The sequence below is a fragment of the Sycon ciliatum genome, chromosome 3, assembly GCF_964019385.1.
Source record: "Sycon ciliatum chromosome 3, ocSycCili1.1, whole genome shotgun sequence".
Taxonomy (NCBI): Eukaryota; Metazoa; Porifera; class Calcarea; order Leucosolenida; family Sycettidae; genus Sycon; species Sycon ciliatum.
Window position 1 is genome coordinate 46434804 of NC_088645.1, and position 55000 is coordinate 46489803.

Sequence of the window (55000 nt, forward strand, 5' to 3'; positions counted from 1 at the left end):
ATAGTGCTCTCCAGGCACAAACATCACCAGGGATACAAACTTACAGAGACGCTCCGTTTTCAGCGCGACAAACACCTCGTGAACACCAGATAGCAGCGTGAGTCAGTGTCGCTCCTGGACGGTGAGACAGACGTCGAGGACCCTCGGTCATTCGCAACGCTGTCACCTCCAAACCAACTGTGGGTCCAATGTTATTAGGCATTTTGCCTGTTTTGATTTCCACTATAAATAAAGTATACAACAACAACTAGTCGCAAGCCCGCGCTGGGCACAACAGTACGAAGTAGTGGTTGCGACTTCGGCGATAATTTGTAAGAAAGGGTTTGCTCCCCACACCGGAGCTCGCGCTATTCCGCCGACTTTACTTGACACTTGACTGACTCACGACTGCCATCCAGAGCACACGAGCACACGAGAAGCTCAACTGATGAGGGGTGAATTCCCCGAAACACTGTGTATTGAGCAGGGAGTGGTGCTTTCTTGCAGGTTTGCCGAGTCGAAGGTTCGATGGACTTCTCGTGTGCTCTGGATGGCAGTCGTGAGTCAGTCAAGTGTCAAGTAAAGTCGGCGGAATAGCGCGAGCTCCGGTGTGGGGAGCAAACCCTTTCTTTCAAATATTTCAAATAATTATTTGGAACTACAGGTGACCCGCGGTCTGTGAAAACCGACCTTCGGTGCTTCAAATTTTGTTTCAAGAAATGAACAAAACGTCATGGTATGTCGATTTTTGTAGATCGCAAGGTGAGAGTCATGGCGGAACGAAGCAGAAGACGATCGCTAGCTCAAACTGTTGTTGGCGTCTCTGCAGAGGCTTCCTTTGCACTCCTGAACGATGACCAGTCGTTTTTCGGCCAGTAAGATCGCAGTTCTGACAGTAGTGGCGAGGAAACGTCTGATGATGAATCGCTTGACGCAACGCTGATCGAACTAGAAAGTGATGCGGAGGAAAACACAGGCGTCAGCTCCACCGCCAGCCAAGTTCCTCGATGTCGGCAGTAAATTGAGTGCAGCCCAAGAAAAATCCACCCAACCATTTGCTACGGTGGAGGAGGCGCGCAACTAGGTTGAAAAGGGCTGTAGCTGTTCCGGTAAGAACTGCTTCAAGACTTAAAGCCCTGCTTGCAGCACACAACTAAGCGGGGACCCAGACGAAGTGATTGTTCTACATGGATGTAGCTGGGAAGATAGATGTGCTGAGGAGACGTGGTGAGGCTAGCCATCATGGAACAGTGGCCCAGTGTGCTAAGGAGACGTGGCGAGGCTAGCCATCATGGAACAGTGGCCCAGCGTGCTGAGGAGACGTGGTGAGGCTAGCCATCATGGAGCAGTGGCCCAGTGTGCTGAGGAGACGTGGCGAGGTTAGCCATCATGGAACAGTGGCCCAGTGTGCTGAGGAGACGTGGCGAGGCTAGCCATCATGAAACAGTGGCCCAGCGTGCTGAGGAGACGTGGTGAGGCTAGCCATCATGGAGCAGTGGCCCAGTGTGCTGAGGAGACGTGGCGAGGCTAGCCATCATGAAACAGTGGCCCAGCGTGCTGAGGAGACGTGGCGAGGCTAGCCATCATGGAGCAGTGGCCCAGTGTGCTGAGGAGAAGTGGCAAGGTTAGCCATCATGGAACAGTGGCCCAGTGTGCTGAGGAGACGTGGCGAGGCTAGCCATCATGAAACAGTGGCCCAGCGTGCTGAGGAGACGTGGCGAGGCTAGCCATCATGGAACAGTGGCCCAGCGTGCTGAGGAGACGTGGTGAGGCTAGCCATCATGGAACAGTGGCCCAGCGTGCTGAGGAGACGTGGCGAGGCTAGCCATAATGGAACAGTGGCCCAGCGTGCTGAGGAGACGTGGCGAGGCTAGCCATAATGGAACAGTGGCCCAGTGTGCTGAGGAGACGTGGCGAGGCTAGCCATCATGGAGCAGTGGCCCAGTGTGCTGAGGAGAAGTGGCAAGGTTAGCCATCATGGAACAGTGGCCCAGTGTGCTGAGGAGACGTGGCGAGGCTAGCCATCATGAAACAGTGGCCCAGCGTGCTGAGGAGACGTGGCGAGGCTAGCCATCATGGAACAGTGGCCCAGCGTGCTGAGGAGACGTGGTGAGGCTAGCCATCATGGAACAGTGGCCCAGCGTGCTGAGGAGACGTGGCGAGGCTAGCCATAATGGAACAGTGGCCCAGCGTGCTGAGGAGACGTGCCGAGGCTCGCCATCATGGAACAGTGGCCCAGCATGCTGAGGAGACGTGGCAAGGCTAGCCATCATGGAACAGTGGCCCAGCGTGCTGAGGAGAAATGGCGAGGCTAGCCATTATGGAACAGTGGTCCAGCGTGCTGAGGAGACATGGTGAGGCTAGCCATCATGGAACAGTGGCCCAGCATGCTGAGGAGACGTGGTGAGGCTAGCCATCATGGAACAGTGGCCCAGCGTGCTGAGGAGACGTGGCGAGGCTAGCCATAATGGAACAGTGGCCCAGCGTGCTGAGGAGACGTGGCGAGGCTCGCCATCATGGAACAGTGGCCCAGCATGTTGAGGAGACGTGGCGAGGCTAGCCATCATGGAACAGTGGCCCAGCGTACTGAGGAGAAGTGGGGAGGATAGCTAAAAAAACGCTAACGTAATTGCAAACCTTTCCGTACTTCGAATCGTTCAAGCAGATTTTTCCCTTAGCACAATGTACGTTATAGTTGAGACGAAGTAGTCGTGACAGCCATGGCGATATGAATTTTGGTGGAAACGAGTGCGGGAAATTCAAAATTTTGAACCAGGGATTAGTTTGCTGTCGTTCCAAACGAATACTTTGGCGAGGTCTTTCACTGGAATGGCAAAGGCATGGCGAAAAAGAGCTTTCGCTGTGCCCAAGTCCTTGGAAAACCTTTCCTAAATGCAGCACCGAAGACTGTAAGGGTTCTTCAGCACCAGCACGTCTGGGAGAGGCTAATGAATTTCTTCATCAGGTGTGCCGCGGAACCGGTCCTTTGTTTCCAAGATGGGATGGAGGGTGAAAGGCATGAAGCAGAGGACACAGACATTGTCAACTGAAAGGCAAAACTCGCCAAAAAAAGCTAAATGTCACAAGAAGAAACAATCTCGACTTTGATCTCGATCTGCGCTTGCTTTTTATCTCCCGTCAGTTAGAAAACAATGCGAGTTTTGCATTTTTTGCAGAATTACCATAACAAACGTCGGCCTGTTATTTTGAGCTGGTTAACGTTTTTCCGTTACCCGATAACGTCTTTTGTCACGACTGGGAGTGAGTACCGTAAAAGTTAGCGTTATCGTACTTTGGCTAAGGGTCTCTAATGTCATTTTCTACATTTCTTAGTGAAGAACATGTCATTGTGAAGAATGTAGTGAGCTGACCAGAATGTAATGATTACTGGACTGACAAGAGACTATAACATACAGCAGTGTGAATGTAGCACATCATGAAGGTGTGAGTACGACACATGCAGTGATGTGTAGAATGCAACATAATAGATATGACAGCTAGGTGGTGTAAGAACAACGCAGTCACTATCACTACATCACTCCTTCTCCCAAACAAAAAAGCCGGTGCCGGGGAAAGCAATAGAAGGAATTTTAAAAAAAGAAGAAGAAGAGAGAACACAATATGAAGTTTTGAATTTCAAAGCACCCAATGGAGGAAGATAGGAACTCAACTTCAAAAAAACACAAAAAGTTGTCAAGTTGAACTTTCAGAGTGAGTATGATGCATTGTTGCAAGAATCTTTTAGGATAAACTGTCTGCATAGAGCCGTGCCTTCTCAGTAAATTTGATAAGCCGTCCGGAGCGAGTGACTGCACCATCGACGAATGAGCGCTTGCCGGAAGCAGCTGGAGTGTGTTCCTTCGGAGCAGGCTGGCTTTCACGTGCAGATGAAGGTTGAGAGAGTGGCATGTTGTGGCATGGCGAGCCCGGAGGCAGATCCACAGACGGTAGACATGCCGAAACAGCACCTGGCACTGTAGACTGACCAATCCGAGCAGACTGTCCAGTTCCGGTTCTATCTGGTTCTGGCACTGAAGGCTGACCGATCCGAGGAGCCGCCTGTGCTGGCGCTCGCTGAAGGTCCACCTCATGACGGCTGAAAGACGGGTTCGCTGACGACATGGGTGGAGAATCGTCCTGGCGATGCAGTGAAACAAACTCTCGTACATGCTGCCTATTCCTCAGTAGGTAGCGAGAGCCATCGGTCACTCCTACCTGACGGCCGAACTGGTTCACCACGGTCCATGACTGAGACTTGTCGCAGTACCCGTCCTGCACAGTGACTTTTGTGCCGGGCCGAAGCTCAGAAAGCATTCTCACGCCACGTCGGGAGTCGTGTTGTGCAGACATTTCAGCTTTTGCTTTCAGCTGGTGCTGGGGATTCACAACGGTGGGGTGGAGTTTTGCCGGGACTCTTGTACGCAATGGTCGAGAAAACAAAGCTTCACTTGGTGATGTACCGAGCATTCTATGCGTCGAACATCGAATGTCAAACAACACTTGGTTAAGACGCCTCTGGAAAGGGAGATGTGGCAGACAGTCTCTCCCTTAACACTCGATGCAGACACTCCACCATGCCATTCGAGCGGGCATACCTTGGGCTGGATCGTACATGTGTAATTGTAAGCCGGCTGAGAAATGAAGACATCTCCCCAGAGACAAACTGAGGGCCGTTGTCCGAAACTAAAGTCTCGGGAAGACCAAATGCAGAGAATACCTCATCAAGTTCATTGATGACGGAAGCTGAGGGTGTCGAGCACATTATCTTCAGAATAGGGTACCTGGAGCCATAATCAACTATGGAGAGAATCGAGTAGCCCTCAATGGATACGATGTCCACTGCCAGCTTTCTCCAGACGCCAACAACCTCAGTTGGTTGGAGCTCTTGCGCATTATTGGTACGTCTCCTCCTGCATTCAGAGCAGCATTCCACGTATGTGCTTGCATCCTTAGTCATTCCTGGCCACCAGACTCTCTGGCGCAGGGTGTCTTGGAAGGCCTCTTGTCCAGGATGTCCTTCGTGTGCTAGGGTCATGATCGCTGTTCGTACACCTTCAGGAATAACGAATCTGCCACCGAACATTAAGATGCCATCTACCACTGTCAGCTGATCACGGACGAGATAGTAGGGGTGCTCCGGTGGCAAAATGTCAAGCCACGAATCATACAGTACGCGTTGAATCACTTTGCTCACTACTGGATCATCTTGTGCAGCACAACGAATGTCTGCAATGCCTACTGGAGCGGCTTCCAAAACTAGGCCAACATACTCATGGAGAGAACGCGATTCGGCTGGAGAAGCATCAGTAGACGCTACCGGGGCTCTGGAAAGTGTATCAGTACAGAAGAGCTCCTTCCCTGGAACATGCTTGAGGGAGTAATCGTACGGCATGAGCGCGACTAACCAGCGCTGCAATCGAGGCGGCACATCGTCAAATACCTTCTGCACAATCGGTATGAGAGGTTTGTGATCAGTGTACACCTGTACATGACGACCCAGAAAATACTGGCAAAAACGGGTCAGTGCAAACACTATGCCGAGCATCTCGCGCTCCATCTGCGAATATCGGGACTCTGTGTCCGTGAGCGTGCGGCTGGCGCATGTAATGGGCAGCCATTGTCCAGCCTTGCTTTGCTGCCACAGAATAGCTCCCAGACCAGAAGGTGAGGCATCGGAGCTGATTGCTGTCGGTACGTTTACATCCGGCTGGAAATATGCAAGTGTTTGCAATGAAGAGACTACAGCTTGCTTAGCTGTGGAGAACGCTTTGAGAAGATCATCGTTCACAGTGAATGGTTCACGCTTCATCAGCTGGCGTAACGGCTCTGTGGCTTCAGTCAGGCGAGGAACAAACTTTCCTAAGTACGTGACCATACCCAAGAAGCGGTGTGCATCCGCTACAGTCTTTGGGGCGGCAATGTCGGCGATAGCGATTAGCTTGCTGCTGTCCGGCTGAACTCCATCTCTGGTCAACGTGTGGCCCAGGTACTTGACCTGGTCTTTGCAGATGTGACACTTGGCCCAGTTCAGCTTGAGGTTTGCTGCCTTCAGGCGTTCCAAGACACTCGCCAGGCGAGCATCATGCTCAACTTGATTCCTTCCGAAAATCAATATGTCATCTATGTAGACAACAACACCCGGCAGGCCAACTAGAATATCCGACACCACTCGCTGAAATATTTCGGGGCGCATGAAATACCAAACGGCAGTCTCTTGAATCGATACGATCCACAGTGTGAAGCAAACGTTGTAAACGATCGTGATTCTTCCTCCAGTAACAGCTGGTGGAATCCCGATTCGGCATCCAACACTGAGAATACTTGTGCTCCTGCTAACTCGCTGGTTATTTCGTCTACCGTTGGGAGAGAATGGCGTTCTCTAATGATGGACTTATTCAGCTGTCTATAATCCACACATAACTGGAGTGTACCGTTAGACTTACGGACAGGCACAACAGGCGAGACCCAAGGCGATGCCTCCTTCACGGGCTCAATGATGTCAGCCTTAGCCAGGCGTGCCAACTCCTTTTCTATGTCGGCTTTGGCGCTAAATGGAGGGCGACGAGCTGGTTGGGCTACCGGTCTAGCGCTCTTGTCCACAGTGATAGAAACTGGAGCATTTTCAACAAGACGTGCTGTATCCGCCATGTGTGCATTCACAAGCAGTTCCAATTGTGAGATGACATCTTGTCCAAACAATACAGAACTCTTGCCAGCCGGTACAACGAAACATTCACAGAGAATGGTGTTGTCTCCTACAGCAATATCGACGTCCGCCATGCCAAGAGTCTTCACTTCGCCACCGTTGTATGCTCGAAGTATGCGGTCACTTGAGCGGGTAGGCTGCACCACATCATCCGTGAGAATGGTGCGTGTTGCTCCGGTGTCAAGCAATCCCTCACATGGCTTGCCATTCACCATCAGTGTCATGGTGAACTGGCCTCTGGCTGCCTTATCGCTGCACGCGAAAATAGAATCATACACCACTTGTGCAGTGTCACTGTCTTCCTCCGCATCTACTGCATTGGCTTTGTTAGGCTTGCGTGAGAGACAAACCGCTTCGAAATGGCCAACTTTCCTGCAGCTGTTGCAACGGACATGTGCTGCTGGGCAGAACTGCATTCCATTGGAATGCATTCGACCACAGTAATTGCAGCCAAGACCTTTCGTCATTCTCCTTTTGAGCTGGTGCTTGGGTTCACTGCCTGACAAAGCCGCTGTGGTCTCTGGCTTCACACATGTTGCTACACTAGGTCCTGGTTCACAGTTGTACAAGTTGGAGTCCAAAAGTGATGCTTCCATAGCAACTGCCTTCGAGAGAGCGTCCGCCAAAGTCAGCTTAGGCTCCTTCAATAGTTCGCGCCTCGAGTCTTGCGACCTCAATCCAGCAATTAACTGGTTGCGGACTTGAGTATTGACTACCGTGTCAACATCTGTCGATGCGAAACTACACAGTTCCACTTTCTCCCTCAGCCGACTCATGAAGGTTGAAACCGATTCGTCAGGCAGCTGCCTAATCTGACGAAACTTGTGCCGCTCTGACGTCGCATTGATGGACGGTCGAAAATGGCAATGAAGTGACTCAGTGAGGGCTTTGTAAGTGTCTCCCGGGTTATCGTCAGTTGCATCGTCTGGAACGGGAACGACTAAACCTTTGACGATCCTCCTGACATTGAGACCGGCGAGATTCAAGAAAAGGCACTTCTTGTCTCCTGGGTCCGTCACTTGGCAGATCTTCATATAATCATCGACATCTTCTAGCCAGAGATTGAAGTCTGCGCCCATATCTCCACCATAGCCAGGAGAAAATTCTTTCGGAGGTCGTCCCTTTGCCATAGCGTCAAGTTGCTTGAGCTGTTCACTGCGCCAGTGTAGTGAGCTAGCCAGAATGTAATGATTACTGGAATGACAAGAGACTATAACAAACAGCAGTGCGAATGTAGCACATCATGAAGGTGTGAGTACGACACATGCAGTGATGTGTAGAATGCAACATATGACAGCTAGGTGGTGTAAGAACAACGCAGTCACTATCACTACAAAGAAGAGGCTGGTGCGACTTCGGCGACACTTGGGAAATTGTGTGTTGCTCCCTACATGGGAGCTCACGGTTTTCCTGACGACTTGAATTCTCACTTGGCTGACTCACGACTACCATCCAGAGCGCACGAGAAGTCCATCGAACCATCAACTCCTCAGCGCTTGTTCAGCACCTCCATGAGCGACACTGACTCATGCTGCTATCTGGTGTTCACGAGGTGTTTGTCGCACTGGAAACGAAGCGTATCTGTACATTTGCATCCCTGGTGATATTTGTGCCTGGAGAGCTCTACATAAGTGGTACACTACATCTCTGTACAAATGTTGAAAGTGGCATCTCTGTACAAATGTTGAAAGTGGCATCTCTGTACAAATGTTGAAAGTGGCATCTCTGTACAAATGTTGAAAGTGGCATCTCTGTACAAATGTTGAAAGTGGCATCTCTGTACAAATGTTGAAAGTGGCATCTCTGTACAAATGTTGAAAGTGGCATCTCTGTACAAATGTTGAAAGTGGCATCTCTGTGCAAATGTTGAAAGTGGCATCTCTGTACAAATGTTGAAAGTGGCATCTCTGTACAAATGTTGAAAGTGGCATCTCTGTACAAATGTTGAAAGTGGCATCTCTGTACAAATGTTGAAAGTGGCATCTCTGTACAAATGTTGAAAGTGGCATATCTGTGTAAGATACGTGTATGAGCATTGGTATGTGTCTGATCCTGTTCAGCCATGCCATCACTCAGCTGACTAACAAGGAAGAATAGTTATTGTAGTATTTGGGGTGTACTCAGACACTTGCTTGCCCAAGTAGTTCATTGGCTTCACTGACAATGCGCAGGCGGTAGGAATGACGAGCGACAAGAAAGACAGGAAAGTGATGAGAAGTTGTTAGGTCGACTTTTCTTCCGCTCGACTTCAACGTCATTTTTAATTTGATATCGAACACAAGCGAAGGTTAACCCTGATCTGGGCGATGATCTGGGCTGATATGTGGGATTTAAAGGTTTTACAAAAATTTATAGATAAAACTTACTCAATCTGCGGACAGCATGCTGTTTCGTTCTTTGTGAACTCATCAGCGCAGCACAGAGGAAATGAGGCCGAACCTGATAGATAAAACTTACAGGTGTTCCAAATTTCTTTGATTTTGAAACAGTCCGGCTGGCAGCTCAACAAGTCTATTGTGCCGAACATCCCTGAACACGGAAAGAGCAGGAATATTGAGCAGGAATAGTGTTATAGTGTTCACAGGGTCTTCTTGCACTTCAGTGTGCTAGAATCTGTTGCGCAAGTATCGATGATGTCTCCAGTATCAATGATGTCGCCAGTATCAATAATTCATTGCATTCCCAACTCATCACAACCACGCGCTCTTCAGCCGAACCATACAGACACCAGCAAGGACACTTCCGTTGAGAGATAATATTGCTCCACGCCTCTAGACAGCTGTTTCGCTCCCTGTCGGAGCTCATCAGTAGAGGATGATAATTTTGATAATGGAGGAATGATCATTCTTATACACCAGAAATGGCGCAAGTGCGCGCTTTCCACATAATATCAATGGCATATGCAAGCTGCTAAAATGGTAAAGTGTGAGAACAGCGATAAATAATCATAGTACGCGCTCATTGGTGGAGAAACACACCACACAAGCGACGAAAATCTTACTCGGAATACTGATGCCAATGGAAAGTACATGTATGTTGTTTATTATTATGATGTTGCAATGTCCATGTATGCAGGCGAGGCGAGACTCACCGCCGAGATCCCCCAACGCGACAGGCTCGGTTGCCGTTCAGGATTCACACCGACCTGTCCGCCCGTCAACAGGATCGACAGCGGGAGGCCCCACTGATGCCGATGTCGATGCACACCAGGAAACTTGTAGTCGTGAGTGTGACACCAATGAGTGCGTACTATGATTATTTATCGCTGTTCTCACACTTTACCATTTTAGCAGCTTGCATATGCCATTGATATTACGTGGAAAGCGCGCACTTGCGCCATTTCTGGTGTATAAGAATGATCATTCCTCCATTATCAAAATTATCATCCTCTACTGATGAGCTCCGACAGGGAGCGAAACAGCTGTCTAGAGGCGTGGAGCAATATTATCTCTCAACGGAAGTGTCCTTGCTGGTGTCTGTATGGTTCGGCTGAAGAGCGCGTGGTTGTGATGAGTTGGGAATGCAATGAATTGAAAATATGGCCGAAAGCTCTGTCGCAATATTTAGTTCAGTATCAATAATGTCTCCAGTATGAATGATGTCTCCAGTATCAATAATGTCTCCAGTATCAATGATCACTCCAGTATCAATGATGACCCCAGTACACTTAACCTTTTGAGCCCGGGCCAATTGAAAACCTCTGGCACGCAGGAAATTTTTAATCTCACTCTATGTAAGCAAACTTGATTTCAAACAATTCTTTCATGTATCCTGAGCACAGAACTGTTTTTGTTTTGGAAATACAACAAAAGATTGCAAAAGTTATGACCGTTTTCAGAAAGGTAGTTATACGCGAATTTGATATTAAATTTTAAATTTGATATTAAATTTTTGAAATGTATGCACACGCATGTGCATGTAACTGCAGTCCAAACTTACGGAGCGACTCGCATTTATTTACTCTACACATACATCCTAGGAGTCCTCTGTGCATCGGTACAGCTCGACGCCACGCCACGGAAGAAGTGCGGAATCGATGTAGTTCCGTACTGATTCGTGCCGTTCTAGAACGTCACGCGTGTCACAGTGGCAGTGGTCATGACGTGTCAGAACGTGTTCCATCAGCCTGCGAAGCCTCGGTTCACGCAATGACATCCATGTTCGCTGGACCAAATACGGAAGGAGTATTGTTGGTCGACGCATCAAATGCGTTCAACTCGCTGAATCGTCAGGCCGCACTCCATAACGTTCCCCACATTTTCCCCGCTCTAGGCAAAGTATTTGTCAACACCTACAGCTCGCCAATTCGCCTTTTCGTTGCTGGTGGCGGTAAGATATTGTCACAGGAAGGGACATGCCAAGGGGACCCATTGGCAATGGTAGTGTATGTTGTTGCCACAGTACCTCTGGTGAAGCACCTAGCAGCGGCTTGCCCGTCGGTCGTCCAGTCCTGGTATGCAGATGACGATGCTGCGGCGGATAGGCTCCTGCAGCTCCCACAGTACTGGGATACTGTCGAACAGGCTGGCCGCGGATATGGTTACCACGCAAATGCAGCCAAGACCATCCTCGTTACGAAGCCAGAGCACCTCGATCGAGCGAGAGAGGTGTTTGACGGTACCGGAGTGACTATATCAGCCGAAGGAGCCCGTTACTTGGGCGGTGTGCTGGGATTGGCCAGGTATACGGAAGAATGTATATCCGTGTGCTGGGATTGGCCAGGTATACGGAAGAATGTATATCCGCAAAGTCGCGCTGCTGGGCACAGGAACCCAAGTCTCTGGCTGGACTGGCGAGGAACTAGCCACACGCGGCATACGTGGTGTTAACCAAGGGTCTGGCTGGCCGGTGGCAATACCATCTCCGTGCCACACAGCACAGCCCTGGACCCGGCAGCAGGATGCCTTTTTTGATGTACGGGTAACGCACCCGAAGGCAAGCCTGCTGTCGCGTACAGACGTCATGCGTCAGGCAAGCCTGCTGTCACGTACAGACGTCATGCATCAGCTGAAGACCTATGAACAGGCCAACAAGAGAGAATATTGTGCCGAGAGTAAATATCGTGCCGAGAGAGCATCATTTACACAATTAGTTGTTTTCAACATCAGGCATGTGTCGGCCAGAGGGGTCTCGTTTTTTGGAAAATTTTGGTATTGCTTGTAGTTCAGAAAAATCCTGAGTTACATTATTCTGTAGTTATGGGACAACTTCGATCTGTATTGTCGCTGTGTTTGCTCCGCTGGTGTATTACTCGCATACGTGGTTCGCGGGCATCATACAAGCGCCAGCGCCACAGCTTTTTAACAAGCTGCCATACCCTTAGAGCACGTTGATGTGTACGGTGTCTTAAGTTTTTTATGTTTGTTCTTTTATTCCATATTTTATTGTTCTTGTTTGTTTGGGTTTTGGTCATTTTCTCTATGAGGTCTTCTCCGATTGGTGGGCCCATGCTCACTGTGTTCAACTGTACTTTGCGTTCTCTTTTATATCGAGTTCCAGTACACTTTGTGTTCATTTTCCTCTCTTTTTTCATTCTAATTGAATTTTGATGCATTGGGTTTTGCTTGCCCGTACAAGAGGCTGTTCAAATGATGATGATGATGATGATGATGATATGTATAAAACCGTGTCTTCAAATTAATTTGAAACTCGGTTGTTGAGCCATAAACTCGTATCCATATGTCCCTTTCCTTTCTACTTCAAATTAATTCTAGCCATTCACTATTCTCAGTCTTCCTTGATGAGACCTACCGTGGTTGAAACAGCGCTGTATAGAGGAAAAACTATTCGTCAGTATCTACACATTGGAGTCATATTGCTGGTGTCATGAGGTCGGTCAGAGAGCACATGTAGTGAAGGTGGAATTGCTTTATTGATAAACAGGTGGACAGGTGCTGCTTCCCCATTGTGTTCACAGGTACATGCACACAAATTCAAAGGACAACTCGGGGAAGTGAACTGCCTGAAAAGTGGAAAAAAATGCCATCCCCAACAGGACGCGAGCCCGGACCTTGCTTGTCATTAGCAATGCTCTAACCATCTTAGCTATGTGACCAGACGGAACCTAGAAGGCGCTGACAGTTTACTTCCAATCCAAAGGCATACATTTATCAATACGGAAGTTTGGCATGACAACATTCACATTCGAATTCAGCAACAATATTCGCGGTATGACGATGATTTCGAGAGCAGAATTTGCACTTGCATGATGATACGTCATACATGCATACAATCAATACAACAGTGAAGAACGATACATGCATACAATCAGTACAACAGTGAAGAACGATACATGCATACAATCAATAGAACAATGGAAAACGATACATGCATACAATCAATAGAACAATGGAAAACGATACATGCATACAATCAATAGAACAATGGAGAACGATACATGCATACAATCAATAGAACAATGGAAAACGATACATGCATACAATCAATAGAACAATGGAGAACGATACATGCATACAATCAATAGAACAATGGAAAACGATACATGCATACAATCAATAGAACAATGGAAAACGATACATGCATACAATCAATATAACAATGGAAAACGATACATGCATACACTCAATAGAACAATGGAAAACGATACATGCATACACTCAATAGAACAATGGAGAACGATACATGCATACACTCAATAGAACAATGGAGAACGATACATGCATACACTCAATAGAACAATGGAGAACGATACATGCATACAAGGCTATCTTCTTTGTGGGTAACCTAAAACGTAGTACCACAGCCGACCAGCTGACGACATATATCCAGCAGAGAGTAGCCACCACCACTGACAGAACGCTGGATGGACTGTCTGCAAGCATTCTCCAGTCGAGCGCTGGTGAGCCAGCCCGGAAGTCGTCCGCTGCACACGTTACAATGTATGCACGAGATGGTTGGCTACTACGATCGAGAAACTTTTGGCCAGGCCGGCTGTACTGCAGGAAGTGGCGATTCCGTGACACTGACGACTCCCCGCCAGCAGGAACTGATGACTCGTCGCATGACACTGACGACTCCTCGCCAGCAGGAACTGATGACTCATCGCCATCAGGAACTGGCGAAAGAAACCAGGCAGTATCTGACACCAACGAGCTATTTCAGCCAGAAATCGAAGTAGGAAACACGCTAGCGGCAGCAAAGGATAGCACAGCCAACCAGCTAGACTCTCTGCCAAGCCTCAAACCCCGTGGAAAGGCACGGAGCCATGAGTCTACAATCTCTCCGAGCACCCTGATTCCAAGAAAATGGACTCATGAACCCGCATGCCCAACCATTCTTCCCGCGACAGAAGCCGCCCACCCAGGGACCATTGTTCAAATTACTGCTAACAAATGCATTTGGCCTGCTGAGTAAATTTGGAGAGTTTCAGCACACAGTTATGTCCACCTGCCCGGACATTGTAATCGTCACCGAGACGAAGCTTACCTCTGAGAAGTGTACAGCAATGGATGTCACGCTACCTGGCTATTCACCGCCAATCCGCCGAGATCGTACAGCGCAAGGCGGTGGAGTCGCCGTCTGGGTACGTTCGGGCCTCGCCTATAGCCACATGGAGCAGATAACCTGCGGTAACCTGGAAGTCATATGGCTTACAGTGCAACTACAAACAGGGTGTCGTGTTACAGTGTGTGCCGCTTATCGGCCAGGTTCATGTGCAGATCATGACATCTCAATCCTGGAACATATTGACAGCACAATCGATCGAGTGCGACAGCAAGGCGCCAAGCTCGTAATTGCCGGGGACTTCAACGTGCACGACAGCAGTTGGCTTCAGAGCAGCAGGACGTCTCTAGCCGGCGAAGCCGCTGAGGATATGTGTGCCCTGCATGGCCTCACCCAGCATGTGGCAGAACCAACCCGCGGAAACAACACTCTTGACCTGATAATGTCCGACTTCCAGGAGCCAGTGGAGGTAGATGTGCTGCCTCCTGTTGGTAAATCAGATCACGCTGTAGTTGTTGCCACATTCCGCGCTCGAGTGCAGCAAGAGAAGCGCACCCACAGAACTGTTTGGCGCTACAACCAAGCAGACTGGAACCGTCTCCGCTCCCACCTTAGGAATACCAACTGGTCTGACATCATAACGGATGACCCGGACACTTCTTGCCAGCAGGTGACTGCCACGATATCCAACGCCGTCGCCCAGTTCGTTCCGTCAAAGGCAATGACCACCAAGCCATCAGATCCAAAGTGGTGGACCCCGGAGTGCACGCGGGCAATGGCCATCAAAGACAGGCATTGGCGGTCCTGGAGGCGCTCCCCCCAGGACGTCATACTGATGCAACAATTTGTGACGTCTGTCAACGAGGCTGTTGCAACCCTCTTCCGAGCCCGTCAGGCTAAGGAGGACAGCCTACGCCGCAGCTTATCAAACGGGTCCTTGCACAGCAAGCAGTGGTGGACAAAGCTCAAGTGTGCAAGTGGCATGGGGCGCCATACAGATATACCGCTGATTGCTGACGCCGATGGCCACGAGTACGCAACAAGTGCAGAGAAATCGGAGGCATTTGGACGTTTCTTTGCAAAGAAGTGTAGCATCCCCGGCGACGATATCTCCACTGCTGATCTCCCTCCCCACGACTTGCCCACATCCCAACCGATCAGTACCATCCACTTCCGACCTGAAGCAGTGCGTCGAGTTCTGGCTAGACTGGATACGTCAAAGGCATCGGGACCGGATGAAATATCTGCCCGGGTGCTCAAGGAGTGTGCCAAAGAACTAGCTTCACCACTGTGTCAGCTGTTTTCCCTCTGCTTCCGGCGAGGCATTCAACCCAAGATGTGGAAAACGGCAAACGTGGTTCCTATCCACAAAAAGGCTTCGCGTTCTGTGCTCAAGAACTACCGCCCTGTTTCGTTGCTGAGCATCATCTCGAAGGTGATGGAGACTATTGTGAACAGCCAGGTTAAAAACCATCTGGAACACCATCAGCTCCTCACCTCCCACCAGTTTGGTTTCAGGAGAAGATTGGGTACATCTGATGCTCTGCAGGCTCTGCATCATGCCTGGGTTAATGCTGTCGGGCGAAATGGAGCAGCTCGTATCCTCGCTGTTGATATTGCTGGGGCATTTGATCGCGTGTCCCATGTTGGTGTCCTCCATAAGGCACGTAATGCAGGAATCACTGGGCCACTCCACACATGGCTGTCGTCGTACCTGTCATCACGTTCATTACGATGCTTGGTGGGTGGCTATATGTCTACCCAGTACCCCATAACTGCGGGCGTTCCCCAAGGCAGCATACTCGGCCCGACACTGTTTTTACTGTACGTAAATGATGCACCCTCTGTTCTGGTGGATGATGCCCAGCTGGAGGCATACGCAGACGACACCACACTTTACTCCGTTGTGTTGAATGGCAGCGCGGCAGGTGCAGCGCACTCACTGCAACTGTCAATCGATCGGCTGCATAACTGGGGCCAGAAATGGAAGATTGCATTTGAGCCCACCAAGTCCCAGGCAATGACTGCAACGCTCCGAAGAGCTGACTTACACCTCCCGCCAATCATGTTTGGTGGAATACAAGTCTCCGAGGCAAACTCGATCACCCTCCTAGGCGTCCTCTTTGACCAGAAGCTGTCTTTTGGGGAGCACCTCCGGTCTGTTGCAACCCGGGCAAGGCAGCGACTTGGTCTTTTGCGCCGGTCAGCTCATCTTCTCCCTCCGGCTGGGCGCATAACAGTGTACAAAGCATTCGTTCGTCCGCTGCCGGAGTACGCCCCACTTATCTGGATTGGAGCGTCATCCAGCCACCTCAGCCGACTGGACCGAGTCCAGCACAGGGCCCTCGGAATCATTGGTCCGGGAGCAATCCTGCCTAGTCTGGCAATCAGACGGACAGTAGCTGCCCTACAGTCCGTTTCAAAAAGATTTACAACCCTGGCGATCGCCCGCGGAGTTTGGCGTCTTACCGTATGAGCACTCGAGCGCTGCCTGGAAAAACTCACTGTGAACTCGAAGAAATATTCCGCGCGAAAGCAGGAAAAATGACAACTCACTCACGTTGACACAGTCATGGACGTACGTCTGGTTTACAACAAACGAGTTCTTCCTCGTATCGATAATGGAGTCAGAGAGGACATGTCGAAACGAAAGTGTTGTGAATGTTGACGAGCTGCATGGGTCCGTTTTGTGACCAAAATAGTTTCTTTGAGCTGCGATGCAATTTACTCACCGTGTGACGAAAACGACATCGACACGGACTCATTCCCAAGGCCATGACTTGGCAAAGCTATCCGTGTGACTTCGACGACATTTTGAGAAAAGCAAACGCTTGTGAACGCTGATAGAAGACGGCGTTGACTGCTAAATTCAAATAAATTGGCGATCTTGAAATACTAAAATAAATCTCAAAAAGCTACAGCGCGATGACTTCCATTATAATTCACTCACACCATTGCAGTGTTGTGGGTGTGTTCACATGGCGTGAGCCAGTCAAGTGTCAGTCAGTTCGGCAGGAAGCGCGAGCTCCAACAACAAGTCGTTTGGTGCAGCCACCTTCTTTGTCTTGTACCAGCTTGATCACCAAAACAATGAAAAAAAGTTTGACGTGAGGATAGGTTGGGATTTGAACTCACAACTTCATGGTCAGCAGACAGCATTCATAACCACAAGGCCAAAAAGGAAAGGATAAATCGTGGGTTTTGATAAAAAATCGATACTGGCTTCCTGGGCAAATTGTAAACCATGGGAAAAGGCCGGAAACCTGGCCGAAATTCTAACTCCTTAACGGTTGGTCCAATTGTTCCGAAACCTTCACAGAACAATTTGCCGTGTCCTAACAAGCCATTCTATGTACTTTGTTGTCCAAATTTCCCTTATCTTCATACTTTTTAAGACCCAAACCTGATTGTAAATCTTTTTGAAACAGACTATAGCTTGTTTATACAAGCTACAAGTAATTACGGGCCCACCTCAACTTCTCGCGGTTCTGCCAGCTCGCCGTCAGCAGTCGGACAACCCGCGAACCCGGAGCGACCATGCCAGCGCTGCTGGCCACCAGTTTCAACTGGACGCCAGCCTGCCAGCCTCTACCCCGTTAGTCCTGAAGCGATCATTTCCCCACTGTGTGCTCCACCAGTGGAATGCATTGCCCTGTGATCTGCTCCTGCATCCTCCCCATCGCAGCCGAATGCAGGCATTCAAGACGCAGGTATACCGCTACCTGCGCGCCGAGAACTGGATGTGGGCTACTGACTCAGTCTAATCGCACCTATCTAGTATCTACACGAAGGTATTGCTCTCTTTTTCCTTGTTTTCTCTACTCTCTGTCTCTCTCTCTCTCTGTCTCTCTCTCTGTCTCTCTCTCTCTGTCTCTCTCTCTCTCTCTCTCTCTCTCTCTCTCTCTGTCTCTCTCTGTCTCTCTCTCTCTCTCTCTCTCTCTCTCTGTCTCTGTCTCTGTCTCTGTTTCTGTCTCTCTCTCTCTCTCTCTGTCTGTCTGTCTGTCTCTCTCTCTCTCTCTCTCTCTCTCTCTCTCTCTCTCTCTCTCTCTCTCTCTCTCTCTCTCTCTCTCTCTCTCTCTCTCTCTCTCTCTCTCTCTCTCTCTCTGTCTCTCTCTCTCTCTCTCTCTCTCTCTCTCTCTCCCTCTGTCTCTCTCTCTCCGTCTCTCTCTCTGTCTCTCTCTCTCTCTCTCTCTCTCTCTCTCTCTCTCTCTCTCTCTCTCTCTCTCTCTCTCTCTCTCTGACTCACTCTCTCTCTCTCTCTCTCTCTCTCTCTCTCTCTCTCTCTCTCTCCACACTATACTTTTCGCTGTATACTTTTTCAATCTTTTTTTGTTTCTCTTCTTCTCCCGATTTTCTGATGCGTGAAGTAGGCGCGGATGCCGACACCATTGGTCGGCGGAGCCTGCAGCACCCCATCACCACCGCTGCGTTGCATTTGCAGCCCCATTCAGTCAATGTCTTGTTAGTCTGTTGTTTTGTCATTTCCTGCTTCTTTCTTCTTTTACGAATTGGGTGCGTGGTTTCAAGTAAAAAAAATATATATACAATCAATACAACAATGGAAAACGATACATGCATACAATCAATAGAACAATGGAAAACGATACATGCATACAATCAATAGAACAATGGAAAACGATACATGCATACAATCAATAGAACAATGGAAAACGATACATGCATACAATCAATAGAACAGTGGAGAACGATACATGCATACAATCAATAGAACAATGGAAAACGATACATGCATACAATCAATAGAACAATGGAAAACGATACATGCATACAATCAATAGAACAGTGGAGAAGGATACATGCATACACTAAATACAGCAGTGAAGAACGAGACATGCATACAATCAATAGAACAATGGAGAACGATACATGCATACAGTCAAGAGTAGATAAACAAGAGTGTGCAACTTGCGGATGGGTTGGCCCACGGCGGAATTTTTTGTTGACGTAATCTTTTCGACGACGCACGCGCTATGAGTCTTTTGGAAAGTTTTCCCTCGTGCACTTGGCCGCATTTGCACTACAAAGTCGGTGCCCAGCACGTGCTCTCACACTGCTCTGCAGCAAAATGCGCGTTCTTCTGAAAAAAGGTGACGTCAACAAAAATTCCGCCGTGGGCGGGGGTATCTGCAGATTGTGCAGGAGAGATCCGGAGTTGCACACTCTTGTTTATCTACTCTTGATACAATCAATACAGCAGTGGAGAACGATACATGCATACAATCAATAGAACAATGGAAAACGATACATGCATACAATCAATAGGACAATGGACTACATCCGCCCTATTCTTGAGTATGCTTGCACTGTCCTCTCACCCCTCCCCGCAACCCTGAACGACCGGCTTGAGCGCATCCAACGGCGCGCTGCTCGCCTCTGTTTGCATCTCCCCCTCTTTGAACACAGAACCCACTCCGTGCTGCTGCACCGACTCAAGTGGCCATCACTCAGCAGCCGCCGTACCCTCTCCCATATCCTTCTTGCACACAGCCTGCATCATAGATATGCACCACCACACCTTCTTGCAATTCACCTACCCCTAATACAACCCATTCGCACGCTCAGGTTCCCCCGAACCTTTGAGCTACCCACAACACGTACAAACCGGCTAAGAGACTCCCCCATCTATGCTTCTCTTGATCTCTTTAATAGCATCCCACCCAGCATCCGGCAAATCAACCCCAGACGAGATTTCAAAGCAAACATCCTACCACTTGTCATCTCTTCCGTATGTACTTGCTCACATTGCTCAGCACATCTATAGCTCCATTGCGCCCAGCCTACGTGATTAACTCCCAATTAGTATTGCCATCGCTACTGCCTCAGCAAGCAGCTAAACTTTGATCTCTCTGTATCTGATCCCCGTGCCTGTAATTATTTTTCTCTTATTGGCCACAGGCCATCGTGAGAATAAAAGAATTCAAAATGGAAAACGATACATGCATGCAATCAATACAACAATGGAAAACGATACATGCATACAATCAATAGGACAATGGAAAACGATACATGCATACAATCAATAGAACATAGGTACAGCTAAGTAATGACTCTCACGACACAAATCCACGTTTCGTTTTTCTACACCTTTTCCGTACGGAAAGGCACAACTCAAAAAGCATCTTTCAGCTGTCAAACATACATCCATGTTTCTCTAGGGCACTTCCCACAAGCCTAGGGCATTCTCCCCCCCCCCCCCCCCACCGGCCTATGGCATTCCCCACAGACTTATGGTCTCCTTACAGGAGGCCATAGGTCTGTGTAGACTGTCCTAGCGAAACATGCTTGAGACTATATAACCGTGAGTTTTGCACACAAATTTCCAATGAATAGGGTACTTAAGACTTACAAAACTTTTAAATTGGGTGTTGATCGAAATATCCCAGCGGGTATTCGGCTAAGTTGATTATTCGATAGCCATCTGGTAGACAGTGTATAGAGAAGAAAGTGGCAACCCCATTGGAGAAATTGACAAGGAAAAGTGTTGCATCAGGTATCAAACTTTTGTTTTGAATATTGGTATCGTCAAGAAAGAGAGAGAGAGAGAGAGAGAGAGAAAGAGAGAGAGAGAGAGAGAGAGAGAGAGAGAGTATGCCTGAGAAAACAAAGTCTGTGTGCAACTCAAACTCTCTGATTTCACACGAAATTGGCAGGTGATGTTGTTTGCGGGATCTGGAATGTTCAGTTTATAACAGGGAGTGCAGTTCAATACAAACTGCAACATGTACATACATTTCGTACTGTTCTCATCAATGTGGATTCGCAGGTGTTATTTTTCTTTCTTTCTTTTTACGGAAAGAGAAAGGGCCAATAGGACAGATTTTGTTTCCTATGTTCAGATACCCAACTGGAAAATAATACTGAAAGACAATGGTAATGAAAGACAATGGTAATGAAAGACAATGGTAATGAAAGACAATGGTAATGGAAGACAATGGTACTGAGACTAGGACTAACGCGATAACTACTGAGCAGGGGCTGCACCGAGACGCAGCAGTTATGTCGGGTTTGTGACAACTAGAGAGAGTGGAGTGGAAATAGTTTGTTAAGGTGAAACTCACAGCTTTGTAAATGCTGGTTGGTTTGGGAACAATTCCTCTGGTAAAGCACTGAGTTCATTGTTGAATAACGCTCTGAAAACACAGGAAGAGAGCGAGTAGGTATATACCGAGAAACACATCCATACGACAACTCACATTGATTCATGATAACATCTGACTTATTAACGGCCCAGAGTTAACCTTGTCTTGGTAAAAACGGCCGCCTAACCTTCTATCATAGAATGTTACTTCCAACAGATTGCCAAGACTCCCTAAGCACTATCCACGCCTGTTGCAGACTATATAAAAGCAAAACCATACGTATCAATCTCTACTTTTCGTAGTTAGCACGATGCACGTGATTTCTTCATTCCTCTTGCAGTAAAGTCCAAAAACTACACGCAAAAATTCAGTCACTTTTGCATCAACTGTTGCACCGAAAAATGTTGGTGGTGCAAGGAGAAGCTTGTCGTTTGGAGTGACAAGTGATCACCGCTGCTTTTCCTTGTCAGAGTCAACAATACACTTTGTTCTGCAGCGTTGGGAGTGGTGTTGGAGTAGAAATTGCGGACTAGACGTCGCGGAGGTGCGAGCTTTCTAGCGCAGGTATGAGTTTGGACGTATTTCAGAATGGTCGAGTGGAAAAATTCAAAATTGTTTATATCAAGAAAACCCACAAAGGATGATGGGGGACATGTCCTCAGTGCTAGAAGAGGTGTTCTACTATCTGCCGGTGTATAGTGTTTGCTAATTGAGGACGTAGCTTGCTGTTTTATCAGCGTTTGTAGCTTGGCTATTTTCAAGACGATCATTTGTGGCGTAAAGGGATGATTGCCCTTGTCTTCTGGAATGCTGGCGTGGCTAAGTGGTGCTGCCCCAAGAACTCTTCTAAGGTGAGGTAATGTTGGCTTGTTGGAGTTTTGTTCGTAGCTTGTTCTTGTACGCCGCGCCTTGGCTCCTTTGTAGACCCATAAATCGTGCCAATATTGGGCCAATATTGAGGGGTATGCCAATTTCATGGTTCCCTTCAAAAGATTTTGCGCGCGCTTTGGAATGTCGATCTACACCCCAAAGCAAACCTACCTGCAAAATTTGAGCGAAATCTGAGAGATCGACTTGCACATATGTTCTGGTTTTCTCAGACATGCTCTCTTAATGTCTGTGGTGCGTCCTTTGCACCATGGCTGGTAACTTGGCTTGCTACCGTTTTTTGCAGTGCTGATGAGGAGGTAGAAGTGCTCCAACCATCCAGCGGCGGCTGACACACTGCTCTCCAGTTGCAGTTCGCAGTGTGCAAGGCTGATGTAGTGCCCTCAACTCGCTCTCGCTGCCTACGCCCTAGCAAGCACGGAGAGAGTCATCGCAGTGCTGCTTCCTGGACACCGTAGTGCTTGAGTTTGGCTATCAGGCACTGATGCCATACTCGGTCAGAGGCTTTGCGCAGGTCAAAAAAGCAAGCTGTAACATGCTTTCCCGAGTCACGAGCCACCGGAATTTCATGCACCAGTCGAGCAAGTTGCAGCTCTTTCTCCCTGAATCCAGACTGGTTAGAAGGTAAGTGGCGTGAGATGTGTTTGTAGAGTCGCGAGTGAACAATTTTGTTCTTGGATTTTTCAGGTTATGCTAAGCAGAAAGTAATTTGTTGGCTGGGAGAGGTCTCCTGACTGGGGAACGGGGGGGGGGGGGGGGGATGTAGTGATGTAATCATGTACATATGTATAGTGTGCGCATGCGTGCATGCTTGCAGTAGAGAACTCGCAGAGCTTGAAGACGAAGCCTGCAATGGCTACCTCCAGACTTGCATTGTTGTAGTGTTGCCCATCTACATTGGCGCAGTGAACAGGTCAAGATGACAACGAAGGGCAGAGTGCCCAAGGATTTTGTACCCGATTACGCCGGCGACATCGGGGCCGATTTTGAGCTTTGGCTCGAGGATGTCAATGACTACTTAGCAATTTGTAATGTTTCTACTGCTGCTGACAAAAAGCGTTTATTTTTGAATTTGGCCGGACTCTCAGTTCGCAAAGTTGTGAAGGGTCTGGTTATTCCTTCTCCGCCAGCAAATGATGATGGTTCTCCTGGAGACGAGTACGTAGCACTGACGGACGCCGTTCTGGCGCACTTCCGTCCCACCATCAATACGACGTCAGAACGTCACAAATTCCGGCAGCTCAAACAAGGGCCGGAGGAATCCGTCTCCACCTTCGTTGGCCGTTTACGAGAGAGAGTGGACTTATGTAAGTTCGGGGCGACGGATGTGGACAGCGTGGTTAACTCCCAGGTGCGAGACCAGTTGGTTGCAGGTTTGAAATCCCCCGAAGTTCGTCGCGAGTTGCTCAAGGAGTCCAGACTCACCCTCGCAGATGCCATCACCAAAGCAGTGGCACTGGAGACCTCCTATGCGGAGAGTAAGCTGTATGATCCGCCGGCAGAGCCTGCCAATCAGTTCAGCTCAGTGGCTGCCGTTAGTGCGACCAGACAGCATCGCAGACAGCCACGTACAGTATCTGGTTCTTGCAGGTACTGTGGCCGTACACATGCTAAGGGAAAGTCGTTTTGCCCTGCAGCCAACATCCGCTGTCGCAGTTGTAGCAAGGTCGGACATTTTGCGGCCGTATGTCAGTCGCAACGCTCTGGATTAGATGCTAACGCCGTCGACGAGGAGCCCGCCGACCTAGCTGACCAGGCTCATTTGGTTTATGACACCGTGTACATGGCTGAGCAGACCGGGTCACACCGCCAGTTCCTCGCATCGCTATTGGTGGATGGCAAGGAGTGTGAAGGTTTGCTGGATACCGGTGCAAGCCGTACTATTCTCACCGATGACATTGTCCAGCCTACCCGCAGCAGTAATCGTGTCCTCAAGGCGTACACAGGCGGGGAGATTGCAACTTTAGGCATGGCTGATGTAACCATTGCATCTCCTACGCGTACCATGTCTTGTAGTTGTTTTGTTGTACCCCATGGGAAACATCGTATTCTGTTCGGCCAGGATGTGATCTCTGAACTTGAGCTGTTGGTTCCAGCGCACCTGGTGGACACTGGCAATTTGGTTGACACCGCACCAATTTCCATCTCCGTGGATGCTGAAGCTAGGCCGGTGGCTCAACCAGCACGACGTCCCCCATTCAGCGCCAAGGCCGACATTGAACATGAACTGCATCGTCTTGTCAAGGCAGATATCATCGAGCCAGTTAAGGAAGCGTCTGGATGGGTATCGCCGATCGTCCCAGTCCGTAAGTCAAACGGCACCTTGCGTTTATGTGTTGACTATCGGCAGTTGAACAAGTCTATTGTTAGAGAGCGACGTTCATTGCCAACCATTGATGAGATTACTGCGGAGCTTGCGGGAGCGGAGGTTTTCTCGGTTTTGGACGCAGAGTCTGGTTTTCACCAGCTCTTGCTTGACGACCAATCCCGACCGCTTACCACGTTTACCACACACTGTCGTCTCTATCGTTTCAAACGACTGCCATTTGGCATATCCTGTGCTCCCGAGATATTTCAGCGTGTTGTAACTGATCTCCTTTCGGGTTTGCCTGGTGTTGTTGTCTATATAGATGACGTCTTGGTGTATGGTCGCAACCGGGCGGAACACGATGCACGGCTCGCTAGCGTTTTGGAACGACTCAAAGCTGCTAATCTCTGCCTCAACTGGGACAAGTGTCGCACTCGACTGACATGTGTCAAGTATCTCGGCCATGTCCTGACGAAGCAAGGTGTTCAACCCGACACATGCAAGCTTCAAGCTATCAGTGAACTGTCGGAGCCCACGTGCCTCGCCGACGTTCAGCGTTTTCTCGGGATGGTCACCTATCTGGGCAAGTTTGTTCCTCAGCTGCCTCAAGTAACTGAGCCACTTCGTTCGATCGTCAAGCAGCCAGAGCCATTTGTAGCTACTGAGAGCCTGATTGCGGCATTCAACGCAGTAAAGCAGGCAGTCGCTTCATCTCTGCAGACATTGGCGTACTTCCGCCCATCTCCAGATGTTCGTACGGCTGTCAGCTGCGATGCTTCGCCTCAAGGTTTGGGCGCTATCCTCTGGCAGCACGACGACAAGGGCCAGTGGGTGCCAGTCACTTGTGCCAGCCGATCATTGACTGATGTGGAGACACGCTATTCGCAGATGGAGCGTGAAATGTTGGGTGTGGTATTCGCTCTAACTCGTTTCCGCCAGTACGTTCTGGGCCGGGATGTGGACGTCTTCACGGATCACAGACCACTGCTCCATATAGTTCAGAAGCCGTTCGATGACGTCCCACCACGTCTCCAGCGTTGGCTAGTCTCTCTGATGCCGTATTCGTACTCACTCAAGCACATCCCAGGAAAGCAACTGTTGTGCGTTGACGCCTTGTCTCGTGCTCCGCTGAAGACCACTGTCTCGTCTCCAGCTGAGTCCCGGTCATTGAATGAGTACGTCAACATGGTTCTTCAGGCAGCACCAGTCAACCTTGAGGAGATCCGCCGTGCCACTCAAGACGACGCAACGCTCCACAGTGTCCTGCAGCGTGTGCTCACCTCATCCTGGCGCGATGCCTCACCCGCTGAGCAGCCGTACTATCTCGTCAGAGATCAACTCACTGCAGCTGACGGTGTGTTGCTATTGTCGGCACGTGTTGTGATACCAGAAGGGCTACGCCATTCCGTCATGGCATTAGCGCATGAGGGACACCCGGGCCAGGAAGCCTTTCAAGATTCCCTCCGGCAGAGGGTTTGGTGGCCAGGGCTCACCAAGGACGCTAGTCTGTATGTGGAACGTTGCTCCGAGTGTTGGCGACGTCGCACAAACAGTCCGGAAGATCTTCTCCCCACTGAGATTGAAGGCGTGTGGGAGAAACTGGCAATCGACCTGGTATCTATTGAGGGCCACTCTGTTCTCTCCCTCATTGATTATGGCTCCCGGTACCCTATCCTCAAGGTTCTGTCCTCTACAACCACTACAGCTATCGTGGACGAGCTAGATGAAGTGTTTGCCCTATTCGGTCTACCGTCTGTACTGGTTTCGGATAACGGGCCACAGTTTGTGTCGGAGCAGATGACCACCTTCTTGCAGCGGCTGGGCATTCGTCACATCCGCTCCAGCCCACGTTATCCACGTTCCAATGGCATGGTGGAACGACTCCATCGTCTCGTCAAGGAAAGAATGGTGGCACTGAAGCCTCATTTACCTTTCCGTCGACGACTGAACCAGGTTCTGTTCGACGTCCGACATTCCCGACACCGCATGTTGGGAACCTCTCCAAACGAGGCTCTGTTCTCTCGCCCATTGCGTAGCAGAGTTCCTACCATGATCCCTCCTCGCATTGTCAACCCCAGCATCCAGCTGAGAGCCAAGGCCACAATGGCACGTGATCATGACGCTCGTCGTGGAGTGAAGGCCTTGCCACATCTGCAGGCGGGCAAGCGGGTGATCCTCCATGACGGATACAATGATCCAGCCAAGCCGTGGACCGTGGTGGAGCAGTACGGGAGGCAAGTGGGAGTAACCGACGGTGTCCGGATTCTGCTTCGTAACCGCCAACATGTCAGAGAATTGGTCTCACCTGCTGCTGCATCGTCTGATTGGCCTGAGTTTGTTGCCTCCGTACCCAAGTCACCGCTGTCCAAGCCTCCTGTTAGTGTTCCGGTTCCGACTAGCCCGGCCGCACCACAATCGGCGACAGGTAGTGAGCCATTGGTGCCAGCGTCAACGGAAGCTGAGGCCCCTCTCACCCGTTCTGCACTTGCTGACGCCTCACCCGCGTGTTCTTCGCCTCGTCCAGTTTCTCCTAGCGATGTCTGCAGGGATCAGACCAGCTCACCAGCCAGTGAGTCTCCCAAGCGATTTCATGATGGCATGAAAACCCATTCTGGCCGTCAGGTAACCCTTACAGAGAAGGCCAGAGCGGCTTATGGATGACTGCTGCTGCTGCTGCGGGACAGTGTGTCCATGGACACGTAGAGACCATTTTACCTTTTTTTTTTGTGCTGAACATTTTTTTGTTTTGTTTTCTTCCTCGTTCACAGCCGCTTGTCGGTAGTATGTAGCGTGGTTGTGTTTTGTTTTGTTTTTCTCAGTGATTTGAAGTTTTTAATGACTGGCTCATGGCATGCGCATTCGCTTCGGTTTTTTCCTTTTCTTCTTTTTGTTTTTTTCTCTTTAATTAATTGGCTTTTCCTTCTTCACTTTGTTCCTTTATTTTGATTTCTTCTTCTTCTTCTTTTTTTTATTTGAAGGGGGAGATGTAGTGATGTAATCATGTACATATGTATAGTGTGCGCATGCGTGCATGCTTGCAGTAGAGAACTCGCAGAGCTTGAAGACGAAGCCTGCAATGGCTACCTCCAGACTTGCATTGTTGTAGTGTTGCCCATCTACAGGGGGGGGAGGGATCGTGGCATCTTTCCAGTCTAGTGGGAATTTCTCCGGTTGCAAAGGACAAGTTCAAGAGGGCAGCCAGGGATTCTGAAATTTCTGATGCAGCTTCTTTGAGGAGACGGGTTGGTAGAAGGTCCGAACTAGGGCTTTTCTGAGTGTTTTAAAAGAGAGCATGTGTAAGAATACCAAAGTAAGCGGATCTCTCCGATTTCGCTCAAAATTTTCAGGTATTTTACCTTTGGGATGTAGATCGATTGTGCAAAGCCCTTGAAAAAGTTTCTGAAGGGAACCTTGAAACTTGCATACCCTCAAAAATGGCCGAAATATCACACTATTTATGGGTCTACAAACGAGTCACGCCACGGCGTATACGAACAAGCTACGAACAAAACTCCATCAAGCCAACATTGCCTCACCTTAGAAGAGTTCCTGGAGCAGTACCGCTTAGCCACCCCAGGATCCCAGAAGATGAGCGCCATCACCCCCTGACGCCACAAATGCCCGTCTTGAAAATAGCTAATTAACAAGCGCTGGCAAAACAGCCAGATACGTCCTCAATCGGCAAGAACTATACACTAGCAAATAGTAGAACACCTCTTCTAGCGCTGAGGACATGTCCTGCATCTTCCTTTGGGGTTTTTCTTGAAATAAACTTTTAGATTTTTTCCACTTGACCATGCTGAAATACGGCCAAAGTCCTACCTGCGCAGGAAAGCTCGCCCCTGCGCGATGTCTCCTCAGCAATTATTTCTACTCCAACACTACTCCCACCGCTGCAGAACAAAGTGTATTGTTGACTCTGACCAGGAAAACCAGCGGTGATCACTTGTCACTCCAAACGACAAGCTTCTCCTTGCGCCACCAACAATTTTTGGTGCGACTGTTGTACATGTGGTCGCGCTTGTAGCTCTGTGTTGTACATGCGGCTGCGCGGGTTGCTCTTTGTCGTACATGTGGCTGCGCTTGTGTCTCTTTTGTCGTACACGTGGCTGCGCTTGTGTCTCTTTGTCGTACATGTGGCTGCGTATGTGTCTCTGTGTGGTACATGCTGCTGACCCTTGGTATACACTGCTGCGCTGTCTTGGAACGCTTTGTACATGCCGCTGCACCGTCTTCTGTCCCCTCCGTATGCATTATTTCTCATCTCGTCCCTGTAGTGTACGCATTTTCTCGTCTTGTTTCCGTTGTATTTGTCTGGCTGCCGTCTTGTGTCCGTCGTATTTCCCCGTCGGTCGTCTTTGTCTCCCGTCCTGTTCAGGCCTTGTTGTACCTTTCCCATGCACCTCTTTCGTCTCCCTCACCCCACTTTTTCCCCTCTTTTCTCCACATCCCCATAATATATTCTCTTGTCCTGTTTTGTTGGAGCGCAGCTCTCCAGTCGCCTTGTGATGTCAAGTCTGAGAAAACACTCTCTCTCTCTCTCAATCAGCACTAGTCTTTTGTTGTGTGGAGTGGCGAGGAGAGAAAATTAATAGTAAAAGTTCGTCCAATAGAATTGACGACACAACCGTTGATGCAAAAGTGACTGAAATCCTGAGCGCAGTTTTTGAATTTTATTGCAAGATGCACGGTGTACAAATGTTGTACTAATGAGGGTGGACCTGTACAGATGATGTACTAACGAGGGTGGACCTGTACAGATGTTGTACTAACGAGGGTTGACCTGTACAGATATTGTACTAACGAAGGTGGACCTGTACAGATGTTGTACTAACGAGGGTGGGCCTGTACAGATGTTGTACTAACGAGGGTGGACGTGTACAGATGTTGTACTAACGAGGGTTGACATGCACAGATGTTGTACTAACAGGGATGGACCTGTACAGAAATACTTACAAATGTTGTAGGCCTGTTAACTTTTGAAACACTCCTTCGGATAGGCTTCTCAGGTGCTGACCCTCGAAAGATCTGAAAGAAATAGAAGACGTGGTAAACAAAGTATCAGTATGCTAGAGTGGAGGAACTCCAAAGGGCAAACCAATGACCTTGGCTTGCGGACAGGGGGATGCTCTAGCCCCTGAGCCACCGAGCGAAGCTACACTGGTACTATATACACTCAAGGCATGCGTGGCCAGGAGTACTCCCATGCTTCAAAGAATTCCCTTAGGCCCAATAAGAGCAAAATTTTAATAATCCTGATCTGATCTACTGACTGTTAATGTCCCATTTGAGAACGTCCATCTCCTGCCTACTCATCAAGTGGTTCGTCACTTGCTTTCGTGGCTGTTGGGCTTCATATATGGATCATGGTACGCGATCATCATTTTTACATCAATGCCGCCTTCGCGGACTGTAGGTTGGAGCCAACAATAACATCATGTTCTTAATTTTTGTTCAACTAGCTTGGTAAAAAAAATTCATTTTTTTTCATTTTTTCACTTCTCTACTCCAAAAACGGTCCCTTCACTGCGAATAAATTAAAAAATTACATTACACCAAATTTTCGGGCCTAGCCCGTCATTAGGGTAACAGATGACGAAATATCCATTGCATAGGTACGTATTGAACTACATGTGTGAAGACAACAACTAATGAGACTGACACAGATTGGTGGGAATATGTTAGGTGACGGATAGGATGGAGGTAAGTGTAGGTGGTTTGTGTCTCAGCGGTAAGGTGTGTTTGTGTTGGGGGGGGGGGGGGGGTCCAATAGAATCTCAGTGGACAGATGTGAAGACAGTTTTGTGTATGCGTTGTATCTCAACGATACCACACTCAAGACTTCCAGGCGTACCACACACAAGAACTCTCAGTCTCAACCACCACGGGCATTACGAGTTTAGATAGATAAACATTACACTAATGATAGAATAGAATGCATAACGGGTATATGGGTAAGAGAGCTATTGCGACTCTGAGAGAACAACGAAAACCACCAAAGAAAACAACCAAGGAACAAACCACTCAAAGCACTGTCATCAGCAAAACGTGCCAGTACCGGTGCACACACGGCGACACAAGCGAACTCAGCGTACCAAACACTCAACAAATAAGGCAAGCCAGATATCGTGCACGCGTGAGATGACCGTTTATGACGGTATACACGACTGCAGAAACATGGCAGCGGCTCGTGCACGCACACACAAAATAAATAAACAAATATAAATTCAAACTACAATAATTAATCGGAAAGGAAAGAGGAAAGAGACGTATGGGAAGCCGAAGGGTTTCACCTGTCAGTGGGTGCTTGCACCCGATATGGGTGACAGTAAACCCTGTCAGATAATGACACATCGTAGGATTACTCAGCAGCGGAACTTCACTCAGGGAGAATAGTAACAAAGCACGTAAGTAACTCTAGCAAATCGTGAACTCTACTAGCAAACGCACGCAATGTTCATAATTACTCAGACGACACTCGTGGCCAAAGACCAACAGGTAAGAGAAGTTACCTAATACAGAATCAATTAGACTAAATTAATGGCATGCAGCAACAGCTAGCAGGAAAACAGGCAAGGAGTCAAAGTCGTGATGAGATCTCAGGACGTGCAACGGAGACCTTTTCAACGCATTTACAACAGACAGAGTGATACATTGTCTACCCACAGCTACAACAAGTCATGGCAACAGAATTACATGTACATGTGTACCATGACAACTACAAACAGCCTGCGCACCAAGCACTGACACAAACAGCCTGCACACCAAGCACTGACACAAACAGCCTGCACACCAAGCACTGACACAAACAGCCTGCGGACCAAGCACTGACACAAACAGCCTGCGCACCAAGCACTGACACAAACAGCCTGCGCACCAAGCACTGACACAAACAGGCTTGCGCACAAAGCACTGACACAAACAGCCTGCACACCAAGCACTGACACAAACAGCCTGCGCACCAAGCACTGACACAAACAGCCTGCGCACCAAGCACTGACACAAACAGGCTTGTAGGTGACAACGCAACACCAACAGTGCATACACTGTACAATCATACAAGTAACAGTTTCACACCATTACTTGTCCAGAAGCTTCCAGCCACAGTCCCTGTTCACTGTTTCACACCTTGTCCAGAAGCTTCCAGCCACAGTCCCTGTTCACAGTTTCACACATTGTCCAGAAGCTTCCAGCCACAGTCCCTGTTCACAGTTTCACACCTTGTCCAGAAGCTTCCAGCCACAGTCCCTGTTCACAGTTTCACACCTTGTCCAGAAGCTTCCAGCCACAGTCCCTGTTCACAGTTTCACACATTGTCCAGAAGCTTCCAGCCACAGTCCCTGTTCACAGTTTCACACCTTGTCCAGAAGCTTCCAGCCACAGTCCCTGTTCACAGTTTCACACATTGTCCAGAAGCTTCCAGCCACAGTCCCTGTTCACAGTTTCACACATTGTCCAGAAGCTTCCAGCCACAGTCCCTGTTCACAGTTTCACACCTTGTCCAGAAGCTTCCAGCCACAGTCCCTGTTCACAGTTTCACACCTTGTCCAGAAGCTTCCAGCCACAGTCCCTGTTCACAGTTTCACACCATGTCTAGAAGCTTCCAGCCACAGTCTCTGTTCACAGACAGACGCCTATCACGAATAAACACAGCTTCACGGATGCGACGATTGACAAGGGATGAGTGGGTCGCGAGAGTGAAATTATTTTTTCTTTCACTTACAATGATCCTTGCCTTTAGATTGCTCGGGAGGCATCACTAAGGGAATGGAAGACATTCTGACTTGCTTTTACCATTTTCACCTTTTTCATTGCCCACTGCGCAGGTCTAATTATGGACTAATAAAATATGCAATTTTGAAATGTCATGTTATTTCCAGCTAAAGAGATAAAATTCCAGGTGAACGCCAAAAAAAGTTCACGGTTCGCGTCAGACTCGGTTTCTCTGTATAGAACGCCAAAAAGCTCAAGGTAAATATCTTCCATTGGCTAACCCCTTCCGAAAATCAAATGAAACCTTGAGCAAACTCTCCATCTCCGTCCCCAAAATATTTGAAGTTTCCCAAATCGATAGAAATAATGTAAATGCACTCATGCCACGACACCATAAGAACAACAAGTATGGATTTTAACATCATTTTAATGTGACTATCATCAGTCACACTGACCACACTGAGGGTTAGACTACAAAGAAACGATTTTTATGTTACAATTAAGTGAATAGTAATGGATCTAAAACTAATAATTATGAGAAACACCTACATACTCCCTCACATACATGTAACTTTCCCAATTGCCCCCCCCCCCTCCCACTCTCCACTTCACACATGCTCTAGCACTGCTCACTTTGTAATCATGCCTTCTATAGTGCTAATTCTAGGATACCAGTGTTTCTCATATTGCTATGATTGTGTTCACAGTATATCTATCAATTAGATTATTTTTGTCTCCCTACCGACTTATCAGTTACCAAAATTGCAGCAAATACTCTACATGTATAATTATAATCATACACAGTACACACTAGTCAGAACAACAGATGGCTTGATCACTTGATGAGTGCCTGAGATGGCATGAAACTTAAAGTTGTGACTGATCAAGCCATCTGTTGTTCTGACTAGTGTGTCACGGCTCTACCTTCCCGGTATCGAGCTCTCTTGGATTTCTGCTGGAATTCACAACAGTATACATACACAGTATATACTTCCTATTCTAAGGTTGCAGCACGGTTGGAAAAATCCTTCCGCTTGGGAACTCGTGGCCTGGCATGAGTAAATCATGGATGTGGCAAATGGGATTTAGGCCTTTGGCCTATGGTTGGTGGATCTGATCTATCCTCCCCCACCGTTTAGGAGCCGCATCTGACGCCTGATCATGGGGTGGTGGCGTCCCACGGAAGCGGAAAGGTGGTTCTTGACCAGGGAGTTGTACGACTCCTTGTTCTTGACCTGCCCGGTACGCGAACCCGTCGAATTTATTTATTTATTTTATTTATTCTAAGGTTGCATAAAAAAAATAATAAAAAATTTCACGGTTCGCGTGAGACTCGGCCAAAGGCCCAGTTTTCCGCATCCGCAGGAACGCCACCACCCTCTTGGATCAAGGCGCAGATGCAGCTCCTAAGCGGTGGGAGGTGAGTAGATCAGACCCACCACCAAGTGGTCAAAGACCGAAATCCCATTCACTGCATCCATGTTTCCCTCGTGCCAGGCCACGAGTTCCCAATTAACTGTGGGTCGCAGCACGGCTGGAAAAAATCCTTCCGCTTCCAAGCAGGACTTGAACCTGGTACCCTCTGTTTCTCAATCATGGTCTTAGACCATCCCACTATGCCTGCCTGCCTGGTTGCATATAGCAACCTTTATTCAACCGAACAAAGAAAAGAAAGCACATGAAGAAAAGTTATGCAGCAACTATCCACGACTGCAACAAGATGATCTTAATAAGCAGTCAGAAAGAGAGATAGCAGGGCATAAAACTGACAGGCTACTGAGACATTCAGCGACCGTTAAAGTTGTGAATAGTTGCTGCATAAATCGTTCTGATGTGCTTTCTGATCTTTTTTCCATTTATTAATGGCTGAGTAATATTATCTGAGTTAAACTTTATTCAATCCAAGGTATTTCGTACAATCTCTAGGGTATGTACTCCGTCTTCCCAAAGTCTTATGACAATGTGAGCAACCAGTCCAAAGAAATTCCATTATTCACGAATATTGCCCAAATTATTCGTCTCGAAACTTCTGATGATGGGTTACTGGCCCGAAGCGTCAATAATTTTGTCGACATCATTAATAAAAGAATTTTCATCTAAAGAGTGAATAGCAACTAAATAGAGCAGTTGTCATTTGACAAACCCCCTTTTATTTATTGCCCAATTAAGCTTCAAAAACTCATGATCAACATTGCCTATTCGTGAAAATAGAGAAGTAAAGTAGGCCTTATACAGTTACGAGAGAGCTTGGAAGCTCAGGGCCCTGCGCTATGCTTTGTTGCCTAGCTCATCGTGCATGTTGTTAGAACTGATGAAAAATGCTTTTTCCTTTGATTAGTAATAGCTATGAAAAGTATGAATGCCGCAGACATCACCACGCAACATGACAATTTGTTCAAGGTTTGGTTTTGTGTGTTTCCAAAATCGATTTTCACGTTCCGATCATCAGTGGAAATACGGAACTAAAGAGATCAAGGGAAAAACAAAGGTTAAAAATCCAAAGAAGTGTGACACATGACGGGTAACTTGTGGTAAGTATTACAAAAAGTGAGAACTAAAATAAAGAGTAAGTGTGACAAACGGGCATGAACAGTGCAGAAACAACTCATGAACACGGGGTGCAAACTCACGAAAATAACCTAAGTGCTAAAACATGTTCTTTTTGCTTACACAAATCGGGCTTATGCGTACGAATACAAACAGCTTCAAGGACCTTCAACTGCTGGACATAACGGTCCTTTGATTAGCTACATCATTGTATTGCAAAAACGTTTCAATGAGATACTGAAGTAACGTCTTCTGCATAGCTATGGGACCAGCCCTGACCCTGCCGATCACGGGCGTTCTGGAGTCGACGGGATGTCTGTCCTGACGTTTCCTGGGACCGGCGCTGACTCTGCCGATCACGGGCTTTCTTCTTCTTCTTATTACTATACTGACGGCAACTAACATCCATTCTGATTGCATTTACTCGTCTCCCTACTTCGTATTTCTTTCCAGAAAATCTCCCCATACAGCAGGGAGTCGTTTACATAATATGACACCCTGCTATACATCTACATGACTGTATATACGTTATAATTATTATGCTATCGGCCTACATGCGATTCCCGGGCTGGTCGACAGGCGGCCCAGCCAGCCTGCTAGTGGGATCTCGGCCTCGCACACAAATCCACACAAAATGTTACTGCACTGAATGCATTCCCCCGATACACTTCGCATAATATATACTCATTCTCTTGATGGTACCGTACTCTTGATGGTATGGGACAGGTACGGGATAGCGCCAGGCATGTCGATGGCACAAACAAACAAAAATATTGTGGCCAGCTGTCTTGACGGGATGTCTGTCCTGACGTTTCCTGGGACCGGCGCTGACTCTGCCGATCACGGGCGTTCTTCTTCTTCTTATTATTATTATACTGACGGCAACTAACATCCATTCTGATTGCATTTACTTGTCTCCCTTCTTCGTATTTCTTTCCAGAAAATCTCCCCATACAGCAGGGAGTCGTTTACATAATATGACACCCTGCTATACATCTACATGACAGTATATACGTTATAATTATTATGCTATCGGCCTACATGCGATTCCCGGGCTGGTCGACAGGCTGCCCAGCCAGCCTGCTAGTGGGATCTCGGCCTCGCACACAAATCCACACAAAATGTTACTGCACTGAATGCATTCCCCCGATACACTTCGCATATATTATACTCATTCCCTTTATGGTACCGTACTCTTGATGGTACGGGACAGGTACGGGATAGCGCCAGGCATGTCGATGGCACAAACAAACAAAAATATTGTGGCCAGCTGTCTTTGCTGGTACGGTACAGTACGGGACGGATACGGGATAGTGCCAGGCGTGACACAAACAAACACACAAACAAACACCAAATTAAAGCTGTGTGGACCCTGGCTAGCGCCAGACGTTACTGAAGTAACGTCTTCTGCATAGCTTCGGGAATAATTTCAGATCCCTTAGATATATGTGTGTGTGTATGTGTGTATGTGTGTGTATGTGTGTGTATGTGTGTGTATGTGTGTGTATGTGTGTGTATGTGTGTGTGCATGTGTGTGTATGTGTGTGTGTATGTGTGTGTGTATGTGTGTGTGTGTGTATGTGTGTGTGTGTGTGTCTGTGTGTGTGTGTGTATGTGTGTGTGTGTATGTGTGTGTTTGTGTGTGTGTATGTGTGTGTATGTGTGTGTGTGTGTGTATGTGTGTGTATGTGTGTGTATGTGTGTGTATGTGTTACGAATTTGTAGTACGATTATGATTTACGCATGTCGTTGTATTTGGTTCTTGTCTTGTGGAGTCCAGTGTCTGATGTCATATATGGTCTAGGTGTACGCGCGAGTATGGTGTGATGTGTGACGTTTATGGTATGTGGTGCATGCAAGAGTACGCGTTGTCAGAGTGTGACGATGTGCTTCCGTCTGTGTGAGAGTGACTGTCAAGTGAATGCTGTACATGCGCAGTGCTAGTTTGGTCTGGGAATGAGAGTCATGTGTGATTCGTCCGTGGTCTGGTTGTCTTGGTCTTGGTCATGTGTTCTACACGTATTCGTCCCTGATTGGTCGTCTCGAGTTGTCGTCGGTTTATTACTGATTGTTCTTTGTTGTTTCTTCGAGTCTTTTTCTGGAGTCTTTTCTGGAGTCTTTTCCCGGGAGTCTTCCCGTTGTCCTTTTTGCCCTTCACCAAGTTGTCTCTCTCCTCCTGCGCCCTCGTCATTTCTTGGAATAATATAAGAGTATTGAAGGTACAATCAAGAGTTTGCGTTGTTGTGTGGCGAGGGCCAGGGGGAGAACCATTTCCTTTACAGTGGCGCCCAACTAGTGATCGTAACCCACGACCCTGAGTTCGTTTTCATTTAGCTGTGGCTTCGACTGCGAAACAACTATACCTATAGTTGTTTAGTTCGTGCTCGCCGTTTTTGACATTTTATTTTATTTCTCTCGTCGTTCAACTCACTTCACCGAGATTGCTACTACTTCCATGGAGATGGAAAGGCGTTCGCCAGCCTGGCCTCTACTCTGCTGGATACTCTACTCTACTGGATACTCTACTCGACTTCGCCCCGTCCTACTTTGGTGGTACATGTTGGGAGACAGTGGTCGTTCGTCAGGCGCACAACTACCCAGTGAGTCGCTCCCGGAACGGGATGTCGTTGTTGTACTACATTAGTTGTTGCAAGCGAACGTCTTCGGAGATGGTGTGTCCAGTATGTTTTACTTCCCAGAAGCGCCCAGGGCCCGGGTGCTTTCCCCGTCGTTCTGTTTGTCGGGGCAATGTAGTATTTTCACAATCTGCGTCGTGGGTTTTCTTTTTGTTGCTTGTTATCTTTTCCCGCTATCGTTTCTAGTGTCATTCTTTTTTGGTTTAGCAGTCAGTGTGCGTATATTTGCTGTCAGTGCGCGAGGGGGTAGTTGTGTAACTGTTTTGTTCGTCAGCTTGGTTCGGTTTGGTCTTTCAGGGAGCGTATTTTGTTCTCGTTTTGTGTCAACCTGCGGGTCTGTTCAGTTCACCAGGTGAATGTCTGATCATGGTGAGCCACGGTTCCCTTTGTGAGCTGGTGGGCCCCAGTGTTTGTTTAGCCTTTTGTCGGGGAAGTATAAAATAAAATAAAAAAATAAATAGCATGGGTCGTGGGACGACAAGATTATTATGGGTCGTGGGACGACAGGATCATACGGGGTCGTGGGACGACAAGATGATCCGCCATCGGAAAAGTGTGGGACACTTATGCCGGCTCCGCGCCGAGTTTTTCTAGTCAGGTTAGAGTCCTGTGGGTTTCTCCCCTTCTGAAGTTTGTGTGACAGTGTATGGATGGATTTTCGATTTGTTCTTTTCCCTGATTGACTACATGCCTGCTGTGTTCTGCTGTTCCGTCTATGTTTTCTGATTTGTACATGATCTACACTGCGCCTCTATATCAAACTGGCAAGACAACCAAGGGACCTACTCATCGTACTCAGACTCTGCACGGTCCCCGCCGACTGCCGCCTGCTCATCATTCTCCTCCTGTTGTCTTGTTTCTTTTCTCGTTTTGGCCATTTGTTCTTTATTTTTCCGAGAGTTGAGGTCGACTCTCGCCGGAGGGAGAGGCTATGTTACGAATTTGTATTACAACTATGATTTACGCACGTCGTTGTATTTGGTTCTTGTCTTGTGGAGTCCAGTGTCTGATGTCATATATGGTCTAGGTTTACGCGCGAGTATGGTGTGATGTGTGACGTTTATGGTATGTGGTGCATGAAGGAGTACGCGTTGTCAGAGTGTGAGGATGTGCTTCCGTCTGTGTGAGAGTGATTGTCAAGTGAATGCTGTACATGTGCAGTGCTAGTTTGGTCTGGGAATGAGAGTCGTGTGTGATTCGTCCGTTCGTCCGTGGTCTGTTTGTCTTGGTCTTGGTCATGTGTTCTGTACGTATTGGTCCCTGATTGGTCGTCTCGAGTTGTCGTCGGCTTATTACTGCTTGTTCGTTGTTGTTTTCTTCGAGTCTTTTCCCGGGAGTCTTTCCCGTCGTCGTTTTCTGTCTAGTCTTTTCGTCTTTCTCCTCCTGTGCCCTCGCCGTTTATTATTGAGAAGTGAATACTAGTATGGAAGCTAACTGAATGGTGCGTTGTTGAGTGACCGGGGCCAGGGGGAGAAGCCTATTTCCTTTACAGTCACTCTCACACAGACGGAAGCACATCCTCACACTCTGACAACGCGTACTCTTGCATGCACCACATACCATAAGCGTCACACATCACACCATACTCGCGCGTACACCTAGACCATATATGACATCAGACACTGGACTCCACCAGACAAGAACCAAATACAACAACATGCGTAAATCATAGTTGTAATACAAATTCGTAACATATGTGTGTGTGTGTGTATGTGTGTGTATGTGTGTGTGTATGTGTGTGTGTATGAAGAATGGCACAGCCAGTGGTCAATCAGGCATTCTGCTAGAGCTGATTCGTTGTGGTGGTGAACTTTTGTTGGGTCGCCTCCATGAGTTCATCGTTAGGGTTTGGGAAACTGGATCGGTCCCTGCTGACTGGCGTGATGCAGAGATAGTCCCCATTCCCAAGAAGGGTAACCGGCATAGCTGCGATAACTGTCGTGGCATCAGCTTGCTCGATGTTGTGGGCAAACTGTTTGCTCGCATGCTCCAGGACCGGCTTGAGCCACTTGCTGAAGACTGGCTACCAGAGTCTCAGTGCGGTTTTCAGAAGCGTAGGGGCTGCATCGACATGATCTTTGCTGCTCGCCAAGTACTCGAGAAAGCCATTGAACACCAATCTGATCTGTACGTCTTGTTTGTGGATCTACGCAAGGCATACGACTCGGTCCCCGAACAGCGCTTTGGCTGGTCCTGCAGAAACTCGGTGTGCCTCCGCGCATGCTTCAGGTGATCCGGTCTCTTCACGAGGGTATGATGGCGTCTGTTCGCTTGGGTAGTGGTCAGTCTGACAGCTTTGGGATGGAGAATGGTCTACGCCAGGGTTGCACCCTGGCTCCGATGTTGTTCAACCTCTACTTCTCTGCCATCCTTGCACACTGGCACTCAACATCCACAGTGCCTAGTTTCCCGATGAAACATCGTATCGGCCGCAAGTTGGTTGGCGACCGTACTGCCAAGCACAGACTCACAGACTTATCCGTGTCGGAGTCGCTATTTGCGGATGATGCTGCGCTGTATACCACTTCGTATGAGCACATGAAGACGATGGTGAAGGAATTTACGCAGTGTGCGTCAGGCTGGGGCCTGACTGTTAGTGTGCAGAAGACGAAGTTCTTGGCGGTCGGTCCGAGTGTCATCCGTGCTGATATTGTGGTGCCTGGGAGTGCTGGTGACGTGATCGGCATGGTCAGCGATTTTACCTACCTCGGCAGTACGATCAGCGACGATGGAGAGCTGGATGCCGAAGTCACAACTCGTCTCGCCAAGGCATCGAGGGCGTTTGGTAGCCTCCTCCAACCAATTTTCCGGAACTCGGGTCTATCGCTTGGAATCCGACGTCAGGTCTACCAGGCCATGGTTCTTACAGTGCTGCTGTATGGTTCTGAGACATGGATGCTGAAGGCACCCCTCCTGCGCAGGTTGGACACGTTCCATCGACAGTGTGTTCGCACGATCCTGAGTGTTACCCGAGACCAGCAGTGGCAGGAACACCTGTCAAGTGAAGACTTGGCGAAGCGCAGCGGCATGCCAGCCTCGCTGGAGGAGGCCATTCGTGCGAATCGCCTGCGATGGCTTGGTCACCTCGCAAGGATGGACGACACCAGGTTGCCAAAGCAGATCCTGTTTGCGGAGGGCACTAAAACGCGGCCCCGCCATGAACCCAAGCGTCGTTGGAGAGATGTGGCAGCTTCAGACCTGCGTGCGACCGGTATCCCGGAGGCGCAATGGTACCACCTTGCTCAGGACCGGAGGGACTGGCGCGAACGTAGCCGTCGGAAGCCACCAAGCCAGCCCCAACCAAGAGTGCTCGTCTGTGTCTGCGGCCGCGACTTTCGCCGTCTGAATGATTTATCCCGACACAAGAACAACTGCCTCGCCTAATAGGTATCATCGCCTTCGGCGATGGGCTTTCCAAAGGTCCAAAGGTGTGTGTGTGTGTATGTGTATGTGTATGTGTATGTGTATGTGTATGTGTATGTGTGTGTGTGTGTATGTGTGTGTGTATGTGTGTGTATGCTGTAATTACCGATAAAGATACATTTTAAAAGTGTTTCCATTTGGGCAGATCGTATCAAAGATCAGGATGCTACGTGTCCAGAATGACTACCAACTAGGCAAATGCAGCACTGAGTAGCGAATTCAAACAAAAACGTACCTACCTACATCAGTAGCCATTCTGAGAGGGTAGACCCTTTCTGCGCCATTACTGCCCTTTCTGGGCCATTACTGCCCTTTCTGGGTCATTACTGCCCTTTCTGGGTCTTTACTGCCCTTTCTGGGTCAATACTGCCCTTTCAGGGACACTACTACACTTTCTGGGCCATTACTGGCCTTTCTGGGCCATTTCTGGCCAATTACTGGCCTTTCTGGGTCACTACTACCCTTTCAGGGCCATTGCTGATTCCACGTCTTTCCCCCATGACACACGCTAGGCTAGAATGCATGTCACGTCAGGTGCCGTTGCATATGACCAGTGAACAAGAAAATGTCAATTGAGCGGGTTCAGAGACAAATACGCCTGCATCTGCATAACATCCTGGTATGAACCAATAATAATAATAATAATAATAATAATTTTACAAGAAGTCGGAGGCGGATAATACTTTAATAACGAAGGTACGTGTTGGGTCGTAAGTATCCACGCAAACACACATCCAGTCAAAATAAGGCACTTGTCAAAGTATCCGAACGTTTTCGGTCCCTTCTCATCAAGGATTATACAGGGAATGGCTCAAGTTGGAAAGAATAAAACTTATATAGCGTAAAGATATGAGATAACAACACTCGTGACAAGGTGGAAAAAGTATCAAGTTCAGCACGACACAAAACTCGAAGGAAATAATAATAGCGACAAAAACATATTGAGCAAATTAAGTTACATTGTTAACACCTCGACGAGGTGTGTTGTCGCTACAATTGTTTGGTGTTACTCCTCGTCGAGGTGTTAACAATGTAACTTAATTTGCTCAATATGTTCTTGTCGCTATTATTATTTCCTTCGAGTTTTGTGTCGTGCTGAACTTGATACTTTTTCCACCTTGTCACGAGTGTTGTTATCTCATATCTTTACGCTATATAAGTTTTAGTCTTTCCAACTTGAGCCATTCCCTGTATAATCCTTGATGAGAAGGGACCGAAAACGTTCGGATACTTTGACAAGTGCCTTATTTTGACTGGATGTGTGTTTGCGTGGATACTTACGACCCAACACGTACCTTCGTTATTAAAATAATAATAATGATAATAATAATAATACAAAGTAGTGGTTGCGACTTCGGCGATGATTTGTCAGAAAGGTTTGCTCCCCACACCGGAGCTCGCGCTATTCCGCCGACTTTACTTGACACTGGACTGACTCACGACTGCCATCCAGAGCACACGAGAAGTCCATCGAACATTCGACTCGGCAAACCTGTAAGAAAGCACCACTCCCTGCTCAATACACAGTGTTTCGGGGAATTCACCCCTCATCAGTTGAGCTTGAGTAGGCTGAGGAAGATTGTGCCTGAAGAGCACCACTTATATAGTGCTGTCCAGGCACAAACATCACCAGGGATACAAACTTACAGAGACGCTCCGCTTCCAGCGCGACAAACACCTCGTGAACACCAGATAGCAGCGTGAGTCAGTGTCGCTCCTGGACGGTGTCAAGTGTCAAGTAAAGTCGGCGGAATAGCGCGAGCTCCGGTGTGGGGAGCAAACCTTTCTAATAATAATAATAATAATAATAATAATTTTTTAATAACGAAGGTACGTGTTGGGTTGTAAGTATCCACGCAAACACACATCCAGTCAAAATAAGGCACTTGTCAAAGCATCCGAACGTTTTCGGTCCCTTCTCATCAAGGATTATACAGGGAATGGCTAAAGTTGGAAAGACTAAAACTTATATAGCGTAAAGATATGAGATAACAACACTCGTGACAAGGTGGAAAATTATCAAGTTCAGCACGACACAAAACTCGAAGGAAATAATAATAGTGACAAGAACATAGTGAGCAAATTAAGTTACATTGTTAACACCTCGACGAGGAGTAACACCAAACAATTGTAGCGACAACAAATTTTCTTTCTGTACGCAAAGTTCAGGATCTAACTAACGGATATACAAAGCTTCTAACACAGCCAGATGCAACGCACATCTACCACGTGACAATATTGAGAACACATTATCACTGTACAACTCACGACAATTGGTACCGGCTGACAGATGTTGCTTGATGGACGAAGTGCGATTCTTAGCTCCGTTGGGTGTTGTCTCCTCCAATGTCCCATCATCTCGCCTCTTCGCGGCATCACCACTATCCGTCTCTTTGCTTTTCCGCGGCCTTCCACGTTTTCTGACACTAGCCGTTGTGTGCGCGATGCCCAGTGTCCTTTCAGCTACGTCTCCTCCATTGGGGATTTCTATTGATCTTCTTACTCCAACTTGTCCGGTGTTCGATATTGAGGTTCGTTTTCGCGGTCTACCACGTTTTCGAATATTGACTGTCGTTGTCACTTCCGTTTTCGTTGTACGTGCGTCCTCACCAGTCCGTATTTTTACTTGGCTTCGCGTAACCCTTTTGTTTCGCTTGATGCGCGTGAGTGTCGTCCTCGCCATGGTCGTCCTCCAAAATGTGATGTCCAGTCCATCGGTGGATCTTCCTCTACCTGTGAAGATGTCACTGCATGCCCGTCCTCCTCCGCGTGTGTAGGGCAGGGTCCAGCTGAGAACAGCGTGAAAGATGGTGAAAGACCGACACGTAAACCACCGAAATTTACAAAGGATCTGTCTGCGTCGGGAAGGGTTACGCGAAGCCAAGTAAAAATACGGACTGGTGAGGACGCACGTACAACGACAACGGAAGTGACAACGACATCAATATTCGAAAACGTGGTAGACCGCGAAAACGAACCTCAATATCGAACACTGGACAAGTTGGAGTAAGAAGATCAATAGAAATCCCCAATGGAGGAGACGTAGCTGAAAGGACACTGGGCATCGCGCACACAACGGCTAGTGTCAGAAAACGCGGAAGGCTGCGGAAAAGCAAAGAGACGGATAGTGGTGATGCCGCGAAGAGGCGAGATGATGGGACATTGGAGGAGACAACACCCAAAGGAGCTAAGAATCGCACTTCGTCCATCAAGCAACATCTGTCAGCCGGTACCAATTGTCGTGAGTTGTACAGTGATAATGTGTTCTCAATATTGTCACGTGGTAGATGTGCGTTGCATCTGGCTGTGTTAGAAGCTTTGTATAGCCGTAAGTTAGATCCTGAACTTTGCGTACAGAAAGAAAATGTGTTGTCGCTACAATTGTTTGGTGTTACTCCTCGTCGAGGTGTTAACAATGTAACTTAATTTGCTCACTATGTTCTTATGGTTGATAAATATGGTGGTAAAGACACACCTGGCAATATGGCGGTAAACACACGCCTGCCCACACACGCTCTCTAGGCTGCAAAGTTCTGGCACAGAGCTCTCCTTCTCACCCCCACCACCATCAGTTCGCGCCTGGCGCCTGGTCGATGCATGGCTGGCGGTATCCGGCATAGCAGGCTGGTACATCAAGTAGCGCATGGCACATAGATGATGACACAGCAACGACATAGCTCGATACGTCGCAATCGAGCTATGTCGTTGCTGTGTCATCATCTATGTGCCATGCGCTACTTGATGTACCAGCCTGCTATGCCGGATACCGCCAGCCATGCATCGACCAGGCGCCAGGCGCGAACTGATGGTGGTGGTGGTGAGAAGGAGAGCTCTGTGCCAGAACTTTGCAGCCTAGAGAGCGTGTGTGGGCAGGCGTGTGTTTACCGCCATATTGCCAGGTGTGTCTTTACCATCATATTTATCAACCATAAGTACAGCTGCAGTGGTGTCTTCAATTTCACTATGTTCTTGTCACTATTATTATTTCCTTCGAGTTTTGTGTCGTGCTGAACTTAATAATTTTCCACCTTGTCACGAGTGTTGTTATCTCATATCTTTACTCTATATAAGTTTTAGTCTTTCCAACTTGAGCCATTCCCTGTATAATCCTTGATGAGAAGGGACCGAAAACGTTCGGATGCTTTGACAAGTGCCTTATTTTGACTGGATGTGTGGGTTTGCGTGGATACTTACGACCCAACACGTACCTTCGTTATTAAAGTATTATCAGCCTCCGACTTCTTGTAAAAAAAAAAAAAATAATAATAATATAATCAATGCAGCACAGACCCTCCTGCACCACCTCAAACTATCCAGCAGCTCTTTCGCTAGCTTACTCTCGCGCACTTCATGAAACTGCCACACTATGACGCATGAAAAACATAATTATTATGCATCGGTAACCCCGTCCCATGCTACTTACAAACACACTCATACACACACACACACATCTTTGACCTTTGACGCCCATCGCCGGAGGCGATGATAGCAATGCTACGGCATAAGCCTAAGCAACATGTGCTGGGATTGCACCAGTCAACAGATTGCAAAGCTGAAGAATTGACCGTCACTATTCAGCCTGGTCTACACCATACAGCTATTTGAAGTGACTTTTCTGGCCAGTGAATCCATATTTTTGGTGAAATAAGAATGGTCTAGGCTAGGAGGCTGATCCCTCAGTTCATCGGCGACCGCCAGTTCTGTTATACAGATCACACCATTCCTTGTGCTGTGAACTACAAGCACAAAGTTTTCACATCTTCTGAATCAGAATTGCAAAAGTTGTAACATTACAATGACCAGCGAGAGTGTACTTACAGATACACACCAGGGCCACACGACGAGAGAATTCCGTCCTTGCATGAACACACTTGGCAGGTTTTCACTTTGTAGGACTCGCAAACACCGACCAGCATGGCAAAGATAGCCAACGGTATCACCACCTGTCATCACGCAAATAAAGACAACTACATGCACTGACTGTGGACAGTTGTGACTTTTTCAGCTCCGTAGTGTTTGACAGCCCAGCCGGCAACAGGCCGGTCTGGAAGTAGGACAGTAGTATTAGTGGCAGTGTAGGGTAGCATAGGGTCGTAGGGTAGCGTAGTGTAGGGGTGTAAGCAGTCAAAATCAGGGAGAACTTCTTCGCCATGGGCGAGCTCGCAGGAGAGCCTGCGATGAAACTGCTCTGCTCCCTCCCGGGCATAGAGCAGACTCTGCTCAGCGTGCTGCAGACCCTGACGTCTCATATCAGCGAGTCGAGGGATCGTGAGGGTCGTCTCCATCAGCGTGTGGACGATCTCTCCACACAGCTCCTAGCCCTACGTGAGGAATTTTGTTCACTGCAGAAATCCGCCATTGTTGTTCCCGACAAGGCCCCTGCACGATCTACTCAGCACCAAGTCCAAGGCGACAAATCTCGTACCCGTACGAAACCTCGTAACCGTCCTCCCCAGCAGGGCCAGCCTGACCCAGCTGCAGCAGCAAACCAGCTCGACCCAGCCGATGCAGATGCTGGACAACAGTCAGGGCAGATCGACGTGGCCTCTGGCTCTGCACAGCACGAAACCCGTACCCGTACGGACGACCCCGGCTTTGTCGATCCTGAGCCTGTGCAATCAGACTGCGAGAAGAGCCAACCTATCATGGCCGTCATCAAGGATGACAGTTGGAAATTAGTTGCGGCGGGCCCGCCAAGAAAGAAGCGATCTGTGTTCTTTGTGGGCAACTTGAGCCACGACTGCACAGTGGACAGTCTCACTGAGTTTGTACACCGTAGGTCGGAAAGCGTAGGGACGCCTGTCAAAGCCCACCAATGCAGCCTACATACAGCCGGAAACGGGCAAGTGTCAGCCAGGATATCGGTTGATGCCACCTCCAAGCTGACAGTGACGTCCGCCAATTTCTGGCCAAGGCCACTCTACTGCAGGCCGTGGAGATTCCACACCTCCACAAATGCGAATGCAGCCAACAGCACCAGCAGCAGCAAGAGCAGCCGCCACAACAAGAACAACAACAGCACCAGCAGCAGCACCAGCAGTCGCCGCAGCAGCACCAGTAGTCACCGCAGCAGCACCAGCAGTCGCCGCAGCAGCAGTAGCACCAGTAGTCACCGCAGCAGCACCAGCAGTCGCCGCAGCAGCAGTAGCGACAGTAGCACCAACCAGCTGGAAGCACAGCAGCATGATCAAGAGCAACAGCAACTTGGGATTGCCGCCACGATAAATGACTTCCTGAGCGCGAGTCGTGGCCTGTCCGCTGCCGCTGCCGGCACACCTGTAACCACGCCACACAGCCACAAACGTTCTTCTGCCGAGCGGTCACCTGATTCGCTGTCGCACGATGCGAAGCGTTCTGCCCAGCCTGGTGCGCAGCCACCCCGGCAGGATAACCAATCCTCACAATGATGGCTCCAACACGTGCACGGCAACCACCTAGAATGCTCCGCCTCATGCTGACAAATGCTTTCGGTATCTTGTCAAAACTTGGGGAGTTCCAAGCTTCTCTCAATGCCCACCACCCTGACATTGTCATCGTCACGGAGACAAAAGTCACGGAGGACAAGGCCACGCCTGCTGACCTCACATTCCCTGGATACTTCCCACCAGTTCGAAGGGACCGTACGGCCCAGGGGGGCGGTGTTGCTATCTGGATTCGGGCCGACCTGGCTTTCACAGAACTAGAATGTATTGATACTGGTGGAAATGAAATCCTGTGGGTTCGCCTCAAGACAGCAGCTGGCCCATCCATTGGAGTATGTGCTGTGTATCGCTCAGGTTCATCCGCTGATGGGGACATCTCTGCCCTAAACAGCATCAGCTCTGGCATAGATGATGCTAGGCAATGCTGCCAGAATATCATCGTTGCAGGTGACCTAAATGTTCACAACCGGGAATGGCTAGGCAGCAGTAGAACTTCCCCTGCTGGTGAAGCTGCTGAAGATCTGTGTTACCACCATTGCCTCGATCAGCATGTCCATGAGCCAACACGTGGCAATAATATCCTCGACCTCATAATGTCAGATATCCCTGGAAGCGTCATCTCAACTCTCCATCCACCTCTAGGGAAATCTGACCACGCAATTGTGATAACTGACTTTGAAGTTGCCCCCTCCTGTGACCGTCCCAGTAAGCGAACCGTGTGGCGCTACCAGCATGCTGACTGGCCTCGGCTACGGGCTTTCTTTCGGTCCACAAACTGGGTGTTGACTGATGACAACAGCATTGACGTATCTTGTGTGAAACTCACACAGAAGATCAAAGAGGGCATGCAGATGTTCATTCCATCCAAAACCCTGAAGCTACGCCAGGGAGACCCAGCCTGGTGGTCACCTGAGTGCCAGGAAGCTGTTGACAGGAAGCAACGGGCCTGGCGACGTCACCGATCTTCGCCCAACAATGCACACCTGCGGCTGGCCTACTCTATGGCAACAGGTGAAGCAACAAACTGTCTGCACAGAGCCAAGCAAGCGCACACTACCAGTATCCGCCGAAAGATAAGAGAAGGTGCCCTTTCCAGCCGACAATGGTGGACAACCGTCAAGCGAGCAGGTGGGCAAGGACAACGCTCTGCAGACATACCTGTTCTGCGTGCGTCGAACGGAACTGAGCACACCACCTGCAGCGAAAAGGCCGAAGCATTCGGGCAGTATTTCTCCGCAAAGTGCAGTCTTGGTGACAACGACTTGCAAGCCAACAGCCTCCCTCCAGTCCGCCCCCGATCTCAAGCTCAACTCCGCAATGTCCACTTTCGGCCAAGCACGGTTGAGCGGAAGCTGAGGCAACTCCACCCCGCCAAAGCCACGGGTCCAGACGGCATCCCCGGGCGTGTACTCCGGCAATGCAGCAAAGAGCTGGCTGCACCCGTGTCGCGGCTCTTTTCGCAGGCCTTCCACCAAGGTCGGCAACCTACAATGTGGAAGACGGCAATGGTTGTGCCGGTGCACAAGAAAAAATCCAAGTCTGATGTTAAGAACTACCGCCCGATCTCCCTCCTCTCTATTCTGTCGAAAGTCATGGAGGCCATTATTAACCACTCAATCCGACAGTTCCTGGAGGCACACAACATCCTATCGAAAAGTCAGTATGGCTTCCGCAGCCAACTCGGCACCCAGGACATACTCACGCTACTCAACTACCAATGGAGTCGCGTTGCAGCCAGAGGTGGTGTGGTTCGAGTCATTGCAGTTGATGTGGCTGGCGCATTCGACCGCGTCTCTCATGTAGGCGTTTTGCACAAGGCACAATGCTATGGTGTAACTGGTCCACTTCTCGCTTGGCTGAGGGATTACCTGACTGATCGTCACTTGAGGGTTGCAGTTGGAGGTGAACTTTCCAGTCCGTACCCGACCAAAGCTGGCGTGCCGCAGGGCAGTATCCTTGGTCCCACCCTGTTCATCCTCTACACCAATGATGGCGAGGACCACCTCCCACCAGGTATGGAGCTAGCAGCCTACGCTGACGACACCACTCTCTTCCACTGCCTCACATCAAGAGCTGACATTGACTGTGGCTCCGAGCTCCTCCAGCAGGGCATTGATGCGTTTTCCCGTTGGGGACATAAGTGGAGGATCAAATTTGAGCCCTCCAAGACGCAGGCTATGTCTATAGGCCACCATCGCCAGCCCTGGGAGCTCCCTCGAGCAACATTTGACGGCACACCGGTCAGTGAAGAGAGTCGGCTGAAACTCCTGGGAGTCACCTTTGACGACACCCTGAGCTACTCCTTCCACCTCCGCTCCCTAGCTTCCCGTGCTAACCAGCGGATTGGCTTCCTGAAGCGAGCGTCTCCCATTCTGGATGCCGAGAGCCGCCAACGCGTCTACAACGGCTTTGTGCGACCCACACTCGAGTATTGCCCCTTAGTGTGGATGGGCTCACCCTCGTCCCATCTTAAGAAGCTGGACCAGATCCAGCGAAGGGCCCTCCACATCATCGGAGCAGGTACCTGGCTCCCTAGCCTGGCACTCCGTCGCCTGGTAGCTGCACTTGCCTATACCTACAAGCTCTGCTATCTAGATGCGTCCAGCCCTCTGAAGCAGATGCTGCCTAAACCAGCCACTCACCGTGCCCCCGAGACAAGACCTACCCGTCAGTCTCTCCAGCTGCAGGATTCCCATCCATACCAGATGACAACTGGCCTGCCTGCCAACACCCGGAATAGCTGTCTCCAAGGATTCCCTGCTTGCACCGTTGCAACATGGAATGCCCTGCCACCAGACCTGTTCCACCACCCACCCGCCCAGCCCCACATGCAAAGCTTTAAGAAAAAGGTGTACCGTCACCTTCTTGCTCAGGACTGGCTCTCTGCTACTGATGCACTTTGAATCTGCTCGCCAACGCTTTCCCTGTTCTTATGAGTGTTCAGCTGCTTACCTTATAACCCTGCTGCCATCATCACCAATATTCTGATTCTCATGCACATATCCCAGAACCTGCTATCCTTCGCAGCCCCCATCACCAAGAGCACTGTGCTCTTCTATCTCCCAGCTCTCTCTATCTCTCTCTCTCTCTCTCTCTCTCTCTCTCTCTCTCTCTCTCTCTCTCTCTCTCTCTCCTCTCTCTCTCTCTCTCTCTCTCTCTCTCTCTCTCTCTCTCTCTCTCTCTCTCTCTCTCTCTCTCTCTCTCTCTCTCTCTCTCTCTCTCTCTCTCTCTCTCTCTCTCTCTCTCTCGCTCTCTCTCTCTCTCGCTCTCTCTCTCTCTCTCTCTCTCTCTCTCTCTCTCTCTCTCTCTCTCTCTCTCTCTCTCTCTCTCTCTCTCTCTCTCTCTCTCTCTCTCTCTCTCTCTCTCTCTCTCTCTCTCTCTCTCTCTCTCTCTCTCTCTCTCTCTCTCTCTCTCTCTCTCGCTCTCTCTATCTCTCTCTCTCTCTCTCTCTCTCTCTCTCTCTCTCTCTCTCTCTCTCTCTCTCTCGCTCTCGCTCTCTCTCGCTCTCTCTCGCTCTCTCGCTCTCTCTCGCTCTCTCTCGCTCTCTCTCTCTCTCTCTCTCTCTCTCTCTCTCTCTCTCTCTCTCTCTCGCGCGCGCGCGCGCTCTCTCTCTCGCGCTCTCTCGCTCTCTCTCTCTCTCTCTCTCTCTCTCTCTCTCTCTCTCTCTCTCTCTCTCTCTCTCTCTCTCTCTCTCTTTCTTTCTTCTCTTCTTCTTCCCCCCCCCCCATCTCCCGATAATTATTAGCCCCCGTTTTCTTTCGACGCGTTTGCTGTGCAGTGAAGCCGAGACCCTAGGTCGGTGGAGCACATCAGACCCCGTCACCACGTCCACGATTCATGCCTGCGATGCTGCACCGCTGCTTTGCATGTCATGATTGGAAGCTGTGGCCTTAGTAAAAAAAAAAAAAAAAAAAAAAAAAAAAAAAAAAAAAAACAACATCAGAAGTGTAGTGTATGTGCTGATGATACACTCATGGATATTCTTACGTCATCATTATTCTATTGACGTCTCACCATGCACAGATCAGTTTAGTATGTCTCCTTTTTGTATTGACACACGTGTCTCCTTGTTCTTGTTCCGTTCACACATTTACTTGTAAATTGTAGTTTGTCTTCTTCTAATCTCCATGCAATCGATCACAGAATAGAACCGAACCCCGTCTCTAGGTGAGACACTACAAGAAGCGCAGGTGCAGAGTAGACATGTTTAACTCATTTCACTGCTTATCCCGTATCACCATGTTATTATAATAACAGTAAAATAGCTATGGACAAAATTAATGAGTTTAAGGATGGCAATAAACAGAATCAGCTGAAGCGTCACTCCAGGAAGGTTTTATTGAGACGTTACAAACTAATTCTGGAGAAAGTGGTGATGGACAAAGATGGAAAAGTTATGTGAAGAACAACAATAGCTTCAGCTGATTTTGTGTATTGCCATAATTGAACTTTTGTTACCTCGCCGCCTGGTCAAAAATAAATGAGCGCAAGTTTAATTTTGTTCCTCAATATGTAATTCTAGGTCATACCCAGGTGGCTGTGTGGGGTGTTTATGTCATACCCAGGTGGCTGTGTGGGGTGTTTATGTCATACCCAGGTGGCTGTGTGGGGTGTTTATGTCATTAGCAGGTGGCTGTGTGGGGTGTTCATGTCATACCCAGGTGGCTGTGTGGGGTGTTCATGTCATACCCAGGTGGCTGTGTGGGGTGTTTATGTCATACCCAGGTGGCTGTGTGGGATGTTTATGTCATACCCAGGTGGCTGTGTGGGGTGTTTATGTCATACCCAGGTGTCTGTGTGGGGTGTTCATGTCATACCCAGGTGGCTGTGTGGGGTGTTTATGTCATACCCAGGTGGCTGTGTGGGGTGTTTATGTCAAACCCAGGTGTCTGTGTGGGGTGTTTATGTCATACCCAGGTGGCTGTGTGGGGTGTTTATGTCATACCCAGGTGGCTGTGTGGGGTGTTTATGTCATACCCAGGTGGCTGTGTGGGGTGTTTATGTCATACCCAGGTGTCTGTGTGGGGTGTTTATGTCATACCCAGGTGTCTGTGTGGGGTGTTCATGTCATACCCAGGTGGCTGTGTGGGGTGTTTATGTCATACCCAGGTGGCTGTGTGGGGTGTTTATGTCATACCCAGGTGTCTGTGTGGGGTGTTTATGTCATACCCAGGTGGCTGTGTGGGGTGTTTATGTCATACCCAGGTGTCTGTGTGGGGTGTTTATGTCATACCCAGGTGTCTGTGTGGGGTGTTCATGTCATACCCAGGTGGCTGTGTGGGGTGTTTATGTCATACCCAGGTGTCTGTGTGGGGTGTTTATGTCATACCCAGGTGTCTGTGTGGGGTGTTTATGTCATACCTAGGTGTCTGTGTGGGGTGTTTATGTCATACCCAGGTGTCTGTGTGGGGTGTTTATGTCATACCCAGGTGGCTGTGTGGGGTGTTTATGTCATACCCAGGTGTCTGTGTGGGGTGTTTATGTCATACCCAGGTGTCTGTGTGGGGTGTTCATGTCATACCCAGGTGGCTGTGTGGGGTGTTTATGTCATACCCAGGTGTCTGTGTGGGGTGTTTATGTCATACCCAGGTGTCTGTGTGGGGTGTTTATGTCATACCCAGGTGTCTGTGTGGGGTGTTTATGTCATACCCAGGTGTCTGTGTGGGGTGTTTATGTCATACCCAGGTGTCTGTGTGGGGTGTTTATGTCATACCCAGGTGGCTGTGTGGGGTGTTTATGTCATACCCAGGTGGCTGTGTGGGGTGTTTATGTCATACCCAGGTGGCTGTGTGGGGTGTTCATGTCATACCCAGGTGGCTGTGTGGGGTGTTCATGTCATACCCAGGTGGCTGTGTGGGGTGTTTATGTCATACCCAGGTGGCTGTGTGGGGTGTTCATGTCATACCCAGGTGTCTGTGTGGGGTGTTCATGTCATACCCAGGTGGCTGTGTGGGGTGTTCATGTCATACCCAGGTGGCTGTGTGGTGTGTTTATGTCATACCCAGTAAGTGGCTGTGTGGGGTGTTCATGTCATACCCAGGTGTCTGTGTGGGGTGTTTATGTCATACCCAGGTGTCTGTGTGGGGTGTTTATGTCATACCCAGGTGTCTGTGTGGGGTGTTTATGTCATACCCAGGTGGCTGTGTGGGGTGTTTATGTCATACCCAGGTGGCTGTGTGGGGTGTTTATGTTATACCCAGGTGGGTGTGTGGGGTGTTTATGTCATACCCAGGTGGCTGTGTGGGGTGTTTATGTCATACCCAGGTGGCTGTGTGGGGTGTTCATGTCATACCCAGGTGGCTGTGTGGGGTGTTCATGTCATACCCAGGTGGCTGTGTGGGGTGTTCATGTCATACCCAGGTGGCTGTGTGGGGTGTTCATGTCATACCCAGGTGTCTGTGTGGGGTGTTCATGTCATACCCAGGTGACTGTGTGGGGTGTTCATGTCATACCCAGGTGGCTGTGTGGGGTGTTTATGTCATACCCAGGTGGCTGTGTGGGGTGTTCATGTCATACCCAGGTGGCTGTGTGGGGTGTTCATGTCATACCCAGGTGGCTGTGTGGGGTGTTTATGTCATACCCAGGTGGCTGTGTGGGGTGTTTATGTCATACCCAGGTGGCTGTATGGGGTGTTTATGTCATACCCAGGTGGCTGTGTGGGGTGTTTATGTCATACCCAGGTGGCTGTGTGGGGTGTTTATGTCATACCCAGGTGTCTGTGTGGGGTGTTTATGTCATACCCAGGTGTCTGTGTGGGGTGTTTATGTCATACCCAGGTGGCTGTGTGGGGTGTTCATGGTACAAACTATGTCATTGTGCAATGGGATTTTGCCTTTATCCGCTTTCATTTTCTTTTTCCGTCTGGACTTCTCTTTGGTTTCCATTTTTCTCTCTAGCTTTTCGCTCATACCTTGTTGCCATGGTTACCACTGATGTGAGGCTTTGTGAAGATCTCAGTCAAGTACAGTGCTGGCAACTGAAATCCGACCCATTAGCGGTCCATCCGCATCCTAGCGGTCTCTGTTTTGTAGTTCTACCATCCCGTGTTGGGTCTTTGCAATGTGAGCGCTCAGGGGTCGGATTTCAGTTACCAGCACTGTATGAGTACTGAATGCACACTCATTACATAGCAAAAGAACACACCCCGTTATTCAAAAAGATCATCTGGAACCCCCTACAACACAGCCACCTGCTGGGTATGGTCGGCTTGGGTGTTGAACATGGCTTTCCTAATCCCAGCGCACTCCCATGCATTACTCATAACGTTACGTTCCATATTTGGCAGTGCGCAATGGGCTCATTTCAAACCCACTGATATCGCCACAGCCTGGGAGTGTTTGCTTTCCTTGTAACATTATGCACTGGACAGTGACCCCTGCACTGAACACTGCACACTGCACACTGAACAGTGAACAGTGAACACTGACCCCTGCACTGCACACTGAACAGTGAACAGTGAACACTGACCCCTGCACTGCACACTGAACAGTGAACAGTGAACACTGACCCCTGCACACTGCACACTGCACACTGAACAGTGAACAGTGAACACTGACCCCTGCACTGCACACTGAACACTGCACTGAACACAGACACCGCACCGAATACGGAACAGTGCACAGTGCACAGTGAACAGTGAGCAGTGAACAGTGAACACACAACACTAAACACTGCACTAAACACTGAACACTGCACTGGACACTGAACACACACCACTGCACACAACACTGAACACACAACACTGAACACACAACACTGAACACACACACCACTGCCCACAACACTGAACATTGAATACTGAACACACACCACTG

The 55000-nt window shown here is 48.9% G+C and overlaps 1 long non-coding RNA gene across 1 annotated transcript; it reads right to left on the reverse strand.

Annotated features, from left to right (window-relative positions):
- Positions 1 to 20515: 20515 nt before the first annotated feature.
- LOC135813175 (uncharacterized) lies at positions 20516 to 29473 on the reverse strand. Its single transcript, XR_010552990.1, has 3 exons — positions 29402 to 29473; positions 21229 to 21300; positions 20516 to 20588 (listed from the first exon to the last, which is right to left on the reverse strand). It is a non-coding gene; the product is annotated as an uncharacterized LOC135813175 (long non-coding RNA).
- Positions 29474 to 55000: the final 25527 nt, after the last annotated feature.